Source organism: Periplaneta americana, chromosome 1, assembly GCF_040183065.1.
Source record: "Periplaneta americana isolate PAMFEO1 chromosome 1, P.americana_PAMFEO1_priV1, whole genome shotgun sequence".
In the NCBI taxonomy this organism is placed as follows: domain Eukaryota; kingdom Metazoa; phylum Arthropoda; class Insecta; order Blattodea; family Blattidae; genus Periplaneta; species Periplaneta americana.
The window spans coordinates 109,414,455-109,486,543 of NC_091117.1; the positions used below are offsets into that span (position 1 = coordinate 109,414,455).

A 72,089-nucleotide genomic window follows, 5' to 3' on the forward strand; every position below is an offset into this window, starting at 1 on the left:
TTCCTTGGTTACTTTCTTTTATTTTCTTTTTCCTTTCAGAGATGATGTTCTTTCATACGCCATTTTCTGTCGAACTTACTTTTTCATATTCAGAGCGAGTTTATTAGTTTAGTGATTCGGCTTGTGATTGTGCCCCTGGCTTTCTTTATTCCTATTGGTTGATTTCAATAAAATATTTTTCTGTTAAGTCGTTGTTGCCCGTTGACTGGGAGCGAGGTTGATTGCGGCAGTCAGCCACGGGCAGCTGAGTGAGGCAGTCAGCTGTCAGCTATGGGGTGTTCACCGAGGTAGTCGGCAGTCAGTCACGAGGACTTTTGCGAGAAAGTCAACAGTCAGCTATCGATACGGGAACGAGTTAGTCGCCGTCTGTGAGTGATGGGCGCTCAAATTACAAAGTTGGGAAGTCAGCCTGAGGGAGACCATTGCAGTGACGAGTTGTGCGCTGATATATATTACGACCTGGAGTAATAACTTCGGTAGGGAAGGCGGGGCCCGATCCAGGGAGTTGGAACTGTTTCGACTACTGCCTGACAGCGTGGATTTTTGCTGTGCCGTGTCTAACTGACGTGATGCGGAAGGAACTTGCTTCGTGACGCGGACAGCAAAGACGAGCTGAAGCTGACCCGGAAACTGCCCTGTCGGTGACTACACGCTGGATTTTGCAATTTGTGAGATTTTTCATTTCTGTTAATCTATTTTTCTAAATTTAGTTATTTTTTCTTTTTAATATTTCTTTCCTTAGAGATTTCCGCTGACACTCGCTACTTTCTGGTTAAAGTTATCTGGTACTTATTCATTTTGTTTCACTTTCTATTGAGTTTCATTCTGGTTAAGTTGATAGTAGAATTGATGGTTAATTCACTGGTCGACAAGGTTTTCTTCAAAAGAAATCTGATCAGTGATTCTAGTGCAGTTTTTCATACTGAATTCAGATATGTAGTCAGAATTTTTCCATCAGGCACAGTTTTTTTGTGACAGCTACTTTTTAAAATCGGATTTTAGCGTTTTCTTTGACCTGTCATAGGAACCGTTACCTCATATGTAGCGATTTTATCCAGGTGTAATTAAGGAAATGATTTGTAATATTATGCTGAAGCACCATAAAACAATCCTGTGCAGGTTCATTCATGTTTGGACATGCTCAGACCTCTTCATCTGGCATTGTGATGTGTCAGTATCGAGCTGGCCGTGAGTTTGTTCAGTAGTGAAATAGTTCCTTCCTTCCTTTTCGGAAGTGTATTGTGTATGTAGTGTTTTAGTGCTTAGTGTTCATGCCAAGAAAGTGTGTAAATCATGTAGACAGTTTCTGCTATATTTTTTTTTGGTGAGCTGACCTTCAAGTCTCAGAGGCGACATTTGACCCCACTTGTAAAGAAGTGTTATCAACTTTACTTTGGCTGTCAGGCTGGTGATTTTGATAAGAGCTGGGCCCCAAATACATGCTGTGTTTCGCATGTTAGATTGCTGACTGGATGAAAAAAGGGTACACATCGTATGCTATTTGCAATTCCTATGATTTGGAGGGAACCGAAGGATCATTTAAGTGATTGTTATTTCTGTTTGACAAATATTACAGAAATCACATCTAAAACAAAACATACAGTTAAGTATCCTAATTTGAAATCTGCAATAAGACCTGTCTTACACAATGAACAGTTCCCTGTACCAGTATATGCCGATACGACCTTAGGTAATAACTCTGATTCTGACCTAACTGAAACTGAAAATGCTTCAGATGAAAATAAAAATGATCCTACATTTGAAGCCAATACCTGTTCATCAGAACCATACTTTCCCAATCAGAAAGACCTTAATGACCTGATTCGGGATTTAAATCTGTCTAAACAGCAAGCTGAAGGTTTAGCTTCCAGACTAAAAGGGTGGAATCTACTCCAAAAAGACGTAAGAATATGTAGTTATCGTGGCCGCCATAGTGATTTCAAGGACTGCTTCTCTGAAGAAAATGGTATTGTGTTCTGTAATGATATTTGTTCAGTTATGGAAAATATTGGGCTTCAACACCGGCCAGATGAGTGGCGACTATTCATAGATTCGTCTAAAGTTAGTTTGAAGGCTGTGCTGCTACATATTGGCAATGAACTTCCATCAATACTTGTAGCGCATGCTGCTGATATGAAAGAGACATATCAAAATATGAAAGTAATTCTAGAGAAAATACAATATGGAAAATATGAATGGTATATCTGTGGTGATTTAAAGGTCATTGCTTTATTGCTTGGTTTGCAACTTGGGTTCACCAAATTTTGCTGTTTTTTGTGCCTCTGGGACAGCAGAGATAGGAAGTCTCACTATGTTACAAAATCATGGCCTAAACGTGAATCTCATATCCCTGGCCAGAAAAATGTGTCATATGTCCCTTTAGTGAATCCATTGCATATTAAGTTAGGAGTAATGAAAAATTTTGTCAAAGCTATGGATAAACAGTCTGATAGAATCTTATACTTGAAATCGAAATTCCCCAAAGTCAGTGATGCTAAGCTGAAAGAAGGAATTTTTATAGGACCACAAATCCGGTCATTAATGGGTGATGATCATTTCGAAGGACTGTTAAATCCACTGGAGAAAGCAGCTTGGAAGTCTTTCAAAAGTTTATGTTTCAATTTTCTTGGAAACCATAAAGCAGAAAAATATCGTGACATAGTGACTGATCTTCTGCATTCTTATAAAGCTATGGGATGCAACATGTCTTTAAAAATTCACTTCTTGGACTCTCACTTGGACTTCTTCCCCGAAAATCTTGGAGCTGTCAGCAATGAGCACGGTGAGCGTTTTCATCAGCAAATTTCTACTAAGGAAAAGAGGTACCAAGGCAAGTGGAGTTACAATATGCCGGCTGACTGCTTTTGGACCAAGAAGAGAGACGTTCCAGATGCAAAATATGCCCGAAAATTACTATCTACCACTTGCTAGGCAAGACAGAATGAGTAGTTATAATGTTGAGTTAGATAGCTAATTACAGATTTGTTTTAGAATATTATAAAAATTCAAATGAATATCACAAAAAACTCCTGCCCGATGGGGAAAAACTGAAATTATATTTGAATTTAGCACGAAATATTCGTCTAGAAAATGTTACTTTACTTCGTGTGAAAGAAAAAAAGTTCATTTTTGTCGACTAGTGTTATGTTTTATATGAAATTTTGTGCAAAGCTTGTTACCCTAATTCGTTACTTGTAATGGCGGATGTCAGCGAGATTGGTATTAGTCGGCAAGTCAGTTTCCGGCGTGATAGGAGTTTGGTAGTAGTAGATTGATATCTCCCGTTTCGGTCTGGCTTTAGTCAGTTACTTATTGTTTTTTCTTTGGCGCTCCATTTCTCTAATATATTTTTTATTTCATTTATATTATATTTACGTTTGTAACATTTACATATTATATACATACTTATATCTTTAATTGTTGTTTTTTGACATAATTTATATTTATTACCTGATTTAATAAATAAATTTTATCAGGTAAATCTTAATTTTTAAGTGTTTATTTCACTATCCTCATCCAGCGAGATGATCAACCTTACCGAGACGATTTACGGCGGGGAGAGCCGAGAGGCTGCCCGTTGCAGTGGTACCAGTTCGCGTGGTTTCGATAACCGTTTGACATCTCGTGGTTGAGGAGTTTTTTTTCTATGTCTAATTCATTTTTTCTAATCTTGTTGCATGTGGAGCCTGATTTGGTTGCGGAATTTACGCCTTTAATGCGTGAGTTATATACATGAGCTGAGAGCAAGTTGGAACCATCGCGGCGAAGTGTCTTGGGTCATAACCCGGAAGTCCGTGGATCGGGTGCCTGTTTGGTTATATTGGGTTAGTCTAGATCGTCCAGCCGAGTTTCGGTCCGCATTACATCATGTTCTTTCCGCAAGTAGATATGCATATTAATGATTCATTTTTGTGCAGTTATTGGATTGTGTACCAGCCATTTTGTATTTACAGGCTAGTTGGTTGGTTTACTTGTTTTTACTTTTTCCACCTATTTTGTGCGAACATCTACTCGGGTTTTGCGCGATGTTGTCGTGCTGGGACGTTGGTTTTTGCTCTTGTGTGTTTGGGTTTTACTGACTTTCGCGGTTTTGCTCAGCCCTTGGTAGGAAGTTTGGGATGTGGTTATATGAGTTGTCTTGTCTTAGTCACCTTGTTATTTTCCTTTTCGCTTTTGTCGTGGGGAAAGAGATATGTGGTCTTGGTAAATTGATTTTTCCGCATTTTCTTCCCCCTGGTTAGGCGACGTTTCGACTTACATTTTTTTCCTGGTGAGTGCGTACAGCGTTGACTGTTAATGGCAGCTCACATGTGGAGGGTACGGAAACGATTCTTTTGAATGATTTTTGGATGATAGGTCTCAGTTGGTTAGATTATGTTTCCAGGTACACTTTTCCTGCTGAGTGCGTACAGCGTTGACTGTTAAATGGCAGCTTACATGAGGAGAGTACGGGAACGATACTTTATTTGGAGGTTGTTTTTTTTTGGGAAGTGTTTCCCTAGGTGTAGGTCATGTTTCGATGTACATTTTTTTTCCTGTTGAGTGCGTTCATGGGTGTCATGGCGGATAGTGAGTAGACGCTGAAACAACGCTATGTACGTGAAGCTTCATAGGAGGTTTATAAACAGTGGAAGTGGCGACATATAGTTAATCTGTTAAGTTGTTCGGCATTGATTAATTTACAATGGGCCCTAAAACGTGTAACAAAAGTGAGGAAATTGAGGAAACTGTTAAGCGTGTTGTAAAGGAAGCTCTACAAGACACCGGTATGCTGCAAGTTCTTGCCAACTTGATAAAAGAAACTGTAACGAACTCAGTTGTGACTGAACTACAGAAGACAACTAAATTCAATAACGAAGTAATAAGTGAATTGAAAAGTGTTTTGGTCAAAAGGGACGAAAAAATCGAAGCCCTGGAAACTAAAGTGGACGAACTAGAACAATATCAACGTAGACAGTGTCTAAGGATCTTCGGGGTGGAAGAACAGGAAGCAGAAGACACTGACAAGATGGTTATGGAGGTAGTAAAACGGATCGGAGTAGACGTGAATGTGATGGATATAGATAGGAGCCATAGGATTGGTAGACGCGACGTTGGTAATGATAGGCCTAGACCTATCAGTGTCAAGTTCGTGAGTTATCGAAAGAGGAGTGAAGTGTTAAAAAATAAGCGCCTACTTAAAAACAACTGGTGTAACGATTCGAGAAGACCTGGCCAGAATCCGGCATAACATCCTGAAAAAAGCCATCGGTAAGTTTGGACTAAATAGCGTGTGGACTCAGGACGGTGTTATGATAGTGAACAGAGGTGACTCGAAGCGACGTGTGACATGCTGGAGCGATCTTCGCAACATATAGAATTCGAGAGTTTTGTGTCACGACACAATGTTTAAGTCTGTTAATTCTAGTTATAGTTACATAGTACTTAAGCCTATCTACTTTTTTTGCTTTCTTATTTAATATTATTAGCTTACTAGCTGTTAGTTTATATTGACAGGAAAAGTGTTGTGAAAGTAGTGATAGTCTGGATTGAAACTTTTAACAAAAAGGTAGAAGTAGTGTAGTTTAGACTAGTAGTGTAATACCCTTAGAGTTGGTAGAAGTGGACCCTTGTCAAACGGAAATTCTGACAGTCTCTGACAATGACACTGACCTTCATAATTCCCCTTCCCTTACCAGTAATAATCTGCCCCAGCAGACGGCAGATATCTTACAGGCCGCTTTCTCTCTCCATCCCAGTGCCCTTCGTGTCTCACACATAAACGCTCAAAGTATTTTAGCGCACATTGACGACTTTTACGCTATATTTTCCCCACTAAACTTGCACACATCTTAATTTCTGAGACCTGGCTTCAGCCATCTTTATTCTCTTCCCTAATTCACCTTGACGGATACAATCTACTTCGCAACGATCGCTTAAATAAGCGGGGAGGTGGTGTTGCAGCCTTCGTTAGATCGGATATCGAGCCCAAAGTTATTCACCAATCCCCCGGCGAATATTCCTCTTGCCCTGAATTTCTCTTCGTAGAAATACGAGTTAGTTTTCAGAAACGTTTGCTTTGTATTGTTTATAAGCCTCCAAAGGTTAATTTTTTAGCTGACCTGGAGACATCCCTACAGAACCTATTGCCATATTATGAACACGTAATCGTAATGGGTGACTTTAATACAAATCTACTTGCCGCTGACTCAATACAGACGACACAACTAAAGACAATGTTCCTTGCTTGTGATATGACTATCCTTCCACTTGAATCCACTCATCATACCGCCTACTCAGAAACGCTCCTTGACTTAATTATCACCAATAATCCTGCCAAAGTTCTCTCACATGGACAGCTACCTGCGTCTGGAATATCTTCCCACGATATAATATATGTAATATACGCATTGCAGTGTCCCAAATTGACAACCAAAATAGCTACTTATGTAGACCTAAAACGTATTGACACTATAGCCTTAATATATGACGCATTACATATACCCTGGGACGCAATATGGAAGTTACGAACTGTGGACGAGAAGATAAAACAGCTAAATAACTTTCTTATAGACTTGTATGACCGACATGCTCCTCTAAAAACTAGACGTGTGAGAAGACTGCCTGCGCCGGGGATGACTGCTGACATACGCAACATGATGGCTGAATGACATTCGGCATATCGAAAATATAGACGAGACAAAAACGAAACTAATTTTAACAGGTACGAGCAACTGAGAAACAGAACCAGCCAGACTGTTAGGAATGCTAAAATCCGACATGTATACAGCCTTATTGAACCAGGAACTGGCCCCTCCACGCTATGGAGACATGTGCAGACAATGGGATTAAGACAAAGACCCAGGTAGACGGCAATTCAATCTCACTGGAACGGCTCAATGACCACTTTACGAAAACTCACACTACAACCCTTAGCCCCATTGACAAACAAAAGACAATCGCTGAACTCTTAAACCTACGGACCATCCCCTCAAGGGAAAAATTTCACTTTTTGTATATTACGCAATCTGACGTAAAGAAAGCCCTGAAACGAATCACAACTAAAGCAGAAGGACCAGACCACGTCAATATTTTGTTATTAAACAAAATCATACACGTAATACTACCGACTGTGACTCACATTTTCAATGCCTCAATTATGACTTCGACTTACCCACAGCAATGGAAACTCGCTTTTGTCCACCCAATTCCCAAGACCAAAACACCGACGTCTTATAACGACTATAGACCTATCAGCATCCTACCTGCCCTATCCAAAGCATTGGAACGCACTGTACACAAGCAACTGACAGAATATTTAAAAAATACAAACTTCTCGACTCTTATCAATCAGGTTTCAGGGCCGGACACAACACAACTACAGCATTACTTAAAATCACGGTAGACCTACGCGAGGCCCGGGACGAACGTAAATTGACAATAATAACTTTACTTGACTTCAGCAAAGCCTTCGATTCTGTAGACATTGACTTGTTAATATGTAAACTCAGAAGACTACACCTAGAAGAGCACGTTGTCCTGTGGTTTGCCTCTTACCTAAATGGCCGCCAACAAAGTGTGATCGCTGGAAATCGTTTTTCCTCTTGGCAGGCCGTAAGGTCAGGGATCCCACAGGGATCAGTTCTTGGTCCTTTACTATTTACAATTTATATCAACGACATATCAGAATCTTTAAAGTACAGCCGACACCATCTCTATGCTGACGACCTTCAAATATAAATAAAATTCCACACTGACGAAAGAAATGATGCAATAACTAAAATTAATGACGAACTCGACTCAATCTGGACATGGACACGGAAATTCCGACTTAAACTAAATCCAGAAAAATCACAGTCAATCACTGTGAGCCATTCACGTTTGTTAAGCACTATTACCATACCAAATTTGTCCCTGATTAAAATATACGGCACCGAAATTCCGTTCAGTGAATCAGTAAATAATCTAGGTATTTATATGGATAAAAGTTAGATTGGAACATTCAAGTTGCAGAAACCTGCAAAAAAGTATTCTCATTAATCCACTCGTTCAGGCGATTGAAGAATTTTCTACTCTTTACCATGAAAAAAAAAAAATGCTAGTGCAAACACTCGTGACACCCCACTTCGATTACTGTGATATTCTGCTTACTGACCTAAGCGTTACTTCGGCGCAGAGACTACAACCTGTTCATAATATGTGCGTCCGTATCGTCTGCAATATTCGCCGGGCTGAACACGTAACACCATCCCTCGAAATGTTGTCCTGGCTCCGTCTAGAAGATCGTAGGAAAATCCACTGTCTTTCCCTTCTCTTTCACATATTGCATTTCTCCACTCCTGTCTATCTTGCGTCTCGTTTTCAAAATTTATTCACCCATCATAACCTAGACACACGATCACAACACTCCTCAACATTATCCATTCCTTCCCACCGAACATCCTCAAATTCATCTTCTTTCACTCTGACTGTTCCTCGGCTCTGGAATTCCCTACCGAGTAATGTCAGGGACTGTGAGACATCAAACCAATTTAAGAATAGGCTAACGAAATATTTTTCTAACAATTCTTGTTAACAATAATAGCTGTTTCAGGTTTCTCAATGTTTAATGGTTATACAGAGTGTTTAAAAAATACAGGGCATAATTTCAGGTATGTATTTCCCACATGTAGACAATCAAAATAGTTCATTACAACATTGGTCCGGAAATGCTTTATTTCCGAGTTATGGCCTTCACAACATTGAAATTCACCGGAACGTTTTTCTTTCCGCAAGTCGTTGCCGTCAAAGGAGACATTAAGATGGCACTCTGACAGTTCATTCCGATGCGAAGGTTACATTCAGTGTTGTGTAGGCGTTAGACTGTACGACATGTATTCAAATCGAGCTGGCAGAGATACACTTCATGTACGGTAAGGCGGACGGCAATGCTGCGCTGGGTCGTCGTCTGTACCAGAAGAGGTATCCACAGCGACAATGTCCAGATCGGAAAACATTTGTACGTCTCCATTACCGTCTGTGCGAGTATGGAAAATTTAACTCTCCTGGATTGGGAAGGGGACGACGAAGATCTACAACTCCAGAAGTACAGGAGGAGATTCTGCAGGTTGTGAACATGACTCCTTCTATCAGCACACGAAGGGTAGCGTTGCAAGTCAATGTTCCTCATACGATTGTCTGGAGACTGTTGAAAGATTATCAATTGTAACCTTATCATTTGCAACGTGTACAGGCCTTGTCACCAGCAGATTACCCTGCACGAGTTAGGTTCTGTCAGTGGTTCTTGCAGCAGTGTGGTGTAAATCCGAACTTTCCTGCCTTGGTATTATTTACAGATGAAGCACAGTTCACACGAGATGGCATAACAAATTTCCACAATCAGCATGAATGGGCGTATGAAAACCCACGTGCAACTGTTCCATCTCATCACCAGGTGCGGTTCTCCCTCAACATGTGGGCCGGTATCATTGGTGATCGATTAGTTGGACCCCATGTACTTGTAAACAGACTTACGGGGCAGGCGTACACAAACTTCCTGGAAAACACCATACCTCATGTTTTAGAAGACACTCTACTGATCAATCGTCAACACATTCACTCCTTGCATGATGGCGCTCCTGCACACTTCAATCGTACGGCTCGCCGGTACTTGGATCGAAGGTTTCCTGATCGATGGATAGGTAGAGGTGGCCCAGTTATTGGCCTCCACGCTCACCTGATCTGAACCCTCTCGATTTCTACTTGTGGCGCCATTTAAAATCATTGGTTTATTCGTCTCCGGTGCCTGATGTGGAATCCCTTCGGAATCGAATTGTGGCATGTTCTGAGGACATACGTAATACTCCTGGAGTTTGGGATCATGTTCGCAGGTCAATGAGACATCGATGTGAGGTCTGTATTCAAGCAGGAGGTGGACATTTTGAACATCTTCTGTAATGACAACGACCTGCGGAAAGAAAGCGTTCCGGTGAATTTCAAGGTTGTGAAGGCCATAACTCGGAAATGAAGCATTTCCGGACACATGTTGTAATGAACTATTTTGATTGTTTACGTGTGGGAAATACATACCTGAAATTATGTCCCGTATTTTTGAAACACTCTGTATATATCACAGATAAATATCTAAATTATCTCATTATTATTATTATTATTATTATTATTATTATTATTATTTCTTACCAATATTTATTATTGTCACACTAACATTACTTATCCTACTTTCATTATTTACTTTCATGTTGTTTTATGGTCTATATATTAATGTAATAACTATGTAAGCAATTGTATTCAATTAGAATTAGAGTCTGGTTGGGTGGAAGAGAAGGCCTACTGGCCTTAGCTCTGCCAGATTAAATAAAATATTATTATTATTATTATTATTATTATTATTATTATTATTATTATTATTATTAACATTGTTATTATTATTATTATTATTGTTATTATTATTACAGCTTTGCAGACTGTTAATTGCAGCTCACATGAGGAGAGTACAGAAATGATACGTTATTTAGTAAATGGATTTTTGAGGGATTAGTCTTCCGGTGGTTAGGTTATCTTTTGAAGTATACCTTTCCTGCTGAGTGCGTACAGCGTTGACTGTTAATTGCAGCTCACATGTGGAGGCTATGGAAACGTTTCCTTAATTGGATGATTTTTTGGATGATAGGTCGCCTCTCTTTGGTCACACTATGTTTCGAGGTACACTTTTTCCTGGTGGGTGCGTACAGCGTTGACTGTTAATTGCAGCTCACGTTAGGAGAGTATGGAAACTATACATTCTTTGGATCATTTTTGGAAAGGTTTGGTGTCTTTTGGTAACGTCATATTTCTACGTATACTTATATTTGATGAGTGCGTTCAGCGTTGTAGACTATTAATTGCTACTTAGACGAGGAGTATACGGTTACGATATTCTATTTGCGTCGTTTGGTCGTGTCTAGGCGTATACGATTTCGATTGTGACTACCTTACCCGTTTGACGGATTTATATTTGTGCGACCATTGTTTTCACCTATGAGGTATATTGGATTTTACGTTGCCTCTTTTTCTCGGGATGTGTTTTGCAACCTTACCAGAGTATGAGTTTAGCAAAGAACCCAGTCACGCGATCTGTGGTAGGCAGAAAAAATCGCGTCTCCTCGGCTCGCTAACCTGGTTGTGGAAGATGTTGATTAGTCCCTTTTCGGGTGTTCTGCCAAGTTATTGTGATTCATGTAGCATTACCATTTATGCTCTCTCTTTACATTTCGCTCTTGCTCTCAGCTCAGTCATTAGATTTTCCCGCACCACTTATTACTTAATTGTGTCATATTTGTTTTTCTATATGCTTATATTGTTAGTTAGTTTTAGGCAAGAGGAGTAGAATAGAAAAAAAAAAGGTTTCTGGCTAAAGATCTTAAAACAAAAAAAAAAAAAAAAAAAAAAACAAAAACAAAAAAGGAATTGTAATAGGGATGGTTACATTTCAAACATTCATGTTAATATGAATGTAACGGGGATGTGCAAAGAAGTATTTTGAAATTCCCGCTGGTGCAGGAAGTCGTTTGAAAATAGCGCCATTTTTGTGCATGTGGCGCTCCACTGCTGGTAAAAAGAAGCTTCTTGACAGATTACACTTAATCCGCCTCTTGAGCCCCTCTCTTCTATTCTACTCCTCTTAGTTTTAGGTTAGTACATTAAGATTCTATTTGTAACTTAAATTTAAGTAATTATGTATATTCATTGTTTTTTCACTATGGCTTGATTTACAATGTATGTAGCGCTCTTTAAGATTGATATTTAAGTACTCCTCCAGGTCACGTTAATTATCAATTGGTGAATTAAATTTGATTTTTTGTTCTCGCTCTTTATATACTCTTTCTTTTTTCTTCTCCTTTTTTTGGTTTTTTCTTTTTCTTTTGCTCTATTTCTTGGGTTTTCCTTTTCCTTCCTTTACCTCCTATGTGTGGGAGTGTGTGAGTTGGTTCGACGCTGGTCGGCGCCTTTTTGGTGGAAGCGTGCTGAGCCCATAACTCAGAGGTCCGAGGATATGTGGCGACCAAAGAGTTTGTAATATATAACTAGAGACACCAACGGCGCTAATTTCGCGTACAAAATTGAACCGCTGTTCGGCCGCCATTAAAGGGAATTGATGCTTCGCCAGGAGTCCAAGCAGTTCATGTTTATTAAGGAGTACGAATAAATATAAGTACACTTGAAGGGAAATAATAAGAAAATGATGAAATACTGCGCCGAAAATAATTGGTCGAACATAGCTACTATTGTAGGATGCCCAGGAAAGCATGCATATCTTAATATTTGGAAGAATGTTCAAAATGCAGTTCCTCCTTTGTATGTGTTTACAGAATATCGGAATATTTCTTGGATAAAGTTTTTCCAGAAACACATTAATCAGGTTTATAAGGTTGATTTCAACAATGTATGTAAGGGTTAGGTGCCATCACATTACAGTGGATTATAATAGCAGAGTGCATAAGAAAATTCTCAGACTATATCTGTCTAAAACTATTTTGTTTCACAATAAATGAATTAATCATGTAATTTTCGTTTTGTACAGTAGGCCTATGTACTTCTAGTTTCTATTTGTATTAAATGCAAAGAAATTAGTGAAAATATAGCTGATGGCCTAGCTAGGCCTATTATTACCACTACTACTAGGTCTATTATTACCACTACTACTAACTAGGTCTCACTACTACTAGGCCTACTAATACCACCAAAACTAGGCCTACTATTACCACTACTATTAGGCCTATAATTACCACTAGTACTAGGCCTAGTACTACCACAAAAACTAGGCCTACTACTACCACTAATACTAGGCCTACTATTACGACTACTACTAGGCCTACTATTACCACTACTACTAGGCCTACTATTACCACAAAACTAGGCCTACTACTACCACTAATACTAGGCCTACTATTACCATTACTACTACGCCTATTATTAACACTACTACCAGGTCTACTATTACCACTACTACTAGACCTACTATTGCCATTACTAATAGGCCTACTATTGCCATTACTAATAGGCCTACTATTGCCACTACTAGTAGGCCTACTATTGCCACAAAAACTAGACCCACTACTACTACACCTACTATTACCACTACTACTACGCCTATTACTACTACTAGACCTATTATTACCACTACTACTAGGCCTATTATTACCACTACTACTAGGCCTACTATTACCACTACTACTAGGCCTACTATTACCACTACTAGGCCTACTATTACTACCAAAACTAGGCCTCCTATTACCATTACTACTAGGCCTATTACTACTACTACGCCTATTATTACCACTACTACTAGGTCTATTATTACCACTACTACTAGGCCTACTATTACTGCTGCTCCTAGGCCTACTATTACCGCTACTAATTGTATTAAAATGTCTGTGGTGGTCACCAACTACACAATGAATAGATTGTTTTGTGATAAAATTTATTCTCATTATATTTTAAATCAGTTTCCAGAATTTTTATGATCTCATATTTCACCACTAAATATTTTCTAAGCCCCATATACCTTCCTCTTCCTTGGCATGAAAGGACTGAAATATAGATTATTTTAAATATTACAATAAATATCCATTGTTATGTCCTTGAAACAATACTAGTAATACTGAAAATTAATGTTGACATTGCCATTATTCAATATTTCACATACTTATCCCGAGTGTATATGGGTGATTTAATTTATTTTTTAGAATATCGCCAAAGATGAATCATTATAATACTTTAATAAATATAGCGCTCCTCTGCCATTCATGTTTATTTCATCACTACTCATCCTTTGTAAAAGATGTTTAAAACAGTGTCTATCACCAGGCTACATCAATGTATTGTGGTACTGTTTTCGAATTTCGCGCCGCAAACACTCCCTTTAATGGCGGATGCTAGCCGATCAACGAGCCGAACAACTCGTTGTAGCCGATTCAATTTGTCACATTTTTCTTGCCTGCCACTCACGGGTATGTGTCTCTAGTAAGTATTACAAACTCTTTGGTGGCGACTTGTTGTTTCGGCGGCTACGATGGAGTGATGTCACGGCGTAATGTCTAGTTGATCGTGGGGGAGTACTGTCTGTTCCCGTCTCCACCCGCTGACACAGTCGACCGAGGCATTTTTACGTCTTCCCGTTCGGATTGTGCCACTCTTTTGCATGTGTTGGATGCTTGGCTTGAATTTGGACCTGGCTGAGGGTTGTTTTCCTTGGGGCTCAGAATGTGCACGCTTTGTTTTTTGCTGAGGCGTCGGCGCTGTTTGTGTACAGCGCAACTTTAAAGGGGAGGGGGAGGAGTCTGTGCAGTTTGTCTTCCGGCACCAGGTATTTCCTGTATTCATTTTCCCTTTTTCCTTATTTCCTTGGGTACTTTCTTTCATTTTCTATTTCCTTTCATAGATGGCGTTCTTTCATACGCCATTTTCTGTCGAACTTACTTTTTTATATTCAGAGCGATCCAGGGAGTTGGAATTGTTTCGACTACTGCCTGACAGCGGGGTTTTTGCTGTGCCGTGTCTAACTGACGTGATGCGGAGGGAACTTGCTTCTTGACGCGGACAGCAAAGACGAGCTGAAGCTGACCCGGAAACTGCCCTGTCGGTGACAACACGCTGGATTTTGCAATTTGTGAGATTTTTCATTTCTATTAATTTATTTTTCTAAATTTAGTTATTTTTTTTTCTTTTTAATATTTCTTTGCTTAGAGATTTCCGCTGACACTCGCTACTTTCTGGTTAAAGTTATCTGGTACTTATTCATTTTGTTTCACTTTCTATTGAGTTTCATTCTGGTTAAGTTGATAGTAGAATTGATGGTTAATTATGTTTTATATGAAATTTTGTGCAAAGCTTGTTACCCCAATTGGCGGATGTCAGCGAGATTGGTATTAGTCGGCAAGTCAGTTTCCGGCGTGATAGGAGTTTGATAGTAGATTGATATCTCCCGTTTTGGTCTGGCTTTAGTCAGTTACTTATTGTTTTTCCTTTGGAGCTCCATTTCTCTAATATAATTTTTATTTCATTTACGTTCAAGCCACCTATTTACGTTTGTAACATATATATATATATATATATATATATATATATATATATATATACACACACTTATATCTTTAATTGTTGTTTTTTTGACATAGTTTATATTTTCATTACCTGATTTTTATAAATTTTATCAGGTAAATCTTAATTTTTAAGTGTTTATTTCATTATCCTCATCGAGCGAGATGATCAACCTTACCGAGACGATTTATGGCGGGGAGAGCCGAGAGGCCGCCCATTGCAATATTTCACAACATATCTATTATTATTACTATTATTATGTATTTGTATTAATTTGTAGACTTGGGTCAGTGGAAGAGCAGGTCTTAACTCTGCCAGGTAAAATAAAATAAATTATTATCCTATTTTTCGGATAGATCAATATTTCATTTAAACATTTCGCTTTTTGTTTTTATAAAAAGCTGATTTATAAATTAAAAAGTAATAATTAAGACTTTAAAATTTCCAAAAAAAAAAATTTAATTCCCTCGGATTTAAATGAAATGTACCGTAAATCGTAATATTCGTTTCTGGATAATTAAGGTAAGCGTTCACTACATTGTATCGTACTCCTCATACGAATCGCACGCAACGGATATTTTAAGTCCAGTGTGTTCACTGCAACGGCTCTACCTGAACGCCTCATCGGATTCCGCTATCAGCTGTTTAAAACATGACGTCGTACGATATTGAAATTGCTGAAAACAGAGGAGTTGAGGTGAGGTCTATTAATTACGTCTGTTAGCGAATAAGAATTTGTAATTGCTTCATGCTTAAAACTATTTGGGATATTATTAAAAATGAAACTAATCGATATTCAAAGAGTAAAAATATTACTTGCATTAAAATCAATGATAGTAAAATAGATAACCCAAAATCAATTGCAAATCATTTTAACGACTTCTATATAAATATTATTCAGAACTTAAACATTCAAGATTGTGCAGAAGATGCTGCACTTGGTTACCTAACTGATGCATTTAACACTGAGTTTTTAGGTCTCAAATTTATTCCCACTACCGCAGCAGAAATCATGCATGTGATAAAACAACTAAAAACAAAATATTCCTCTGGATATGATGAAATTCCAAGTAAAGTTCTGAAAGCTTGTTCTGAAATATTATCCCATCCGTTAAGCTATCTATGCAATTTGTCAATGCAATGTGGTATTTTTCCAGAAAGACTCAAATATTCAATAGTAAAACCAATATACAAAAAGGGAGATAAATGTACTATTGCTAATTACAGACCCATATCATTATTAACAACATTTTCAAAAGTGTTTGAGAAAGTTATGTATAATAGATTATATCATTACCTGGAGTCCAACAATATATTAGTTTTAGAACAGTTTGGATTTAGAAAATAAAAATCGACAGAGAATGCTGCTTTTAGTTTGGTGGATGAAATACTAAATTCATTAAATTCGAAACTACGTGTAGGTGGGATTTTTTGTGACTTGGCTAAAGCATTTGATTGTGTAGACCATAGTATATTAGTAAAAAAATTGAAGTTTTATGGTATTAAAGATGAGATGTTGGGTTGGTTTACATTGTACTTATCAAATAGAAAACAAAAAGTAGAAATAAATGTACCAAATAGTCATAAAGTTACTTATTCAGAATTTAGAAATATTAAACATGGTGTTCCGCAGGGGTCAATTTTAGGTCCATTGTTGTTTCTAGTTTATATTAATGATTTAGCCTTGACCATAAACAATTCATCCCATGTAATTTTATTTGCAGATGATACAAGTGTAATTATTTCAAGCAAACAATACGATCATTTTATAAACACTTTTAATACAGTGCTGAATCTAATGAATGAATGGTTCCATGCAAATAAACTAGCACTTAATGTTGATAAAACCAGTGCAGTCAAATTTAGTACACACAATAGTGCTCAGGTTTCCTACAGTATTCGATTAAATGGAACTCATCTCAAAGAATCTATAAGCACAAAGTTTCTTGGTTTAGAATTGGATAATCACTTGAACTGGAAAACGCATATAGAATGTATTACTCGTAAATTGAGCTCTGCCTGTTATGCATTAAGATCCTTATCTACTATTGGTGATATAAACTTACTTAAAATGTCATACTTTGCATATTTTCACTCTGTAATGAAATATGGATTAATATTCTGGGGTAACTCGTCTGAAGCTAAACACGTTTTTGTTTTACAAAAGAAAGCTATAAGAATAATGACCGGTGTGCATAAAAGGACCTCATGTAAAAATATTTTCCGAAACTTAGAAATCTTGACTTTACCTTGTGAATACATTCTTTCCCTAATGATGCTGTATATTAAGAACCAAGATAAATTCAGTACTAATCAAGACATTCATCATTTTAATACAAGACATAAATCAGATCTTCATCATTTGTTAGTCTAAGCTGTTTTAAAAAAGGAGTTCGCTATTCATGTATAACAGTCTTCAATGCACTGCCTAATTATCTTAAAGATTTGAACAACGAGAAAAGGTTCAGAAAAGAATTAACCAAATTTCTACATACTCATACCTTCTACACAATTGATGAATTGTTTATGCTTGTGAATTGAATTATTCTACTTAAATGACATGTACAATTTTATATAGCTCAACTAAAATATGTTTTTATATTGACTTAATCTGTTTACTATGTATTGTATTTTTTGTTTAGCATAACTGATGAATTGTATGTACTGTAAATTGAATAGTATACTGTATAGGTCGACTGATGAATTGTTTAAGCTTATAAATTGAATTAATCTACTTCATATGAATTGTATAGCTTAACGAAAATAAGTTTGTAAATTGAACTAATTTGATTGTATATGTTTGTATAGTTTGGCTGATGAATTGTATATGTTCTTAAAATGATTACTAGTCTGTGTAGCTCTACTGATGAATTGTATATAGACCTACTGTAAATTGAATGGTAATATGTATAGCTCAACTGATGAATTGTTTATGATTATAAATTGAATTAATCTACTTGATATTAATTGCACAAATTTGTATAGCTTAATGAAAGTATGCTACTTTGTATTGTATATATTTGTATAGTTTTGGCCGATGAATTGTATATGCTTTAAATTGAATAGTAATCTATATAGCTCTACTTATAAATTGTTTGTGTTTGTAATTTGAAGTAGTTTGCACGATATGTATTATCAATATCACAACTGGTTGAATTGTTTACGCCTTAAATTTAATTAAATTGTTTTGTATTATAATATAGCTCAACTTATGAATGATCGTTTGCGTTTGTAAATTTAATAATCTGATTGGCTATGTATTGTATACTTTTAGTAGAGCCATCGATGTAGCTCAGTCGGCAGACTCGCTGGGCTGCTGATCCGGAGCTGCGTTCGGGCTTGGGTTGGATCCCCCTTTGGACTTTGGTTTCTTCCTAGGTTTTCCACAGCCGTGGGACTGAAGCCGGATGGTCTATGGCGAGTCCTTGGCATCAACACCTTTGATTTGATTACCCCCTTTGATTTGATTACCTGGTTGGGTTTTTCCGAGGTTTCCCCCACCGAAAAGGCAAATGCCGGGTAATATTTTGGCGAATCCTCGGACCTCATTTCATCTCACTACATCTCGCCAAAATGTAAAAAAATTGTACAACATTGTAAAAATTGTAGAAAATTACTAAATTGTAAAACTATAAAAATTTGTAAAAATTGTAATTGTAATATTGTAAAATGTTGACATGTTCCACATCTTAAAGCTTCATTGCTCATGTAAGATCTATGGAATAAAATAAATGAATGAATGAATGAATTCATGCGTCTTAATTGAAGAGGAAGAAACGAAAGAAATATTGGTTACATAATATATTTGCAAGAAACGACTTGATTACTGTAATGTGAACGCCTCAAATTATATAATTCTTCGCAATTTTCTACAAGCGAAATAAGTTTTCCGTCTGCCATTTTGGCGCGACACTGAACATGGCACAACATAATAGTAACAGTTGACCAATTAAAATTGATTTATTGAAGGTCATGATCGCACGCATGGGAAAAGTTGCCCATCCGAGAAACGTGGACGGATTTGCCGAAAGGCAATGCGTCCGATACGATGTAGTGAACGCGGTTACATAACAATTACAGCGAAGATAGTCTTTTTCCGATCCGTGCGATTCGTCCGATGAGTGCGATACGATGTAGTGAACGCTTACCTTTGAACCCTTTCAATACAAGTACCATTGCTCCAGAGAATTATAAGATAAGACGGACTGAACATAAGCGAAATATTTGTATTAATAAGTTTGTACCATCAGGAGTTTAGTATTTATTGTGTTTATAGGGCCTACTCGAATTTTCTTTTTATTAATGCTTAGGGCTCTTTTTGTTACCAAAGAGGAAAGTCAGCACTTGTATCACACACAATTTGTCATTATTGTGTCAAATGTAAGAACAGTTTTATTCAGCAAAAGCCTTTGCCTGGTTGCGAGTCACGTGTGAGATATCCGTTTCAAATTATATTAGACTACACGATGTGTCCATCACGCGAAAAGAAGTGTAGCTAGCTGTGGCTCCTGTTTTTCTGATAACAATGTTAATCGTAAGTATCTTATCGTTTCAATAAAATGTGGTGAGTTATGATCATGAGTAACTTTCTATTAGTATCATTCTTTAATTATTATGTTCCATGCTAAGAGGTTATTTGTAGTTTTAATAATTGCAGTTTTCAAAAGTTCTGTGTTAATTCCAATTTCAAATGAATTTTTCTAAATAATTATTGATTTTGTTTTAATTTTCGCCACTATCTTTCCTATATTTTACTCCTAAAGGTAAGCGTTCACTACATCGTATCGTACTCCTAGTACGAATCGCACGCAACGGATATTTTAAGTGCAGTGCGTTCACTGTAACGGCTCCACCTCATCCCCTCATCGGATTCCCCTATCAGCTGTTTAATACATGACGTCGTACGATATTGACATTACTAAAAACAGAGGAGTTGAGGTTAGGTCTATTAATTACGTCTGTTAGCGAATAAGAATTTGTAATTGCTTCATGCGTCTTAATTGAAGAGGAAGAAACGATACATAATATATTTGCAAGAAACGACTTGATTACTGTAATGGGAACGCCTCAAATTATATAGTTCTTCGCAATTTTCTACGAGCGAAATAAGTTTTCCGTCTGCCATTTTGGCGCGACACTGAACATGGCACAACACAATAGTAACAGTTGACAAATTAAAATTGATTTATTAAAGAAGGCCATGATCGCACGCATGGGAAAAGTTGCCCATCCGAGAAACGTGGACGGATTTGCCGAGAGGCGATGCGTCCGATACGATGTAGTGAACTATATCGGCTACATAACAATTACAGCAAAGATTGTCTTTTTCCGATCCGTGCGATACGATGTAGTGAACGCTTATCTTAATAGTTACATACGTCGTCCTCTTGAAATCACCTGGTAAGCACTGAATTACATGATTTCATATTAGGTTAGAATAGCTGTAAGGTAATTAAATTTGTGACGAAGCCAAAAAAAAAATATTTATTTTTCTTCTGCCGAATACATTCATCAGTCTTTAGGTGCTTTGATTTGGTTGCATTGAGTGTAGCTTGTCGTTCAATATCTGGACTATATTTAATGAAACTAATAAAACATAAGACTACAGCTGTTATAAAACATGAAGTTTTGTGTGTATTTTGTTTTTTACTTATTAACATAGGCTTAATATGTAACTCAATTCACAATAATACTAACTTCATCACAGTCATTTCCTACAACATCCGAGCCACGCCCCTTTGTTTTGACTAAACAAAACATGGCGGACTAATGTTCAATTGTCTTCAACTAGAAGGCGTTGTGGCCTCTCTATAGTATCTAACTCGTTGGGGACATCATATCCAACATCCAAAAGGGAAAGTGATGTCGTAACCTCAAAGCGAGAACTGTATTGTTTTGCATTGTTTGCATACCAGCTGTCAGTTCCGTGCGTTAGCAGATAAGTGCGGAATTTCTAAGATATCAATGTGCAAAAGTACCCACAAGGTAGTTGATGTTGTTAAAAGAGTTACAGTAAATTCGGGGCAGGGTTTTGATCACCAAAATGTTATTTACTATAGCACAGAATCTTTATGCTGCTGCTGGGATCGCTAATGTTTTGTGAAGTTATGGATGCAAAATTAATAAATACCGATGGATCAACACAAAAAATGAACCTGATTTTGTGTTAGACATCATAATTATTTTATCAATTGCATATTTGTACGTGGACCAAATCTGTTATTTACTTATTTGACCGAAATTGGTGCTAACTTTGGTCATTTAAGCAATATACGTATTGGTATACTCGACCAATCACATCACATGAAACTCCATTGTCGCCAATATATAAAAATCTAAATACTTTTAATTTTCTTTTCTGTTGGTGAAATATGAATCAGCAAGCTTAGAATAATCTATTTTAGTACAAAATATAAACATATTTATTTATTTATGTCTATAACCGGGCAAAGCCCCAATTACAATAGACAGTACAGAATTGTTTATAAGCAGTCACAGACAGCCGATGAGGGGTGGTCCTCCAGCTTGGGGGTTGGGCGAACTAACAACCCTTCACCGTAAAAAAAACAGCTTGTAACGAATCCTTCAAATAAAAAACTATTTTGGACAATTACTAAATATACTTAGGCCAAATAGAAATGATCGGGACGAAATTGAAATACAAACTGCTGAGCCATTTATACCCGAACCCACACTTTCTGAAGTCGAAATTGCGATAGAAAATCTGAAAAATTATAAGTCTCCAGGTATCGATCAAATTCCAGCAGAATTAATACAAGAGGGTGGAAGTGCATTATTTAACGAAATTTATAAGCTTGTACTTGCTATTTGGGAAAAGGAAACTGTACCAGAACAATGGAAGGAGTCCATTATCGTACCTATCTTTAAGAAGGGGGACAAGACTAACTGTAGTAACTTTCGAGGAATGTCACTTGTTGATTGCGTACAAAATTTTGTCCAATATTCTTTTGAGAAGATTAACTCCATATGTAGATGAAATTATTGGGGATCATCAATGTGGTTTTAGGCGTAATAGATCAACTATTGATCAGATATTTTGTATTCGACAGATAATGGAGAAAAAATGGGAGTATAAGGGTACAGTGCATCAGTTATTCATAGATTTCAAAAAGGCATATGACTCGGTTAAGAGAGAAGTTTTATATGATATTCTTATTGAATTTGGTATTCCCAAGAAACTAGTTCGATTAATTAAAATGTGTCTCAATGAAACGTACAGCAGAGTTCGTATAGGTCAGTTTCTGTCAGATGTGTTTCCAATTCACTGTGGGCTAAAGCAAGGAGATGCACTATCACTGTTACTTTTTAACTTTGCTCTAGAGTATGCCATTAGGAAAGTCCAGGATAACAGAAAGGGTTTGGAATTGAACGGGTTACATCAGCTGCTTGTCTATGTGGATGACGTGAATATGTTAGGAGAAAATCCACAAACGATTAGGGAAAATACGGGAATTTTACTGGAAGCAAGTAAAGAGATAGGTTTGGAAGTAAATCCCGAAAAGTCAAAGTATATGATTATGTCTCGTAACTAGAATATTGTACGAAATGGAAATATAAAAATTGGAAATTTATCTTTTGAAGAGGTGGAGAAGTTCAAATATCTGGGAGCAACAGTAACAAATATAAATGATACTCGGGAGGAAATTAAACATAGAATAAATATGGGAAATGCGTGTTATTATTCGGTTGAGAAACTTTTATCATCCAGTCTGCTGTCGAAAAATCTGAAAGTTAGAATTTATAAAACAGTTATATTACCGGTTGTTCTGTATGGTTGTGAAACTTGGACTCTCACTTTGAGAGAGGAACAGAGATTAAGGGTGTTTGAGAGTAAGGTGCTTAGGAAAATATTTGGGCTAAGAGGGATGAAGTTATAGGAGAATGGAGAAAGTTACACAACACAGAACTGCACGCATTGTATTCTTCACCTGACATAATTAGGAACATTAAATCCAGATGTTTGAGATGGGCAGGGCATGTAGCATGTATAGGCGAATCCAGAAATGCATACTTAGTGTTAGCTGGGAGGCCGGAGGGAAAAAGACCTTTAGGGAGGCCGAGACGTAGATGGGAAGATAATATTAAAATGGATTTGAGGGAGGTGGGATATGACGATAGAGAATGGATTAATTTTGCTCAGGATAGGGACCAATGGCGGGCTTATGTGAGGGCGGCAATGAACCTCTGGGTTCCTTAAAAGTAAGTAAGTAATTAAGTGTAGATATCATAGCCAAAAATGTAAAATGTAGCTATAATTGGCTAATTACAGAGTAAATATAACACACTGTTAATAAATTCAGTATACAGTATTATATAGTAGGACTAATAGGCTTAATTTATTTATTTAAGAAATTCACTACTACAGAACACGTGTTCCAACCAGCATGATACCTGACTACAACTACAACCAACATGCAACTAGAAGCCAACATATCATGAAATCATTGCTGTATATAACGATATACATATATTGTACGATAATGACAAATCTAAATCCTGTTTATTTAATAGATGATTGTAAGTTCGAAGCATTTTATGAGATTGTGTTTTTGATGTCTGTAAATAAAAAAGAGATCGCTTTCTCAAATTTGATTTACCAATATTGAAACTAATTAGCTGTAGAAGATCAGGATTGTCTATTAAACAATTTATGGTTTTGACCAAATACATTTGTTGTGCTCTTATCCTGCGACTACTGAGAGATGGTACATTAAATTCAACCAGCATGGATTCATAAGATTGGAATATGTTGTAACAAGAATGTTTTTTCATATATAGCAGTTTTAGGATTTTATTTTGTACTCTCTCTAGAATGACCGAGTATGACTGATAGTGAGGGTTCCAAACTATAAATGCATATTTTAAGACAGTTTCAACATTCCTGAAATCTTTTGAGTTTCTGTAGATGAAACCTACCAGTTTGAGGGCTCTATTCGCAATTGTTTTTATATGTGTTAAAAAGGATAGGTCATGAGAGATTACCACTCCTAAATCATTTACTGAAGTGACTTTCTAATTTTGTGTTATTTATGCTATACGTGTAATCCAGAGAGTTAGTATTACGAGTAAAGGTAATGTGTGAGCATTTTTTAATATTAAAGTTGAGTTTGTTAACAATGTTCCACGTAAAAATACTATGAATATCTTGTTGTAGCTCAAATGAGTCAGATTCATTTGTAATTTCTTTAAATAATTTAACATCAACTGCGTATAATAAGCAATTGGAATATTGTATATGTTTTGGTAGATCATTGATGAATAGTAATAAGAACAGAGGACCTAAATTAGACCCCTGTGAGACACCCGAGTTTACATTAAATTGTTTTGAATTGACCTGTCAGAACGAAACATATTGTTCTCTGTTTGATACGTATGTATGAACAGGTAAGTTTTAGCAGATGGTTAGAGAAGCCAAATTCTGATAGTTTATGCAGTAAATAGGTCATGATCTAGTTTGTCGAAAGCTTTTGAAAAGTCTGTCTAGATTGCATCATCTTGAGTTCTGCTATCCAGGCTGTTTGAAATCAACTGCACAAAATTAAGTAGATTTGTTGTAGTCGACCTATTCGGTATAAATCCATGTTGCAGATTAGATAAATAACTTTTAACATGATTGAAGATTTTAACGTAGACTATTTGCTCGAACATTTTAGCGGGAGCTGACAATATTGCTATAGGCCTGCAGTTTTCGATTTTTTTAATATAACTAGGTTTAAAAATAGGGCATATTGTGGTTACTTTCCAGAATTTAGGGAATTCACCAGTTCTAATGATAAGATTATATAATATTTTTAGTGGATATTTTAGTGCTTCATAACAGTCTTTCATTATATATGCAGGTATCCCATCCGAACCACTGCTCTTTTTTGGTTTCAGATGTCTAATGGCTTCAGTTATTTCCTCCTCTGAAATTTCATCAAAGTATAGTGGGGAGGAGGTCATACAATTTACAGTTTCAGGAATCAATAAGATGATGGTATATCAGAATAAACACTCTTAAAATAATTAGCAAAACCTTCAGCAATTGTACTTTCATTATTAATAATAATGTCATTTAAAATTAACGTATAATTTTTTGATTTTAGACTATTCTTCTTACATCTAATAAAATTCCAAACATTTTTTGGATTTTTGCTTTTGCATTTTCTGAATTGACAACATATGCATTATAGGCTTAGGTGATTAATTCCTTTGTACGTTTTCGTAATTGTCTGAATGTAATCCCATATTCATTCAAAAAAGATTTTCTTTTATATGTATCGATACTAGTAAAAATACACCGACTTTAGCTCTGCTCCTTAGCGATTTTTGTAAACTGTTCGTCAAACTTTAAAATTAATAAGATAGCATTGTGAAACACAATTTACAAGCATTTGTAATCTTTTATTTGTTATTTGTAAATTGTTAATTGTAATTTGTAAGGATTCTGAAACGGGCCTGGTCTAGATCCAGAAGACATTGCTTGGTATCCATATGAATTTCATGTTATTTGAAAGGCTTCTTAGTTGATGTATAGAGTGTTTACATTGGACAATTATATCGGATATTTTTGTTTGTATCTTTGCTGACACTAGCGCTTGCAGTACACTAAGTGAGTCAGTAAAGACATATATATTGTGGAATTATTGAATTTATTTAAAGATTTCAGAGCTTCTAGTATAGTGATTGATTCAGCAGAAAATATGGAAGAATCCGTGGATAGAGTAAATTGGCAGTAATCACCAGTGGTAACATTTTTGTAAGCTGCTCCGGTACCCTTTTCAGTTTTGGATCCATCTGTGAAGAGTATATACAAATTCCTATATTCATCAATTGCATTTTGTATAAATTCTTGGTATCTTAAGTTTGATTGAGTCTCAGCGGTGAAAGAAATTGAATCAAACTGGGGAGGATTTATCAAAGTCTGATAGTCATACAATAAATCGGATATCTCGGATATTGTTGGAGCAAAGGATTTTGAAAGTATTGCGAAAAGATAGAAAGGAATACAGGAATGTGGAATTGAGATCTAGAAACATTTCGGGTGGAAAGGTCAAGGAACAGTTTTAATTTAGAAAAGAGATATTGAGTAGTATAGAGGAAAAGATTTTTCATAAATTTGTGTCCTGCAATAGACTGCTTCGTGTTAAAGTTTAATAGTTTCATTTCCTTAAAGACACGGAGTTTCTATGGATTGGCGCTGACTCTCAGTATCTTCTTACAGATCTGATATAGCTGTGATGACAGTTTTTGTTGGTAACTCTTGAAGGTTTTGGTAGAGTAATAATCCCATATTCCAAAATACTTTGGATCATATTGTTATAGAAAGCTTTGGGATGATTTCCCCATGAAGTACCAGCGATATATTTGAATATAGCTGCTTTAGCTTGAATTTTTTGACTCACATAATAATTGAAATCAGCTGTGCCTGATAATTTATGGTCTAAAACGATGCCAAGAAATTTAGTTTGTAGTTGTGTTTGTATTACGTGGTTCTTCACATGGATACAATTTAGTTCATGACACTTAGGTTTGCTCTGATTAAAGATAATATGATCGCTTTTTGTAAAATTAATTTCCAAACCCATGTTCTTAAGATCTTCATAAATTAACTGTAGGTCTTGAAGATGTTTATTTAATAATATTTCCATATTTCCTCATGGGGTACTTTGCTGGTACTTCAGTGTACAGTGCGATATCGTCAGCAAAGGTTAAAACTTTTGTTGTTTGAAGGGGCAGCTGCGACAATGAGTTGATATATAAGTTAAACAGAATAGGGCTGAGTGATGACCCTTGCGGGAGGCCCCATGAAGTACATCTAGCGGTTGAATTGTTGTAACGAGGACGTAATTGTATATGTCTGTCAATCATCAAGTTGTAGATAACCATTAGTATCCGACGAGGTATGTTGAAGGACTGCAGCTTCTGGATAAGAATAGAAATGTTAACATTATCATAGGCTCGAGTTAGGTCCAATAATAAAGTAAAAAGTTTAGCATTCTGTAAATGGGCAATATGAGCTTCTGTTATCAAAGTAAGAATGTTTGAAACAGTGCTAAATCCTTCCCTAAATCCATTTTGTTGTTTTGGCCACATCCCATATCTTTCTAAATAGAAGGCAAAACTTTTTTTTTTTTTTTTTTCCCAAAAATTTTCCCCGTAACGTTACTGAGGGCTATAGGTCGGTAGTGCTGAGGTTGAAGACCAGTGGTGTTACTTTTTTGAATTGGCAGGATATAGAAGTCTTTCCAATCAGAAGGTATCGTTGCAGTCTGAAAAATCGTGGAAAAGCCTTTTGCTAAAGCATTTTTGGATGATCTTGGTAATTTAATTATCATAGGATATGAAATTTCATCAGGTCCTGGCGCCGATTTTGATTTGCAACTATGTAGTACATTTTCAATTTCTGCTATTTGAATGGGCGATAGAAGTTCATGATTTTCGTCTGAGTCTTCAAAGTGCAGGGGGCTATTTAGTGCATCGTCAGGTGCAATCTGTTTCAAATATTCATACTGTAGCTGAATGTTGTTATGGAGAGGAGTAAACTGTGTTCGTTGATGTCCAGAGAACCATTTTATTCATTGCCATAATCGTGAGGAGGATATTGAAAAGGTTATGGTGGCCATGAATTCTCTCCAGGAGTGTCTTTTCTTCTCTCTAATGAGGCATTGTACTATAGCATATTGTTGTATTTTCTAATGTATGGTGTTGTAGGAACCTTTTTAGTGCCAATTTACGTTTAGCTATAGCTTTGTTGATTTCCGCATCCCACCAGAGTGGTTTGTAGTTGGTTTTAATTTTGTTGATGGCAAATTTCGGGTGATATTCATTTAAATATGATTGAATACGGTTCTCGATATCCTTGGCGGTTTTGATATTGTCAGTATGGTTATGCATATAAGTTTGATATTTTTCCCAATCCATATCGACTTTAGGAATGAATTCTTGCGGGATCATTGATTTGGTTCTATGGATATAATGATAGGAAAATGATCACTGCCATATGTGTCATTTATTGTAGACCAATGTAGCATAGGTATGAGCGTATTAGATGCAAATGAAAGATCAGGAGCTGAATTAAAATGACCCGAATATCCCAAATGCGTGGGATTTGAAGTGTTTATGAGTGCTATATTTGAGTATATATAGATTGTATGAATGGAAAACGATGTAAATTATTTTTTATTAATTCCGGCGCAGATTGAAATCGCCAACAATTATGTATTTCGTTTGAGGATTGAAAGTAAAGTGATGCTTCCAAAATTCTTGATAAATGTAATTCCTACTAGTATTATAAACAAGAATAATATGAAGACCCTCTAAGGTGAATTTCAATAGCTTGGAAGGTTGTATTAAAATTAGTTATCATTCTATAGGTTACAATTTTTTGTAAGGGGGAGATCATAATCATCACTCCTCGCCCAACATCTTGCCTATGTAGACGGATAATTTGGTATGGATGAAATTTGAACTTATGTGATGGTTTTAATCATGTTTCGCATAGTAGTATTATATCAAACTTATGAAGTGTGATGAGTTGTTTAAGGTGATTTTGTTTGGTATTTAGACTTCTTATGTTCCATTGTAGAATCTTAAATGGTTTCATTATAAGATGAGCTTGGTAATATAACAATAATGTAATGCATCCTCTAATAATGGTGGTCAGCAGTTTTTGTTCTAATGCTACTGAAGTTCAGGTGGAAACTCGTTGGTTTATTACCGTGACTATTTTTTTTTATTGTAATCCATCTCAAGCACTAGAAATGGCTTGTTGTAGTCGAGTAATGTATTGAGATAGCTGATCTTTTGTATTTCCCTGAGTGTATTGCACTAGGGCATTCAAATTAGTAAGTGCTTCTTTGTATATGTTTCTATCAATCATCAAATATTGAGGTATCAAGTTTCTTCCAGTGGACTCCGACTCTTCATTCTTTCGTTCTTCCTCAACTGCTGTTCTTCTTGCGTTTGAAATGATAGGTTTTTGTCTTTGTCCTAGGAGTTCTAGAACCCTGGAACCATACGGGTTTGTCCGCGGAAATCTTTTTCACGTTCCCTTGTTGTGTACTTGGTAATGTACCAGTAAGTGTAGGTTTCCTTTTTGGAGAACTCAGTTTCGGTGTGGTTAACGGACGTACTTCTACATGTCTATAACTAGATACTGCACCACTAGATGGTTGTAGTTCATTATTATATTCATTTTCTGACTTTTGTGATACCACATTGAGTTGAGTTGTCGGTCGTGTCTGTGTTACAGCTTGGGCATATGATGAATGATCCTTTATTATTTGTATCTAGAGGTACGCAGTTCAGATATCTTTTTTAGGATATTCGTTTCAAGTATAAACATACTATATTGTTGATAGGTTGCTTTATGTTCAAGTCCGCAATTGTCACATTTAACATATTTGGCTGTACACTCCATGGTTGAATGCTTTTCTCCACAGTTACCACATCTGATACTGTTCTTACAAATTGCTTGGGAATGACCATATTTAAAACAGATCCTACATTGTAAGACTCTTTCTTCAAATTGGAAGACGGGCACTTGGCTATAGTATAACCTAAAATACTTAGGCAATATTTGTGATAGAAAAGTGATGACACATGTTGTCATTGGTAGATATTCTCTTTCACCCTTTTCTGTAATAACAGCTTTCTTAAATCGGTAAACATTTTGTATCAGAAATTTCTCCAAAGTTTGTCCCTGTTCTTGAATTTCTTTCTCTGAAAGATCCGTGTCTACATTTTTAACTACTCCTTTAACGTGAATATGTTGGAATGGGATAAAGGCTGTGAATTGATACTTTGTGAGAAAGTCAGATTTGAGGAATGCATTAGCCCCATGAAAATCTTCAAAAGTAATTTGTAATCACTTCCGACCGTCTTGTAACGTCTCTTATATGCAAATTAGAACATTGTTCGTATAATAACTTCCCTATTTTTAATGCGTGTATGTTTTGTATGTCATTATCGTTGGCTGTTAGTATAACTATATATGGGCCAGAGTCAAATATTGAATATTCATGAGAAATAGACATCTTAGTAATTTTACTATTTTCGTGGTTATCTTGGATCAATTTAGGGGTATCTACAATCACTTGCTCAGATTTATTTGCATTTTTTGTTGTAATAGTATGTGATAGTCGGCCATACACCGACTATCACCGTAATGGACATAGACAACACCCCAAAGAGGAAAGCCTCTGAGGGGTATGTGACAAAACTATACACGCTGTTACAAACTAACACTGTCTACTATATACAGTCACAAAGCTAGGGATGATTTTTTGGCAACGAGTTGCATTTCTCGCGATAGTTGCTAGCCGCTTGGAGCACTGTCAGTACTAGGAACAATAGACTGTGTCACTGCCATTGTGATCTAATACAGGCCATAAGGCAGACCATGTGACTCGCTTAACCCGATCACGAAGGGCGGCGTTTCAACCATATAAATTAATTGGAATGCATAAAGAGTAACATATATTTCTCTAAAATGTAGTGTAATTGCATTAATAAAATTTAAAACAATGATTAGGGGACATTTCAGACATAATTCCTTGCGAGTTAAGATGTAATATTATTTTTGGTGTGAGAATTACGTTGTTCGTATGTGTAATACCTGCCTTTATTTCGATTAAATATTAATAATATTAAAAAGTGTTCATATAACTGTATTAAATTACTTCTATTGTATATAACTATCTCACTCATGAACACTGTTATATCTGACCTAACTTATGTAATATCAGCAATATGTTTGTCGAAATAGTTTTAATGTAAGTTGACAGAATAATTCAATCTACATGAAAGTGCTATTTATTGCCTGCATTGATTGAACGTTAAACTATTAGATGCATTTAAATATCGTTATTTAAGCATTAAAAGTGATGCTGTAACCTTTCTGAAGCGATTTGTGCAGTTACAAGCCTTACAAGAATGCATCATTATGACAGATTCTTCAAATGCATACTGGATACATTCGCAATCACTATCACAACCGCCTGCTAAATGCCGCACTAGAGGAGTTATCACCGAGCAGTGGTGGAATACAGTTGTTTCGTATTCAGTGATAGTGCAGACCAAAGCTTTGTGATTTAGGACTTTGTCTTTTTTTTTTTTTTTTCAAGTGTTCTTTTCGTTGACAGCAGTGACTCGACTTACATTAGTATCACAGTCTAATATATACAGTCACGAAGCTCAATAGTTACTAAATATGATAGTTGCACACACCAGGATCGCTACTATCGCCTCATCACAGACCCTTTCCCCAGCAGACGATAAAATGTATTGTACTTTCGATATCGTATTCTTTTGAAAAAATTAACACCTTCCTTCCACTATCGAAATGTGAAATACATAAGGTTTATATATTATTTTCATAAAGTATATATTATATTTTTATACACTCACCTTCCTGGATCTTTCAGAAGAAGGATAACTCTGACCTCTTTTTCTTACAATACTTATAGTAACTTACCACAAACGTCTCCTCGTCCCATATTATTATTCAAATTATTGTATTTTAGCCATTTACAGTTATTACAACCGATAACGAACATTTCACAGTTTACACAACTTTTCACAACAAAGCGAAATACGGCACAAATCTAGACCATGCCGTAATGTATGTTCGGGTTTTCTATTTCAGTGTATGTAGCTCAGTGAAATATTATAACTTTATTGCGTATCATTGCTAAGCTTTATTTAGTGTAATGTGTCCATAAGTTCCGTTTACTTCTTGTTGCATAAGATGTTCCAGAAATAATTGCAAAACTGTGTTATTTTAATGTGAAGAGAATTTTACGTGTTAACATAATCTGTTCGCATCAACATTTTAAGTTTAGAATGGAAGCTATTTTGAGGTTCAATAAAAACGAATTTATATTGTGATTTTAATTTAGCACATCTACCTTCCTTAATTGTAGACAAAATTTACCATACCACTCCTATGAAATTAGCGTACGTATGATTGTGTTACTTCGTCTCTTAGGTAATAGATAATACCAGTATGATAGATTTATTGATATAGTTCACAAAAGTACAAAACTTAATAATTTAACAAAAGATCTATACAGAAATGTAGTTCTACATAATAAATATACAATTTCCTAAACTAATTAATCTATCGCAAATCTCAATAATTTATTGGTTCAAACTTGCACTTACGTCTTGTTTTAGTGCATGTTTAAACCAATCGTGATACCTATTAAGACTTTAAACCTTAATTATCTGCTCCTTTTCAAAATTTAATTGTAATTTTTAGGTCTAATTTACATAATAATTTATTATTCCAAGTAGGTGATCAGATGTCGACATACTGTAAGTCATGAACCTGAAACAGCTGAATCGGTACATTCCATATGTAGGTTAATCTTTCTTTCTTGCAATATTTTCTTGTCAGCAGAAACGTTTGCGTAACTTCTATGAAGACTACCGCATACCTGCTTAAAAACAAACTTGACAAGTTGCTTACATAATCAACCTCAATTTAGTTTCATCATTGTGTCGCATGTGCTTATTATCGATTCATTGCTATTATGATGACTAATAAATTTATTATAAATGCATTCTTATTGAAATTAAAATATATTAGTTAACCAATTTATAAAGTAAAATTTTCTTCTGAACTTTTACTAATTAATATAGCTATTGCAATACATTAATAACTACTGTACCTTAATTCTCTATTTTCAATTTTTTTTATCATTATTTTAAAAACCTTGACGTAATTCTATCTTATTTTCAAAACCTGTCTTCTTATCTTATTTAATTAATAATAAGTTTTTCTGATTTTAGGAAAATTTAATCTTTGTTGATGCCTATCTCTTAGTAGGTAGTTTCGTTCGGTATCTATAGTATTGATTGAATCTACTTTATTTCTGTTAGAGTTTCTATTTGTCATTTTACCTCTTATTAACTGTTCGTCACCTGCTTCTACTTCATCGGTCGGTATCGCACAGCTCCTCCATATTGTAGCACTTCCTCTCGCACACCCCGGACTACCAACGGCATGTGGCCTTCTTATTAATTGATCTTCACTTGCGCTGACTTTGCCGGTTGATCCACAATCACTTCTCCTTGTTGTATTTTCACTTGCGTGCCTCAGACTACCCTCACTGGTCGTTCTCTCAGTCTGTGCCCCAGCTCCCCAAACAGCATCTTCACTGGTTCCAGCATCTTCTTCCATACTAGGTTTTCCTTCTTCACTCTTCTTTCTTCTAAAGGGATCTGTGAAAACAGTGCTGTCTAGTTTACTTAGGTATGCTCTAATATCATTCACTCCCGTAAGCTCATCAATTCTTCTATTTGTTATTTCTGATTCCTTCTGCCCACTTGATGAGTTACTTTTCTTATCAGTCCTCTCTACGCTTCTAGACTTCCTGTTTCGTGATGCACTTCTGTTTACGTGTGGTGTCGATGATGCTCTATTTCCACAAGTCTCTATTTCCTTATTTCTGTTCTTGTTGCAGCAACTGAATAAATCCTCAGTGAATTGATTATTTAAGGCCTCTACGTTTCCGTTTATCTTCATTTTATCTTTTACTAAAGTTGCCCTCAATCCTTTACCTCGAGCTTCTTTTAATATAGGAATTAATTTCTTTCTTTTCTCTCTAATTTCTTTTGCAAAGTCATTTTCTATGAATATATTTGTGCCTTTGAGTTGACGCGTATTGGCAATGATGTGCTCTTTGTGAAAGTAACTGTTCAATTTCACAATAATTGGTCTTTTTTTCCATTACCTACTCTATACGCGTTATTAATCGCACTTATGTCCAAGTTTAGACTGAAATACTTAGTTAATAATTCTAACACTACGAAACCAGTATCAATTCCTTTTTCATGATTGCACTCTTCAACACCATAAATTACAATGTTATTAATTCTACTATCATTTTCCCATTTTTTAACTATCGATTTTAACACCACCTGCTCTTGGATAACCTCCTTTAACTTCTTTTCCACTTCAGTGTATCTGTTTACTAATGTATCTATATCACTTGCTACTTTGTTTAGTAGAACACTTGCCTTTAGTCTGTCTTCTCTCGTTTCTTTCATATAGTTTATCCATTCTCTTTGAAACACTTCATCACTGAAGACTCTTCCTTCTGTATCACCAGGACCAGGGTTTAACTTCACATTTCCAATAATCAGTAGAATTGATAAAACAGCCCCGGCCACAAATATGTTGGTTCTATCTGACACTATAGCATATTCACCTTTTGAACATCTGCAACACTGCCCTGCATTGAAGCACCCGATTTGTGCTCTGTAAGAATTTAGGTTGTCACCCATACTTTCTTCACACGCTAACCTACTTGTATATGCTGCTTACTACACAACCGTTCTCTACGACTGCACTTTGTGAACTGTGAAATAGATAATACAATAATTCAGTATTCAATTATTGTAGTATTAAAATACAGACAATAGAATGTGACGGGTGTCATACATGACATTATGTTTAATTATAATGTATAATTGCGAATATAGGAATATAAGTTAAATATAGTAAACATAACCTATAATATCCATATGACATAACATACATATGTAGTGGCAGGGCATTGGAGACCACTAAAATTAGACAGAAAGGGGCAACTGGTACAGTAAACATAACCTATAATTTTAACATATACATACTAGGTTCAAAAAGTTCCCGGAATTTGCTAGCATCATAGAAACAACGTACCTTAAACACTATTCTACAGCATTCCCTTCAAAATAGTTGCCTTCCGCAACAACACACTTTTGCCAACGCGTGTAGAGTTCCTGGAAGCAGGCCTGGAAGCCATTTTGTGAAACCCGTCTTAGTGCTCTCGTCGTGTTTGCGATAACCTCTTCAGCATTGAATCTCCGTCCTTTCAGATGACTTTTCAGACGGGGAAACAGAAAGTAATCAGGTGGTGAGAGATCAGGAGAGTATGGTGGGTGATCCAAAGCAGTTATGTTGTGCCTGGCAAGAAAATTCTTTACAATAATTGCGCGATGAGCAGGTGCATTGTCATGCATAAGGAACCAGTTGTTTTCTACCCACTTTCCTGGACGTTTCCTTCTCACTGCGTCCCAGAGGCGACGGAGGGTTTCTACGTACAATTCTTTCGTTACAGTACGACCTTCTGGAATGAACTCATGGTGCATGAGACCCTGAGAGTCGAAGAAAACTTCCAAAATAACTTTGCTTTAAGTGTGCTTAAATGCGACAGGCTCATGTCAGTAGATTTACTGGCATATGAAAGAACTCCTGCGTGACAAAATTCCGGCACATCCGGCGATGCTGATATAACCTCTGCAGTTGCGAGCGTCGTTAAATAAAACATAACATTTAAAATAACTTTGCCTTTGGAAGTGTCCCTAGGAAATTTTTGCTTCCGAGGAGATGTTTTCGATTTCCACTCAGATGACTGTCGTTTAGGGACTGGGTCGTACAAGTAGCACCAGTTTCATTTTGTTTAAGAAATCACCATCTTCATCAGCCATACTGATCATGTCCCCAGCAAAACACAGAACTTGATGTTTGTACTTTGCTCTGTGGACATAATTACAAAATGCGACGAACAAACAAAACACTATGATAAACAAATGCCTACAACTCAAAACCAATAATTGCCATTATCAACAAACTTTAAGGAAATGACATCATGAATGTTACCAAGAAAACAAATGTATAATATCCTTTGTTATATATTAATACGAAAAATGGTAGTAAAATTCCGGGAACTTTTTGAACCTAGTAGTATAAATATTCGTGCGGTGCAACTGAAAATTATTGAATCGTGCATAAAGGAATGTCCAAGAATTTCGCAATATTTCATCGAAATAAAGGCAGATATTACACATACGAACAACGTAATTCTCACACCAAAAATAATATTACATCTTAACTCGCAAGGAATTATGTCTGAAATGTCCCCTAATCATTGTTTTAAATTTTATTAATGCAATTACACTACATTTTAGAGAAATATATGTTACTCTTTATGCATTCCAATTAATTTATATGGTTGAAACGCCGCCCTTCGTGATCGGGTTAAGCGAGTCACATGGTCTGCCTTATGGCCTGTATTAGATCACGATGGCAGTGACACAATCTATTGTTCCTAGTACTGACAGCGCTCCAAGCGGCTAGCAACTATCACGAGAAATGCAACTCGTTGCCAAAAAATCATCCCTAGCTTCGTGACTATATGTAGTAGACTGTGTTAGTTTGTAACAGCGTGTATAGTTTTGTCACATACCCCTCAGAGGGTTTCCTCTTTGGGGTATTGTCTACGTCCATTACGGTGATAGTCGGTGTATGGCCGACTATCAAATACTATTACAACAAAAAATGCAAATAAATCTGAGCAAGTGATTGTAGATACCCCTAAATTGATCCAAGATAACCATGAAAATAGTAAATTTACTAAGATGTCTATTTCTCATGAATATTCAATATTTGACTCTGGCCCATATACAGGCTGTTTTGAAAAATACGGGACATAATTTCAGGTATGTATTTCCCACATGTAGACAATCAAAATAGTTCATTACAACATATGTCCGGAAATGCTTCATTTCCGAGTTATGGCCTTCACAACATTAAAATTCACCGGAACATTTTTCTTTCCACAGGTCGTTGTCATTACAGAAGATGTTCAAAATGTCCACCTCCTGCTTGAATACAGACCTCACATCGTTGTCTCATTGACCTGCGAACACGATCCCAAACTCCAGGAGTATTTTTTATGTCCTCAGAACATGCCACAATTCGATTCCGAAGGGATTCCAAATCAGGCACCGGAGATGAATAAACCAATGATTTTAAATGGCCCCACAAGTAGAAATCGAGAGGGTTCAGATCAGGTGACCGTGGAGGCCAAGCAATTGGGCCACCTCTACCTATCCATCGATCAGGAAACCTTTGATCCAAGTACCGGCGAGCCGTACGACTGAAGTGTGCAGGAGCGCCATCATGCAAGAAGTGAATGTGTTGACGATTGATCAGTGGAGTGTCTTCTAAAACATGAGGTATGGTGTTTTCCAGGAAGTTTGTGTATGCCTGCCCCATAAGTCTGTTTACAAGTACATGGGGTCCAACTATTCGATCACCAATGATACCGGCCCACATGTTGAGGGAGAACCGCACCTGGTGATGAGATGGAACAGTTGCAAGTGAGTTTTCATACGCCCATACATGCTGATTGTGGAAATTTGTTATGTCATCTCATGTGAACTGTGCTTCATCTGTAAATAATACCACGGCAGGAAAGTTCGGATTTACACCACACTGCTGCAAGAACCACTGACAGAACCTAACTCGTGCAGGATAATCTGCTGGTGACAAGGCCTGTACACTTTGCAAATGATAAGGATACAATTGATACTCTTTCAACAGTCTCCAGACAATTGTATGAGGAACATTGACTTGCAACGCTACCCTTCGTGTGCTGATAGAAGGAGTCATGTTCACAGCCTCCAGAATCTCCTCCTGTACTTCTGGAGTTGTAGATCTTGGTCGTCCCCTTCCCAAACCAGGAGAGTTAAATTTTCCATACTCGCACAGACGGTAATGGAGACGTACAAATGTCTTCCGATCTGGATATTGTCGCTGTGGGTACCTCTCCTGGTACAAACGACGAGCCAGCGCAGCATTGCCGTCCGCCTTACTGTACATGAAGTGTATCTCTGCCAGCTCTTGATTTGAATACATGTCGCATAGTCTAACGCCTACACAACACTGAATGTAACCTTCGCCTCGGAATGAACTGTCAGAGTGCCCTCTTAATGTCTCCTTTGATGGCAACGACCTGCGGAAAGAAAAACGTTCCGGTGAATTTCAATGTTGTGAAGGCCATAACTCGGAAATAAAGCATTTCCGGACACATGTTGTAATGAATTATTTTGATTGTCTACATGTGGGAAATACATACCTGAAATTATGCCCCGTATTTTTGAAACACTCTGTATAGTTATACCAACAGCCAACGATAATGACATACAAAACATACACCCCTTAAAAATAGGGAAGTTATTATACGAACAATGTTCTAATTTGCATATAAGAGACATTACAAGACGGTCGGAAGAGATTACAAATTACTTTTGAAGATTTTCATGGGGCTAATGCATTCCTCAAATCTGACTTTCTCACAAAGTATCAATTCACAGCCTTTATCCCATTCCAACATATTCACGTTAAAGGAGTAGTTAAAAATGTAGACACGGATCTTTCAGAGAAAGAAATTCAAGAACAGGGACAAACTTTGGAGAAATTTCTGATACAAAATGTTTACCGATTTAAGAAAGCTGTTATTACAGAAAAGGGTGAAAGAGAATATCTACCAATGACAACATGTGTCATCACTTTTCTATCACAAATATTGCCTAAGTATTTTAGGTTATACTATAGTCAAATGCCCGTCTTCCAATTTGAAGAAAGAGTCTTACAATGTACGATCTGTTTTAAATATGGTCATTCCCAAGCAATTTGTAAGAACAGTATCAGATGTGGTAACTGTGGAGAAAAGCATTCAACCATGGAGTGTACAGCCAAATATGTTAAATGTGACAATTGCGGACTTGAACATAAAGCAACCTATCAACAATATAGTATGTTTATACTTGAAACGAATATCCTAAAAAAGATATCTGAACTGCGTACCTCTAGATACAAATAATAAAAGATCATTCATCATATGCCCAAGCTGTAACACAGACACGACCGACAACTCAACTCAATGTGGTATCACAAAAGTCAGAAAATGAATATAATAATGAACTACAACCATCTAGTGGTGCAGTATCTAGTTATAGACATGTAGAAGTACGTCCGTTAACCACACCGAAACTGAGTTCTCCAAAAAGGAAACCTACACTTACTGGTACATTACCAAGTACACAACAAGGGAACGTGAAAAAGATTTCCGCGGACAAACCCGTATGGTTCCAGGGTTCTAGAACTCCTAGGACAAAGACAAAACCTATCATTTCAAACGCAAGAAGAACAGCAGTTGAGGAAGAACGAAAGAAAGAAGAGTCGGAGTCCAGTGAAAGAAACTTGTTACCTCAATATTCGATGATTGATAGAAACATATACAAAGAAGCACTTACTAATTTGAATGCCCTAGTGCAATACACTCAGGAAAATACAAAAGATCAGCTATCTCAATACATTACTCGACTACAACAAGCCATTGAGATGGATTACAATAAAAAAAAATAGTCACAGTAATAAACCAACGAGTTTCCACCTGAACTTCAGTAGCATTAGAACAAAAACTGCTGACCACCATTATTAGAGGATGCATTACATTATTGTTATATTACCAAGCTCATCTTATAATGAAACCATTTAAGATTCTACAATGGAACATAAGAAGTCTAAATACCAAACAAAATCACCTTAAACAACTCATCACACTTCATAAGTTTGATATAATACTACTATGCGAAACATGATTAAAACCATTACATAAGTTCAAATTTCATCCATACCAAATTATCCGTCTACATAGGCAAGATGTTGGGCGAGGAGTGATGATTATGATCTCCCCCTTACAAAAAATTGTAACCTATAGAATGATAACTAATTTTAATACAACCTTCCAAGCTATTGAAATTCACCTTAGAGGGTCTTCATATTATTCTTGTTTATAATACTAGTAGGAATTACATTTATCAAGAATTTTAGAACATCACTTTACTTTCAATCCTCAAACGAAATACATAATTGTTGGTGATTTCAATCTGCGCCGGAATTAATAAAAAAATAATTTACATCGTTTTCCATTCATACAATCTATATATACTCAAATATATCACTCATAAACAATTCAAATCCCACGCGTTTGGGATATTTGGGACAATTTAATTCAGCTCCTGATCTTTCATTTGCATCTAATACGCTCATACCTATGCTACATTGGTCTACAATAAATGACACATATGGCAGTGATCATTTTCCTATCATTATATCCATAGAACCAAATCAATGATCCCGCAAGAATTCATTCCTAAAGTCGATATGGATTGGGAAAAATATCAAACTTATATGCATAACCATACTGACAATATCAAAACCGCCAAGGATATCGAGAACCGTATTCAATCATATTTAAATGAATATCACCCGAAATTTGCCATCAACAAAATTAAAACCAACTACACACCACTCTGGTGGGATGCGGAAATCAACAAAGCTATAGCTAAACGTAAATTGGCACTAAAAAGGTTCCTACAACACCATACATTAGAAAATACAACAATATGCTATAGTACAACGCCTCATTAGAGAGAAGAAAAGACACTCCTGGAGAGAATTCATGGCCACCATAACCTTTTCAATATCCTCCTCACGATTATGGCAATGAATAAAATGGTTCTCTGGACATCAACGAACACAGTTTACTCCTCTCCATAACAACATTCAGCTACAGTATGAATATTTGAAACAGATTGCACCTGACGATGCACTAAATAGCCCCCTGCACTTTGAAGACTCAGACGAAAATCATGAACTTCTATCGCCCATTCAAATAGCAGAAATTGAAAATGTACTACATAGTTGCAAATCAAAATCGGCGCCAGGACCTGATGAAATTTCATATCCTATGATAATTAAATTACCAAGATCATCCAAAAATGCTTTAGCAAAAGGCTTTTCCACGATTTTTCAGACTGCAACGATACCTTCTGATTGGAAAGACTTCTATATCCTGCCAATTCAAAAAAGTAACACCACTGGTCTTCAACCTCAGCACTACCGACCTATAGCCCTCAGTAACGTTACGGGGAAAATTTTTGGAAAAAAAAAAAAAAAAAGTTTTGCCTTCTATTTAGAAAGATATGGGATGTGGCCAAAACAACAAAATGGATTTAGGGAAGGATTTAGCACTGTTTCAAACATTCTTACTTTGATAACAGAAGCTCATATTGCCCATTTACAGAATGCTAAACTTTTTACTTTATTATTGGACCTAACTCGAGCCTATGATAATGTTAACATTTCTATTCTTATCCAGAAGCTACAGTCCTTCAACATACCTCGTCGGATACTAATGGTTATCTACAACTTGATGATTGACAGAAATATACAATTACATCCTCGTTACAACAATTCAACTGCCAGATGTACTTCGTGGGGCCTCCCGCAAGGGTCATCACTCAGCCCTATTCTGTTTAACTTATATATCAACTCATTGTCGCAGCTGCCCCTTCAAACAACAAAAGTTTTAACCTTTGCTGACGATATCGCACTGTACACTGAAGTACCAGCAAAGTACCCCATGAGGAAATATGGAAATATTATTAAATAAACATCTTCAAGACCTACAGTTAATTTATGAAGATCTTAAGAACATGGGTTTGGAAATTAATTTTACAAAAAGCGATCACATTATCTTTAATCAGAGCAAACCTAAGTGTCATGAACTAAATTGTATCCATGTGAAGAACCACGTAATACAAACACAACTACAAACTAAATTTCTTGGCATCGTTTTAGACCATAAATTATCAGGCACAGCTGATTTCAATTATTATGTGAGTCAAAAAATTCAAGCTAAAGCAGCTATATTCAAATATATCGCTGGTACTTCATGGGGAAATCATCCCAAAGCTTTCTATAACAATATGATCCAAAGTATTTTGGAATATGGGATTATTACTCTACCAAAACCTTCAAGAGTTACCAACAAAAACTGTCATCACAGCTATATCAGATCTGTAAGAAAATACTGAGAGTCAGCGCCAATCCGTAGAAACTCCGTGTCTTTAAGGAAATGAAACTATTAAACTTTAACACGAAGCAGTCTATTGCAGGACACAAATTTATGAAAAATCCTTTCCTGTATACTACTCAATATCTCTTTTCTAAATTAAAACTGTTCCTTGACCTTTCCACCCGAAATGTTTCTAGATCTCATTTCCACATTCCGGTATTCCTTTCTATCTTTTCGCAATACTTTCAAAATCCTTTGCTCCAACAATACCCGAGATATCCGATTTATTGTATGACTATCAGACTTTGATAAATCCTCCCCAGTTTGATTCAATTTCTTTCACCGCTGAGACTCAATCAAACTTAAGATACCAAGAATTTATACAAAATGCAATTGATGAATATAGGAATTTGTATATACTCTTCACAGATGGATCCAAAACTGAAAAGGGTACCGGAGCAGCTTACAAAAATGTTACCACTGGTGATTACTGCCAATTTACTCTACCCACGGATTCTTCCATATTTTCTGCTGAATCAATCACTATACTAGAAGCTCTGAAATCTTTAAATAAATTCAATAATTCCACAATATATATGTCTTTACAGACTCACTTAGTGTACTGCAAGCGCTAGTGTCAACAAAGATACAAACAAAAATATCCGATATAATTGTCCAATGTAAACACACTATACATCAACTAAGAAGCCGTTCAAATAACATGAAATTCATATGGATACCAAGCAATGTCTCCTCGATCTAGACCAGGCCCGTTTCAGAATCCTTACAAATTACAATTAACAATTTACAAACAACAAATAAACGATTACAAATGCTTGTAAATTGTGTTTCACAATGCTATCTTTACTGGGCATGTAGCACGTATATGTGAAACCACAAATGCATATAGAATGTTATTTGGGAGGCCGGAGGGAAAAAGACCTTTGGGGCGGCCGAGACGTAGATGGGAAGATAATATTAAAATGGATTTCAGGGAGGTGGAATATGATGATAGAGACTGGATTAATCTTGCTCAGGATAGGGACCAATGGCAGGCTTACGTGAGGGTGGCAATGAACCTCCTGTTTCTTAAAAGCCAGTAAGTAAGTAAGTAGGTTTTAAAAACGAGGATATAGAAAAATGCTTTTATCTCCTACAAATTTAATTATTTTTGTCATGGAATAAAATGTAATGTGTTACAGGACATTTCCCACTTTAAATTAATTAAATATTGCTCTTCTATGTGATAGAGTAACGAATAAATATCGCAAAATAGTTTTCAGTTCTTTTCTAAAAGACCCTCTAATGCATATAAAGTCATTTTCTTATGAGTGTGATCAACTTTTCATGTCTCCTTGACTGTAGTATAGCCAAAAGATAATGTTTACAGTGAGAGAGTCAGAGGGACACAGCAGAGTGTGCTGTAAGAGAGCAGTGTGAAACAAAGATTTCTTTCACTGACTTGACACAGTCTTGGTATTAATGAGTTCTAGCTACTTTTCCCCAGATATCTGCTTACATTCTATTGTGTCATAAAGCTCAGGATCATGGCTGCTTGTGCAAGTGTTCCTAAGCTCCAAAGTGGTAAATGTGTGCTCGCAGAAAATTTGACAGCAAAAGATGTGGAAGAAGTTTTAGACGCCGACAGTGATTTCAACTGTAACTTCAGTGATGAAGACATTGAAGAACAATCAGTAAACATATTTCTTCACTTTTTCAATGATGAGTTGGTCAAATTGATAACAGCAGAGATAAATTCCTATCATAACAGGATGGAAGAGGAACTTGTCTCGAAAAAATTATTACCAAAAAGTAGAATTCATTTGTGGAAAGACACTACAAGCGATGACATACTGCATCTCTTTGCCTTAATAATACTTATGGGGGTAATTCGCAAGCCTAACATTGAAATGTATTGGTCTACTGATGAAATGCTTGCCACGCCTTTTTTCGGAAAATGTATGTCTGAAAATAAATTCAGGTCAATTTTGAAATTTCTCCACTTCACATGCCAGGATGCAGAGGGAAACAGAATGCGCAAAATACTACTGGATTTTGACCACCTAATAAATAAATTCAAAGACGCATACTGTCCTGGTCACAAAATTATTGTTGATGAAAGTCTTATATTATGGAAGGGAAACAATTTATTCAGGCCAAACGGGCTAGGTTTGGTATAAAAACATTTGACTTGTGTGAAAGTGGGACTGGATACCTGTACAATAATATTGTATACAGAGTGTAAGCAGTATAAGTGCCATTATTTTAACTGATGATTATTCATGTCATAAGGAAGAAAAAATGTCCTCATAATTTTTTTATAATTGCAATATTTAATTAATTATTAAAGTTTACAATATTAGACGTTTGGCAATGTTGCTGGATGGAGAGGAGAGGATTTACAAGTAGGCCTACACAATAAAGCTCAAGCGGGTACAAACATATTGGTATAAAACTGATGATCTGTTCTAATGCAGGGACAGAGCATAAAATGAGCAGCAAATACAAATTTCAATCCCATTAATAGAACATTATGGTAAATTTCTCTTTTATTTAACAATATTGCTCCATTTTTAATTGTAGTCTAAAAAATAAACAATAATGGTTTACTGCACAAAATCACACGAACTTTTTTTCTAATGCAACATTTTAATCCCTCTCACTTCCATAAAGCAATATCATTTTTAAAGAGGTTTCTGGTTGTGTGATTTTCGAAATGGGGTAAGAGACTCCTAGTTTATAATAATCGTTGAGAAACTGCTACAGAATTTCGCTGATTAGGTAACCTTCTTTGTGGAAAATGATGACAGTACATCCTTCTTGTCTCACTTGAATTGCGACTTTCTCCATAAATTAATAACATAGGATATTCCTACACTGTGAATGACATTGTAAGTTGTTTATCGAATACCTGTAGCCTACTGAACTGACATCTGCTTGGCAATGTTCAATGGTATATTTCCCGAGAGATTAAAATATTCAGTGGTTATTCCTATCTTCAAAAAGGGAGAAACAACGTCTCCAGAAAATTACAGACCCATATCACTTTTACCAGTCTTCTCCAAAATCTTTGAAAAAGTAATGTAGAAAAGATTATATCATCATCTAGAAAGATACAACATTTTAGTTCCAGAACAATTTGGATTTAGGAAAAATAAAGGCACAGAAAATGCAACATTTAGTTTAACTGACAAAATTCTGGAGGCAGTTAATAAAAAATTACAAGTTGGAGGGATTTTCTGTGATTTATCCAAAGCATTTGATTGTATAAATCATAAAATGCTGCTAGATAAATTAGATTATTATGGAATTAAAGGTGTTGCACACCAATGGTTTCACTCATATCTCATAGATAGGAAACAGAAAGTTGAAATCAATACAACTATTAAACCTGCGTCGACATGGGGAACTATTAATAATTGGAATTCCTCAAGGATCAATATTAGGTCCCCTACTTTTTCTAGTGTTTATAAATGATCTTGCCCCTAATAAAAGATGTAGGTCATCCCATATTATTTGCATATGACACAAGTATAGTAATTACAGCCAATAACTCCAACACATTCCAATCTTCAACAGAGGAAGTTCTCAGTCAATAAATTGGTATTAAATTGTAACAAAACTAACATAATTCAATTTAAATCCTATCCAAATTCAACCTCGCAAATTTCTAGCGCAATAATTAACAATATATCCCTATTAGAAACAACAACAACCAAATTTCTTGGCTTAAAAATCGATAATGTGTTAAATTGGAAAAATAATATTAAAGAAATTACCCCCAAACTAAATTTAACTTGTTTTTTTTTTGAAAGGCATGTTGGTCCGACAAGTTAACAAATTTAAAGAAATAAATATCAAAGGTCCTTCAATAACTGTCTATTCAAAATACAAAATATTACATTAGGTTACATGAACGTATCTTTGACTAGCGCTTTCGCTATTAGAATAGCATCATCAGGTCAGACTTTTCATGTAAAGACGTAGATGGGCAAGTAACATTGAAATATATTAAGGTACATGACGTGAGAATATAAAAAAATTACAATGATAAGAAAAACAAGTAAAATTTGACTTATAACAGTCGAATATATATATATATATATATATATATATATATATATATATATAAAACAGTTAAAACCTTCGTGAGGTCTCAAAATTAATATATAAAAGTATTTGGAGTTAAAGCCTGCAGAAACATGTATGCAACTTATAAATCAAAATTTGTCTAAAAATTGAAGTCTGCAAAACACATACAGCTTAAAATTGAGACACAGACAGTTAAAAAAAATAACAAATTAAAATATTGTTTTGCATCAGTCATCACGATGCGGCAGCACACTGTAAAATCTGCAAAAATCAATAATAAGTTTTAGTGAAGGGGCCTGTACGGAAACAGGAAGAGAATTGAAATAACGAAAAACCACTTACGAGATCTTTGGTGTTGGAGTAGTAAAAAGAAGTAATGTTGCCTGGTCGGTAGCGTGGTGATGACTGGTGCAATGACACAGTATAAGAAAACACGTCATGACGTAAGTGGAGGGAGGTACGTGCCGCAGTGAGAAGAATTTCCATTGGCTAATTTAAATAAGGGGTTACTGGAACTGGGTAATTGTTCATTAATTAATGAAACAGTATTATTAAGCGATTTAGCTATGTAAAATTCCTCTGCAACTAAATTAAAGGTTCCGTTACTGATGGGTTTTAAAATCTGTAAAGCGTCGGACATTTTTTGAACCTAATGTAATATTTTGTATTTTGAATAGACAGTTATTGAAGGACCTTTGATATTTATTTCTTCAACTTGTTTTGCTATTAGATCTATGCAAAAGATAGTAAATATCAATACCTTAAAAACAATATACTTTGCATACTTCCACTCGGTAATGAGTTTTGGAATAATATTCTGGGGAAGTTCCACAGATAGTAACAGTATATTTCTATTACAAAAAAGAGTAATTAGAATAATAGTAGGTGCCAAATCTAGGAAATCATGTAGGACCATTTTCAAAAAACTACAAATAATGCCCAAGGCTTGTCAGTATATCTTTTCATTAATAATCTTCCTCGTATGTAATCGTGAAAACTTTGTAACTAATTCAACAGTTCATAGCATAAATACATGTCAAAAAAATTACTTTCATACTCCATCGGCAAGTCTATCGTGCTATCAAAAAGGAGTGCGTTATATGGCAGTAAACATTTTTAATAGCCTCCCTAATGATATAAAAAAATGAAACTCAAAACATTAGATTATTTAGGGCCAAATTAAAGAAGTACCTAATTTCTCACGCCTTCTATTCTGTAGGTGAATTCATGACATTCAATAACACTTCATGAAATTGATACTAAAACTATGTGTTGTACTAGTAGACTATATTGTAAATCTCGTCTGTATATATTTCATCTAGACTGTGACTATAAATTAAGACTTTATAATAGTATTAAGTTTTTTAACTTGTTCCATATTCTAGCTGTAAAGCAATGTATGAATACCATGGAATATTAATAAATACAATACAATACAATACAAACGATCTATGGACAGGGAGCTTGAACTCAGCTGACATGTATGTACGTCTATGCAGAGTATTGCCTGCTCAACATGTTGTCATGTCTCTCATGCCAGAATATTAACAAATTTAAGCATGTATTATTATTTAATTTCACGAAAACGTAATAGAACACACAAATATTTATTTAAACTAATATTAACTGTTTGCTAAATATATCTACTGATTTAATTATTTTCCCTAATTTTAGTAATGATATAAGCAGTATAACGCAAATAAAATAAGAAAAGAAATATATTTTTCTGGGAAAACTATCAAGTTTTGACCCTGTTGTATGGACATTTTTTGATCCTGTAGACTGTCCCCGATGACTGTGAAAAGGATGGCATTTATACCCCTTACATCCTGTATACAGGAAAAGACACAGACAATATAGGTAATAAAGATTTGGGACTTTCTGACTCAATAATAATGCACCTTGCAGACTCACTGCTGGGCCAGGAAAGAACTTTATATTTAGACAACTGGTAAAGTTCATCTAAATTATTCATAGAACTGTACAATGCGTGTGGGACAGAATGCACAAATTGAGTTGGTTTACCAAAGGTCATTCGTACTCAAGTCCTCAAGAAAGGAGAAATGAAGGTAAAGCAACTCCCTCCCCTAACATACGTTGTGTGGTGTGATAAAAGGGAGGTGTCAATTCTATCAAACTGCCATGCCAGGGTAAATATAGTAGAAATAAGAAAGGAGAGTCCATAGTTGAAATCGTAGTGCACGAATACAATATGAGTATAAGGTGCGTGGACTTGGAGGACCAAATGACACAGACCTATCCATCTATGCGTGAAACAATAAAATGGTACATGAAATTGTTTTTCCATATGATGGATATTACTTTATACAACAGCCTTGTCATATAAAAAGTCCTGAATCCAGGGAAAAGCTGTCTTACTTAGACTTCCGACTGGCTGTTGATTCATGATTGTAGAGAACAACTAAGACTCAAAAGTTATTTGGAACACTGTGTGTTTAATTAAATTATACTAATACAGTAGAAAAATTGTACCGTCAAATGACTCGGATTGGTAATAACTTCATTCTGTCACTTATTCTTTGCCTGGGAAAAAAAAGAATGGTGATACAGCTGTATTTACAGCATTTATTATACAGCAAGTGTAACTAGCAGTGTTCCTCTTCTCCTCATGTAATTTTGGACACTTGTTTCTCTCCTATAACTGTGATTACTTTTTCAGGTTTCTGTATTGTTATAGCACTAGTGAAGTCTCATTGAGATCCTGGACTAAATGGATGCTTCTCATACACAAACCTGAGGTTTCTAAAAACTCAGCTACAGTCACTTGATTAAATGCTGTAGCTCTCTCAAAGCTAATGCTCTGTGGATTCCTCAGTGACAGCTGCTTGTGGAAGTGCATGGAACTTCTTTCTCAATCATAACTTCCCTATTTGTTTTTACCCCAATTGCCAACAATTCTTAAAACCCTAGGAAGAGCATGGTCATGTGCAAATCTTTTGGAGTTAGTCCACAATTATCAGTAAATTTGATGTAGTAATTAAATAATTTAACTCTGCCATAGCTGGTCCCAAGCCCGGTTGAGAAGAGAGGAGGGTGAGGAGTAATACCTCAATCAAAAATCTTGGTCCACCTGGCTCCGGGTAGTAATACCTCGTGAGGACTCCTAGCCAGAGTTACGGTGAAGTCCACAACGGCTCTCCAGGCAGAGATGGAGACCATCGGAATGGTTGCATTTGCGGAAGAGGCAAATCCTGCTGCCTTGTGGTGAGAATGTAAACTCAAAGGTTAAGTGAGGAACACCCCGACAGAAAACTATCCGACACTTGGCAGTGGTTACCTCTGTGGGCCAGCTCCCCGCAAAGTGTAGAAACCAATATTGCTAAAAAGTCTCAATTAATGAAAGCCAGATTGATCACTGGAACAAGACCAAAGCAACGGAAAAGGTACACGAAAATACATATTGGGTCATGGAACGTCAACACTTTGAATGGAAAATATTACGAAGGATATTTGGCCCAATAAAAGATGCAAACAATGAGTGGAGAATTAGAAATAATAAAGAGTTAAATATTTTAATACAAAACCAACACATAGTAAACTATATCAAAGTGCAAAGCATGGCATGGTTTGGCCATATCAATCGTATGGACGAAGGCAAAACAGTTAAGAAAATATATAAATGGAACCCCATCAGTAAAAGAGCAAAAGGAAGACCATAACCAACGATTTGAAAACACTGAATGTAAAGAATTGGCCAAATCTTGTTCATAACAGAAAAGAATGGCATAAATTAATTGAGAAGATCAAAACTTCGACGAAGTTGTAGCATCTACTGGAGAAGAAAAAGAATTAAATAATTTTCTAGGTCAAATTCCTGCTCATTGGAGAACTATTATTTTGCCTTGAATTATGTTCCCAGTTATTGCCTGGAATGATGTTTCCAGTTAATCTTTAACTCTTTTGACATAACATTTCATTATCTTCCTTCCTATGTTACACTCATGTGCTGCAGCTCTAATACTCTTTCCATTATTAAGGACCTGTTTTGCTGCAGCTTTAATTAATTCAGGTTCCTTGGATTAATCCCAGATTTGCGCATGAAAGGCATCCTAGTAACAATAATTATTCACTTTGAATCTCAAAATTATGTGGATTACATATCCCAACAATTTTGGTCATACCTTCCTAGTGGGACATTTTGAATTTGTTTCTTTAACAACTATTTTGTGAAGTAAACTAAATGGTAGTCTATATATTTATGGATATGAACCCTGAAACTTGCTTAATAATATTACTAGTATTATTTTTAGAAGTATTTAATCTGCCTATTTTGATTCTTACAACTCTGACCACAAAACAACATTTTGCATCCTGAAAACAAGCTTCAAATGGCTGCTTCTTCACTGATTTTAAATTATAAAGGTGAATCAACTTCACTGAAAAGTGGAGACTAGCATTTTGTGGATGTTACATAACGTTTTTCACAATTTAATAAAATGGTTTGAATTCTGATTAAATTAACTGTCACAACTGTATTTTTGCCTAATACTTTGCTAGCTAAGTATGGAGCCTTCAAATAAACGTTCAGGGTGGCTGGAAGCACGCTGTTTGCCAGCAGAGTCAGATATTCTTAGCCCCTAAATCAAGTACATAGATTGCTCATGCAAATTACAACTACAAGAAGCATCTACCATTGTTGTAGATGACGTTGGAAATGATGTCCTTGTGCCGCCACACATCTCTCACACCTTTTATGAAAATTTGCATTAAAACGTGTTAGTTCTTCTGAAATTGCTGCAATTTCTCTTCTTATATTGCCTTTCAGTTCTTTCAACATATGATATAATTTACTTTTTAAGTTCCCCATAAATAGGAATTGCATACGGTAAGATCAGGGATATTCCCTCACTGATGACCATATCTTTAAAAATTTCCGCAATTAATGCTAATAAGAGATCAGCTCTATGCGATATAGCGGAGTCTTGTTGAAAAATGCCTGTGTACATTCAATGCCAGATAATTCTTCTAGGAATGGTGTGATTATGTTATGCCTGTATCTCTGAAAATTCACGATATTTAAAAACAATATAGGCCCTATAATTCTCTAAGCATTCACTGTGCACCATACATAATTTTTTTGGTCATGCGATAGCATATCGTGTACAAGATCAGTTTTTTCTGCACTCCAGTATCTGTTGTTCTGTGTCAATACATGACCATGTAAATAAAACCATGCTTCATCAGTAAAAAAAAAATAAATGTGGATCAATAGAGCCATTATTAACATTATCCAATAACCAATTGCAGAAATTTACTCTACTCACATTATCGTGTGCTGCAATTCCTGAACAGATAAAGTGATACATACATATATAAGTGTTCTGCCCATGGGCAGGTCTTTCACTGCAAACTCAGCATTCTCCAATCTTATATATTATTTTAATGTACCAAAGTACATATGAAGTTTCCATGCAGATATTCTGCGTCATTGTACGATGAAAGAGAAGTAGAACGGAGAAAAATTCTCTCCAGCACCGGGATTTGAACCCGGATTTTCAGCTCTACGTGCTGATGCTTTATCCACTAAGCCACACATAATAATAATAATAATAATAATAATAATAATAATAATAATAATAATAATAATAATATATATGATATGCGTAAATCACTTTGTGATTTAAGACAGCGCTTATTCTGTCGGATCCCGGTCAATCAGTCACTCATATGAGTGCACTTCTGCACATATGTGGACATTGTCCTACGTTCATAGGTATCTATGATGTAGTGCAGAGGGCAGGCCACTAGAGGGAACCCAAGAGGTGAAACTTAAACTGGGATGGGAATCCGGTGTGGCTTAGTGGATAAAGCATCAGCACGTAGAGCTGAAAACCCGGGTTCAAATCCCAGTGCCAGAGAGAATTTTTCTCTGTTCCACTACTCTTTCATCGTATTCTCCAATCTTTCCTATTTTCTGCCTTCTCTTAGTCTCCGCATATGATCCAATAGTGGTACATGGCTATTTTTATTAGACACATTAATTTCGAGATCTTACAGTGGATATTCTTGTAATACAATATGCGGTTTCTTTTGATGGGGAATTTAAAAGATAAATAAAATAAAGTGTATCGGAATAACGCACATATGTTAGAAAAATTGAATGACAATGTAAGAAGGGAAACTGCAGCATTTTCAGAAGAACTAATGCGTGTTACAACAAATTTTCTTAAAAGATGTGTGATGGCACAAGGACATCATTTCCAACATCTTTTATGACAAAGATAGGTGGTTATTGTAATTTGCATGAGCAATCTCTGTGTTGACTTAAGGGGCTATGAATATCTGTCTCTGCTGGCAAACAACGTACTACCAGCCGACACGAGTGGCAGCACACTCACAGATGAAAGTGTATTTGAATGCTTTGTATGTTAGGTTGTCAAATAACGATTGCGTGCTGCATACTTTGCACCAGCTTGCTTGTGATTGGGAATGGAATTAATTTTCAAAGCAGAATAAAGTAACCACCCCTATATGCTACTTTGTACCACACTCCAAACATAAAAAAAACCACACATTCCAGGTAACAGAACATAAATTCAAATTAATGTAATTGTCAAGAACTTCAGCTTTAAGTTAATTATAACCAAACATGTGCACACATCAGTTTTCAATTTATCACTCTGCAGCTTTATTGTATATATCCCATAGAGAAATCTTCCTGTCTTTACCTCCCACTACTAAGTACTGTTTGCCATATGTGAAAAAAGATATGTCATTGATTTCTTCTAAATGTTCTTGCAGTACTGCCAGAGGACGTAATGATTTCCATGAGTAAACTCGTATGCTTCCATCCCAACATCCTGCTGCCATAATTTTGTTGTCATCACGTATCTTTATACTATTAGCACCTGGATTTGTAATTTTTAGAGTCTTTATTCCATTAAGATGACAGTTACCATCTATATTGAAAACTACCAAATAATCATTTACACCACCACATACTCCCTTCATATCACTTTCACTAAAATCCAATGAAATAACGCAATCTTCGTTCTTAAGATGGCTCACCACACCTTGTGTTCTGAAATCCCACAGGCGCAATTCACCATTCTCATAAGCTGCTAACACATACGGGTTTTGGCGAATGTAAATTACTTTCACTGCCATTACATCTCCTAGTGTAACAAATTCATTTTTTGCTTTAAATGACATAACTTTAATATGTGACTGCAAAGAATAGAGCTCAACAACTGCATTTTTCTTAGGACAAACAATAATATTTCCATTAGTTGTACTATCAATTTTGCAAAATCCACAATAATCAAGATCTGTGGATTTAAGCAGACTCCAAGAATCTGTACGAAATTTCCAAAACTTTAAATTTCCTTCCTTTTCTTGAGTCACAAGTGTATCATCTAGTAACTTCATACACATACACGCTGAGGTTCCTAAAGTCAATATTGTCCCACTTTTTCGAAAAGTCTTCAGGCTCCATTTAGAAATCTGGCCACCATTAATTCCAGCAAGTAATTTATCTTCCCAAAACAATAAGCTGTGAATGCTAGTCTCTTCTTTCAATACATATGTAGCATCTGGCAGTTCTGAAGACATCTAGTACACACCAAGTCCTATGCCCTGAAACGAAATAACTGTACTGTTCATAATCATAGGCACAAAGTTAACAGAACTGCTAGAACATTAACTATTCATGCTGGAGACCTAAGTCTAAACCCTGATAAATCCAAGTGAAGTTTATCATGGATGAAGAGTGTTAGGAAATCTGCCAGACTGTCTTCACTCCATAGTATTTCTCCACATTACACATAGCTGCAACAGAGAAACTACTGCACAATACTAACTCCCCTAGGACATCAACACAAAAGAATCCTTATGGCAAATATTCTATGATATAAGCAATCAGGGCAATTTGTTCTGATGCCCAAGTATTGAAGCATGATAAGCAAATAATTATTGGTACTGAAAGTTAATTTCGCACTTAAATGGCTTCTTATAGGCCTATACAATGGCTCATTTAAACCAAAACTATTAATCTACTAGTTTCGTTACTGCGAACAAAGAGAGATAATAAATAGAATCAAATGGCTAAAAACACTACCATGGCAGCATGCAATTAAAGGTTTCATCCTACAGTAATTTTTCTGTACAGTAAAACCTCCCTAAAACGAAACGCGATCGTTCCAGAATTTTTTTTTTCCCCCCCATTTTCACAGGTTTTCGTTTTACAAAGGGTTGAGTTTTGGCAAAAGAGAACGTCCATGAGAAAATGTCCAAAAATGAAAATAATAAAAATATTTTTTCGTCTACGTATTATATATCAAATGAAAGCTTGAAATTACTATTTTTAGGCTACATATCAATTTTCTTCATTTTAAGAATGTATTGGACACTACATTACAAGAAATATCACATGGTCTAACACCTAGCATTAAGACAATTCATGACATTATTTCACGTTATGTTCAGAAGTCTAATAAGTAAGGCACACATAATTTTTAGGCAACAAGATATCCACTCTATCTCCTATTTAAAAAATGTAATCCTTTTATGTAAGTACACTATAAGGAAAAATCAATATTTTTAATTTTTAAAATGGTTGTCTTCATGTCACACTACTGATAAAATATTTTAAAAGTTTCCATAACAAGATTATTACTGGTGCAATTTACTGGAAATTTTAAGAAATGCTAGTTTATTGAATGGTCCATAGGTGGTGCAAAAGTTGTTTCGCTAGCAACGTCGTTTTCTTTTTTAATAATTGTCCAAACATTTGTCACACTACTGACGCTGCTGCTGTTTGAAGTGTATTCAGTGCTATATCATCTGACAAATTGCTCTATTGAATCTACTAGCCTAATAATAAGTAGTAAATATTGTATTATATTATGTGTGCAATATTTAAGCTAAAGTACCTCAGTTTGAATCCATACTGAACATAACTTTACAAGCAACTTATGTTATTGTAGATTAATTTAAATATTTTTACTTCATCTTTTTATTATTTTTAAGGTTCTAGAATGACTAAAACTTGAGCTGAGAGACAAAGGGCATATGCAGAAAAAATAAGAATGATGAAGGCTACAAACGCCATAGAGCTGCCATTAATAAGCATTATAGAGAGAAGAGAAAATCGACAGAAACTACCCAGGAACGGAATATAAGGCTGCGATTTGGAAGCGAAAGACTCAAAGACAAATTGAATAAAGAATTACTCGCGGATAGTAGTGAGGCTTCACCATCTGCACTGGGAAAGGCATTCAAGAAAATTTATAGAAATGTGCCTCGGTCTCCAAGGAAGCAGAGGGCCACGGTTGTAAAATTAGCCACAAAATACGGTGTTTCATTAGAAAATAAAGTATTAGCTATTAAGAGGGAGAGACTTTCTGGTGATGTAACTAATCTCATTACAGAATTTTATGTAAATGATGAGATCAGTGGTGTTGATCCAAGTCTGAAAGGTGTCTCATCACAAACAGCATGACGACACCTTCTCTATCCAATTAGAGAAGTCCATAATCTTTTCATACAGAAATATCCAAACAAGAAAGTTGGTCGTAGCAAGTTTGCCTCTTTGCACCCTCCACATGTGAAACCATACAGTGATATGCCACATAATGTGTGTATGCCGCTATCATGAGAATTTCTCTAATCTGCATGAGAAGATTTCAGGTGTCCTGCCAGGATTTGGAGCATCCATTACAGACTTCATACAATTACCTGTCTGTGACCAGTCCAACTACATATGCATGAACTTAGTATGTGAGTGTTTTAATAAGCTTTCAACATTTTTGGATAAATAAATTAGAGATAATCCAACTATTGAATTTCGACAGTGGATGGTGAGTGACAATCGTTATGAAAACTGTATAATTAAGGAAAACCTGACTGAAGCCTTAGCCAGGCTAAAAATTATGATTCCGAAATTCCTCCTTCACGTTTTTCTGCAAAAACAAACACAGATGGTACTCAGTGAAGCTCATCAGAATACAAGTGCTACATCTGTGGTACTGCAGCTGGACTTTGCCGAAAATTACATCCGTCAGTACCAGGACAAAATACAGTCGACACACTGGAATAATCTACAAGTAGCAGTATTCACTGCAGTATTGTGGTATGGTGATTGCAAGATTGAAAGCTATGCCATTGTGTCTGACAATACATCGTATGACCGATACACTGTTGCTCAGTTTTTATGTGTCATAATTTTTGACCATCAAAAGAAAAATGAAGAGATGAAGAATGTTCATATATTTTCTGATGGGTGTGCTGGACAATTCAAGTGCAAATATAATTTTTCAAACATTACTCTTCTGAAAGAACAGTTCAATCTGTCCAATCTGACTTGGACATTCTTTGCCACATTACACGGCAAAGGTGCCGTTGATGGTATTGGTGCTGTAGCGAAACGAAATGTTTGGTACTTGGTTAGAGCCAGAAAGGTAACCGTGCGAGATGCTGAAACATTTGCTCGAGCCTGTAGCACACCCAAAGTAAATGTGCTTCATGTTAAGTGTGACGCAGAAACTGGGTAAAGCTTGGGAAAATGTCCTACCTATTACGAGGACGCAAAAAATTCATTATGTTATTGCTGTGTCAGCCTATAAGATCAAATATAAATATTTTCCGCAGGACTCCATTGAATTGGAAGAGTATCTTCGTCCTGAAGTCCGTAAGAGGCAGAGAAAGCGTCCGGTTCATCACAAGTAAAGAAGAATGTGTTCCTAGTTGTAAGAACACTTGTCTTGCATATGAAATAGAAAATGCAATTGGAAGTCACACTCGAGGAAACACTGCTAATATACTTATTATGATATCTTCAAATATTTGTACATTATGATTTTTAAATGTTTGTTTTCATTCACACTACACTTCAAATTTTCATTCGCCTACCTTCTTTCTTGAAAGAAAATTGTTGTACTAAATCTTCAGTTTTTGACAACGGAATGAAAGAATGTAATTTTAATGTACCAGTTATTGCTTTTAGATTGTGGTATCTGGCCTGCAAATTTTCAGTGTAGTTTTTGTGCTTATTCAATGGACAAAATATAAATGGCACTTTAGAAATGGTTTTTGTGACCAAACTTTTTTTTTTTTTGTTGGTGTTGTTACAGGCTCTTGTATAGGCTGCTCTCATGGCAAGCCTTTTAATAGTTCCTCCAATGCCACCTCCATGCGACGTTGCAAAGAAGTGTCATTCAGCACTAATTCCATAATCGTCTTCATGTAAGCAATTATTTTAAAAATTCTTTTTGTTTTTGTATTGTTAACTTGATCCATCAGAAAAGTAATTTTTTTTTTCATATCGTTGAATTCTTGCTTTAAGAAATTGATTGCTTCGGACTGAAAAAGGTGAAAGGAATCGGTGTCATGTTTCATGATTTCTGAGATGACAACACTACATTTGTGACGAATTTCTGTATCTCCTTTGAAATATACTACAAAAGGATGTATTGTGTCTTGGTATGTGTTCCAATGCACACCTTGTACTGAATATTGTATTACAAATGAATAATTTTCAGAAAAGTCTGCAATAACTACGTAATTTTCAGGTTGTACATTTTCTTTGCATTCCATCAAAAATTAAATATGGCTGACTTTTGAAGGGATGACTATGAATCTTCTACATGAAAAACTTTACTTGCTAGGGAGCCTTTTACTTTTTGAAACTTTTCACGGGGGTATCATTTTTGTTGTAGCTTTCCTTTCTTGATAAGGGATACTATTGACATCAAATTCTTGTTTAATTCCTCAATATTGTTGATTTCTAGCGCTGTATCCATAGAACTGCTAGAAGAAGAATTGGAATACTCACTTTCTCTGTCCGCAGTTTCATTTGATTCATGTTTACTAATATCACAAAAACTACGAGCTTCACATATAATTTCACCTGACCTATCCGGAAGTTGATAGATTTTTTACAGAACGAATCACATATTCGCACATTCAAAGAGTCCTTTAAATTGAGCTTTATCTATAAATCGCGACTTATGCGTCTTAGTGTTCTTTTCTTTTTAAAAGCGTGATTAGGAAGGTCAAATGGATTTAAACACTTGTTATATATTACGCGATCTTTACCTTCAGCCATGTTGTATAGAAGTCACGTCACTCCATGAAATTCAAACCCTGACTGATTATTTTTCTCTTCTACATTTTGTCTCCTGCCATCTGTTTACTGCCATAAAGTTTACTGCCTTACCCAGCCTTGCTATAGTTAAACACTTGGCTATATTACTATATAAATATACAGCATTGTGAAGAGCTCCCCCTCTTAGCTGTGCTGACAATAATAAAATAACTTTAGATATTTACTGTTCTTTAAGGTATTAATCATTTGATGTTCTTTTGTAGTGTGGCGAGATCATATATTCAACGGAGGATTTCGCAAAACTTTCCACGGGCAGCCTTCTAGCCTATTGCTGCAACTAGTTCATTAGCTGGGAATCGTGAGTATGTGCATGCCTCCGGAAAATAAAATGTTACAAATGTATATGTGCAGATCCCACATTTCTAAATGCAGTAGTTTACAGATAATACATTAGGGAACTAGTCTATAATTTTTTTTAGATTTTTAACTTGGCTATTTAATATAGTAATTTTGCTTTGAAAAAGAAATAATTAAAAAAATTGGCCAAATTTTAAATTTATTTGTGATAGGCCTAAAGTAATAAAAAGTGTTGTATTTAGTCTTTAAAATGCGCCAAACCGCAAATCTCAATTATTTGTAGACACAGAGTTCCAAGTGAGTTTATGTAACAGTGCATGCATAATTTGCGTAATTTCAGATAGTCATAACTAAACAAATAATTAATAATTGTGAAAATAAAACAATATGGGTCTCTTTATTTGATGTCTGGAATTCATGAAAAAAAAAAAATTCGACCATTTCCGAGAAGGTCGTGTTTTATTGCTGTGCGATTTGACGTGGAATGACTCATAGAGAGGATGGCAGCAGCGATCAGAAGTATGAATGACATTCAAAACCTCAGACAACTATCCTTGAGAATGGCAATGAAGCTGTTTGAAGCAAAGGTGTCACCGAGCATTACATATGATCTGCAACTTTTTTGGGAGTACCTTGGACAGAAACAGTTGAAACACATCAAGAGCCTAAAAGCAAGATTCCTGAAGAAGGCACTGTCAGTCTCGAAGTACACACCCAGCAGACTAGCATATGAACTAGTGAAGGAGACTTTCTTCCTGGAGGATCTAAGGTTAAATCTTCTCCTACCCAATACGGTGAATGGAGAAAGAGTGATACAGGAGCGAAAAATGAAGAGAAAAGAAATCGACCCAGCTTCTATGGAACAGTAGAGATGGTGGAGAGAAGCTGGGAGAAGGCTAATTTCGACCTGAGACACACGATGATGCGCCTGGCAGTCCATGGCTTCCACGGTAAACTGTGCGCTGAAAAGAGATGGCACTGCCCGAAAGAAGACTGTGTGTGTGAACTATGTGGACGAAAGTGTGAGGCCTACCACTTCGAAGTGTGTGTAAAGAGAGAGAGAGATCTCTGAAAGACTATGCCACTGAACAGAAATAAGCTATAGTTTTAAAAATGCCGGTTCGGGTGCGATTTTCAATATTATCATATTTGTCTATGTAATTTGAACAAATAGTGGAGTCATCTAGAGATATGGACTGGATATAACTATGCCATAGTATAAGTTCCTGTTTTTCGTATGTCAATGTATTCAATATCTTCAAACCACCACTGCATTCTTCCCCAAGAAAGCTTCCCAGAATGCAAGGGCAACTGCTATCATCTTATTTATCTAGAAGCAAACAAACAAACAGATATTGTAATCTGTTCAATTGAGTTGTGATTCTGTATTTACTGACAGAATAATCAGGTAGGTAATTGTGAAACACAGGCACGCCATTTCGGGTGAGAGACATAGGCCAGTTTTACACCAATCCTAAACATATTTAGTATAACTTGTTGCTTGAGTGCCATCCCAAACCCCAACCCCCACCCCTAAGAGCGCCAGTCCTTATATAGCCGTCATTCAAGGCCTTCTGACAAATAAAAGCAATTGACAATAGATATTTCAGTCGTGACAACCTCATAAAATATCCTATCAATTGAATAATCGATCTTGCTACGTACAACATAATTATATTAGGTCTATATTATTATATTATTACCCATTTCAGCGAGTACTGACGACCACTGAAAAATACGACAATTTGGTCCAGGGAGCATTCTCTTTTGGCACAAGTATGATTTATGTAACATGTTTCTAAATTATTAGTCTTTTAAATATCGGTACATTCTTTAATAAATCACTGAAAAACAAATGTGAATATAGGAAGTGGAGTAAGTACGAAATTATTATTTTTTCTTGTCGCATCATTTTTACGTAAATAACGACAAATAAAAAGGGATTATTAGCAAGTACGTACACTGCGTTTGTCAAATGCGCATCACCATGCTTTCCAAAAGGCACTTTTCAGTGCCCGACACCCCGCTTTTTTTCATCATGTGCTACACGTCGGATCAACATCGGGGCTTTGATGTTGCAGCCCCGATATCCCACTTTTTACACCATGTGCTACATGTCGGATCATCGTCGGGGCTTGCTGCCCTGATACCCCGCTTTTTACATCATGTGCTACACGTCGGATTATCATCGGGGCTTGCAGCCCTGATACCGCTTTTTACATCATGTGCTACATGTCGGATCATCATTGGGGCTTGCAGCCCTAATACCCCACTTGCTACGTACAACATAATTATATTATATTATTACCCATTTCAGCGAGTACTGACGACCACTGCAAAATACGATAATTTGGTCCAGGGAGCATTCTCTTTTGGCATAAGGATGATTTATGTAACATGTTTCTAAATGCTACGTACAACATATTTATATTATATTATTACCCATTTCAGCGAGTACTGACGACCACTGCAAAATACGACAATTTGGTCCAGGGAGCATTCTCTTTTAGCACAAGGATGATTTATGTAACATGTTTCTAAATTATTAGTCTTTTAAATACCAGTACATTCTTTAATAAATCACTCAAAAACAAATGTGAATATATAGGATGTGGAGTGAGTACGAAATTATTATTTTTTATTTTTTGGCGCATCATTTTTACGTAAATAACATGCCACATAACATTATTTTAAGAAATAACAGGAAACAAGCATGAATATTATTCACCATTCTTAATGATCTTGGGATAGAAAAAAAGTATGGACTAGAAATTACATACAAATGTGCGTGTAATAAACAATAAGCAAACCATCTTCGATTAATCATTTCAAAACAACGTGAATATAGCGTGGATTGTGTAGGAAAATAATTTCTTATATGTTGCTCCCAATGTGCATCATTGTTAACTTATGAAAACAAATGAAAATTAACATGGCATATAAACACTATTTGAAGAAAGATTAAATGTGAAGCACAGGAACGCCATTTCATAATTTCAATTAATTATCTTCGCACCAAAAAACGGATGCTCCTTGGACCAAATTATCGTATTTTATAATTGTTTGAATGCAACAGAAGTCAGAAGTCTTGATAAACATGTTATTGCTGAAGCACTACGAAATGCCACTGAACAAATATTTCACACTTTTATCACTGCCAATGTTGCGCTATACACAATTTTCGGCAATCTAATGTAAAAGACTGCCTACAAATATTTGGAAAGTTTCAGAGAAAAGAATTCAAATTCAATCTTCTAACACGATTTTTTTTGTTTTTAAAGTAAGTTATTTGCTAGGAGACATCGTTAGATATAGGCCACTCTTACACTAAACCTGGAGTAATTTAAGCTTACTTACAAATGGCTTTTAAGGAACCCGAAGGTTCATTGCCGCCCTCACATAAGCCCGCCATCGGTCCCTATCCTGTGCAAGATTAAGCCAGTCTCTATCATCATACCCCACCTCCCTCAAATCCATTTTAATATTATCCTCCCATCTACGTCTCGGCCTCCCTAAAGGTCTTTTCCCCTCCGGTTATTAATCAAATAATATGATTCTACTTACTGTTTTTCTTATATGCTCACCTGTATGTTATTTCTATTTTATACATATTTCATTGTTATTTTCCATCCCAAGATCATTAAGAACGCTGAATATTACTTAATATCTCCTATCTTTCTTCGGTAATAATATAATATAATTATGTTGTACGTAGCAAGCGGGGTATTGGGGCTGCAAGCCCCAATGATGATCCGACGTGTAGCACATGATGTGAAATGCGGGGTATCAGGGCTGCAAGCCCCGATGTGTAGCACATGATGTAAAAAGCGGGGTATCGGGCCTGCAAGCCCCGATGATAATCCGACGTGTAGCACATGATGTAAAAAGCAGGGTATTGGGGCAGCAAGCCCCGATGATGATTCGACATGTAGCACATGGTGTAAAAAGTGGGATATCGGGGCTGCAAGCCCCGATGTTGATCCGACATGCAGCACATGATGAAAAAAAACGGGGTGTCGGGCACTGAAAAGTGCCTTTTGGAAAGCATGGTGATGCGCATTTGACAAATACAGTGTTATTTGATTAATAAGCTTAAATTACTCCAGGTTTAGTGTAAGAGTGGCCTATATCTAACGATGTCTCCCAGCAAATAACTTAATTTAAAAACAAAAAAATCGTGTTAGAAGATTGAATTTGAATTCTTTTCTCTGAAACTTTCCAAATATTTGTAGGCAGTCTTTTACATTAGATTGCCGAAAATTGGTGTATAGCGCAACATTGGCAGTGATAAAAGTGTGAAATATTCGTTCAGTGGCATTTCGTAGTGCTTCAGCAATAACATGTTTATCTAGACTTCTGACTTCTGTTGCATTCAAACAATTATAAAATACGATAATTTGGTCCAAGGAGCATCCGTTTTTTGGTGCAAAGATAATTCGTTTGGCGTGTTTCTTAATTGAAATTATGAAATGGCGTTCCTGTGCTTCACATTTAATATCAGGTATTATTATGTGTTGTAAAATATAGGTTTTTAGAGATATATAATATATACTTACAATGTGTTATATTACATTTTCACTTCATATACTGTATTTACATCCATCATCTGACATCTTGGCTTCTAAACTATATGAGATAAAAATTGGCAATCTTGCAAACTGCTTGGCTTGTACACAACGAGTTAGAAACTCTTTCTAACTCGTTGCTTGTACACAAATATCTGAGCTAAAGTGGCTGCCCTGCCAACTGCTTCAAAGACCTTCAAATTTACCTGAAGAGAATGACAACAGACATGAAACTATGACAACAGCAACTAACATTTTCCCTTCTACTGAAAACATGCTATTCCAATAATACTTATTGTTTCTCCAAAACAATTTTTTTCCTGTTAAAACCTTATGAGTCCATAATTATTCCATACACGTTTCATGGTATTTGAAGATGTGGCAATGTGAAAAAAAAATTGCGAACTTTGGCAATTAAATTTTACGTACAGAGGCTGACTGCATAAACCACAAACTCAAATTACCAAATACATATATGTAATTCAGAAGATGGTCATTCTACAGTTCCATTTCAAAAGATTAAATGTCTAACTGAAAAACTGTAAAACGTACAGAACATTTTGTGTGTTAACATGTAACAATTTTCAATCTTAAATATGTAACTTCCAGTAGTCACTAGGCCTACTCTGCAACCAATCTGCAAAATCCTTTGAAATTATAAGACGATCCATAGATATGCTTGTAACACAATTCATCACGTTTTTATGAAAATTCCTGACACAGGGTGACATTTTCAGAGTTTTCTGAATGAATTGACATGGAATGACCCAGCAGTTAATAAAAGGAAAAATATTACCAGATATTTTTATCTCCAATCAATCAACAGTGCAAAATAACGTGCAAGTCAAAATTTACTGAAATTGAATACATTTCAGAAAAGTTAAGAAACATGTAATTCTTTATTATATAGTGTTACCATGTTAAGGTACAAATGACGAGTATAGAGGAAAAACAATCAAAGTCACAATTCTCTTAGGGTGATTTCATCTTCTAATTCATTGTATTACTGCAAAATTTATTGCTGTTCCTAATAAAAAAGTAGGAAAGGATGATTGTATCCGTGGTGGTAATTCTCCTTGACCAGTTTTGATAAGAAAAACACACAAATTGCTCAGTAATGTACTGAATTAAATGATTTCACACTTAAGAGAATTGTGACTTTGATTGTTTTTCCCCTGTACTTTTCAAATGTATTTACGTCCTTGAGTTGCAGTCGAGTTATACATACTGTATACACACACAAAAAAAAAAAATAGGGGATCACTCAAGTGAGGTGGAAGGGGTAGGCAGCAGGGAGGGGAAGCTCATGTATGTCATTTTCGTGCATTTCCTTACTGATTCACAGAGAAAATGAGGTTTTCGTAAAGTCAAATCAGTGACAGGTTAGGTTAGGTTATTTTAGGCTTTTGGTATATCTTGGAAGAAAGGGCACATTCTTAGACAATGATTATGAGTCATTCCATGTCAAATCGAACACCTACGAAACATGACAACTTAGTATTTGCTCCAATTTTTTTATATATTCTATTGATTAAATTAAATAACACGTGTAATTTTTTCGGGCTGACACAATTATTTAGTCATTTATTAAATGTTACTTTTTCCGTAAATTAGGGTGCAACGTATTATGAAAATGGTTATACTGAAGATTCTATAAATCGCAGAAATTCCGTATTTATATCATTTTAAAGTGTAATAATTGCAGTATTATATACTAATTTTTTGTGTTCAATCAAGACATAAAATGGACCACTTTTAGGAGGTAATATTTTTAAAATACGTTTTTATATATCAGGTGTCTACTTCTAAAAAGGGAAAAAAATATCATTATATTCTTTGAAATGTTTTAAGTAGAACTGCGTTGGTATTAGAATGCTATTCGAATAAGAAGTTGCTGTGCAAATAATTTAATGATGGCGTGTTCGGGTCGGAAGGCTCGGATTGAGTGAGACCGTGCGCTGGAGCATACAGCTGCGATAGCCGCAGCAAGAGGGAGTAATACATTATCAGTGGTGCGGTGTTACTATATGTAAATAAACAGATAACCTCTAGTTCTAAAAGCACGTAATGTCCATTCATCACTTAGCAGTTTCCTTTTAATTTATCTAACAATAATTCCTAAGTCTTTCAGAGTAGATATCGTTTTGTGTTGTGTGAATGTGAGTCATTCCACGTCAAATCAAACACCTGTATACGAAATGTGACTATTTAGTATTTGCTTAAATCTTCTAAAATATGTTCTGCAGATCAAAATAAGAGGTCTGTAATTTTTTCTGGAATCATACTTTAATATTTTACTATTTATACTCTTTTAATTGTATGACAAATTCATGCGCAACACAGTATGAAAATGCTCATTGTTAAGATTCTATGCATCATAGACGTTGAGTGTTGGTGTCATCTGAAATGAGAACAAATTGAATATTATATTAATTGATTTATTGATGGGGTTGTTTTAGAGGATCACTTTTTAAACAATTATTTTTTTATAACAGCTTACTTTAAAAATGCAAAAAAATAATTAGACCTATCTATTATATTTTTACATAGAACTATGCTGATTTCAGATAGCTTTCGAGTAAGAAATAACTTTAAAAATAATATATTGAAGATGTGTGAGAGCTTAGTGATGACTGAGAATCGCCAATAAAGAAGACAAAATTGTCTAAAAAAATATCGAAAACAAAAAATGCAGAAAGTTACAAATACACTTAAACATAAAATATTTCATATCACAAAAGACACAACTTCAGCTGAAAATTCAAATAATTCCGATATAATACAGAAACTGATAGACTTCTTCCATGAAACAAACGACAGAAATCTCAAAATACAAATATTAACAATTTCTGAAAGTTGGTCATACAGTAAAATTCAACAGCATTTTAATATCACCACTCACATGATACGAATTTCTAAACAAGTACGAGCAGAAAAGGAGATTTTGGCTACTCCTAATCCTAAATTGGGAAAAAGTTTGGGAACATTTATAGTAGAGAAGGTTGTTCAATTTTATAATTCTGATGAAGTGAGGAGGGTTATGGCTGACAAAAAGAAGATGGAAAGAGAGTTCACAAACAGAAAAGATTAATACTGGGTATGTAATCTTAAGAAAACTTACCAGTGTTTCAAAGAGCAATATCTGTATATCATAATAGGGTTTTCAAAAATTTTCAAACTCAGACCAAAGGGACGTGTGCTCCCTGGAACAAATGGTACGCACTCAGTTTGTGTCTATGTTCATTATGAAAATGTTAAATTAATGCTTAATGGCATTAATAATATTATTTATAATATTCCTTTTAAATATTTACCATTAGTGAATACAAATAACATAGCCATATTTTCTACTCAAGGTACCAACAAGCAAAAGTAGTACAAGGTATCATACAACTTCATTCTTTTGTTCCACTGACAAAATCTCAGGCATAATAAAGAACTACTCACTTCAAAGTTCAAAGTGAGAGTAAAGTGGTGGACATTAAATGTAATAGGTGATTAGTTTTAAAAGTGCAGTGTTGTTAAACTGTAGTTATCATTCTTACAAGTGTATATTTTACAAAAACAATATTTTAATACAGTACTATATTACATAAATTACGTGAAAGAGTGATATTCTGACAGTAGAACAGTGTAAAGTGGTCACACGACTCTCATCCAGAGCTGCACCTGTACATCATCTTGCAACAGTACTTATGCAGGCCGCAAACTCTAGACGCGCAGCTTGGTGAATCATTTAATTATTCTTCAACGGCTCAGAGTAGCATTCTGATTTTTTTAAGGGAGGTTAAAATAATTTCAAGGTATTTAAGGATTTTTTCCTGTAATTTTAAAGTAAGCTACTACCATTAAAACATATTTTTATGTGTTTAAATGTTTTTTTAAAACAAAGTTAACAAACTCATATTTTTATATTATTATGTGACATGTGATTCAGTGTCTAATGGAGAAATAGGGGATAAGAGTGATGACAGAAGTGAGGAGAGATAGAACTGATTGTAAATTAGAGATGAAAGTGAATGAGTATGATTAAATAGTGTTAGTAAAAGTTAGTTCAAAATCAGGGAAATTTTAGATGATAGGAAGTACTTCAATATAAGTAAACAATAAAAGTGGTGAGGTGTTCATTAGAAAGAAGAGAAAATTTTAAGGTGAGAGGTTAGAAAGCAAATGGAGAGTATGTATTATAGTAATAGAGGTAACAAATGTAAAATAAGATGACTGCACACGTCAATGAAAGTTTGTACCGGTATGTGTTATTGTAATTAGAAGGTAATGAGGAGCACGAATACAGAGATGTGGTGGCGACCCATTACCAAATAAGAGTTGTAGAAATAAATATATCAATATCAATATTATTATGTGAAGAACAAAGTATGTACTGTCACCTTCAAATTGAGACAAAGAGCAAATCTCTGTTATGATTATTAGTGGAGATAATTACGTTTAACAATAATGATGTGCGAACTATTTCAAAATCTTTGATAACACATATCTACTACAATAATCGATACAGATAACAATAATAAAACACGTATTTATTTTTTCAATCCATAGAATGTGTAAAATTTGTTTTATCTAAATCAGAGATATGAAAGTCAATTCGAGGTTAAATTTGTGCGATTTGACGTGGAATGACTCTTATATGCAAGACATAGCAAAACCCGAACCTAACCTGTCACTAATTCGACCAAAGCGAGTTTTCGCAAGATCAAATCAGGGTTAGGTTGAGTTAGGTTAGTTTGGGCTTCTGGTATTCCATTGGAAGAAAAGCACATTTCTTAGACAATTGTGAGTACATGCAAGGCATAGAAGAAGCATATCACTGATTGGACCTTACAAAAACTCGCTTTTTTCTTGGTGATCAGTAAGGAAACGCATGGAAATGAGATGTGCTGCCCTTCACTGTCGCCTACCCTTTATACCTCGACAAAGTGCTCTGCACTGGCCCCCACTTTCACAGCAATTTCCGACTCTTATTTTGGGTGTGAAATTTGCGTGGGCACTCAATTTTTTTTCTACAATATCTATGACTCGTTCAGGATCCAAGAATGTAAATGTATTCGTACCTTAACATGGTAACGCTATAGTAAATAAATACAAAAAATGCCAAAAATTAAAAGTGAAAACGATAATTAAGAATCTTGTATATTATATTCTCAACAGAATCTCGCATATCAGTGAACCATGCTGTGACTATTACAAATAAAATGGAAATACGATACATCAATAAACAAATCAAATACTGGTAGCGTTCCTTCATTATAAACTTTGTTGTTCAAAGTTCCAGTTCCCATAACCTTTGGGACATTCCCGTAACTAACGTACTATTTTAGTGTATATCTAAACTTCTAAAACAGTTTTGTATTTACATGATAAAAGTCCACCCAAGACCAGACTCCATTTACACAGACAATAACGCGACAACCAAAGAAAGTCACATACCAATAGCCATGACCAGATTCCAATGGAAACTATTGTACTATGGTGACATGATAGTTGAGTGACTTGAGTAGTTTCTAAGTAGAGCAACTCGAATATTTTTTAAGTAAGCCATAGTGTGCATGCTCTGAACCAAAAGCTTTGTTTGAGACAATGACGAGATATTCACTTCACTTTTCTGCAGTGCTGTCCGATAGCGGGAAAAATCCCGCAAAACGGGAATTTTAGGTATGGGGGCGAAACGAGTGGAGTTTTTTTTATTTTGCAACAAAGCGTCGAATTTGGAATTTTTTAGTATTGAATGTATTATGTATTATTTCTTACAATTTTGCCGGTTATATTAGTGTAATATAAATTTTCACTTCTAAACTTTCTGAAGTTATGTATATTTTTTATATTAATAACTTTTCTCCATTATTCGTTTATATAGATGGATTTTGCATTACAGTATTGGATCATCTATCAAGACGTTCTTTCTCTATGTGTACCAGAATGGATATAGTATTCACACCTAAGTGCCAGTGTCTTCTATAAAGGGTCACATTACACTTGAATTTTCATTACAATTCAGCCTAAGCAATTGTCTGTGTTATTTTATAATTGAAAATTAAAAAAAAATATATATATATATATATATAGGGTAAGAGAAAGAAAAATGTTTGTGAATTAACATTTAGTATGTTTACTATGAGAGACTGAAATCAACATAATATTGTTTGTACAAAGAACAACAAAGAACAAGAAAGAAGAAGAACAAGAACAACAAAGAAGAAGAAATGACTGAAGATCATCTACAAACCTGTGAAGTTCTACCTGATGGATCCACCACAGAGAAATATTGGAGAGCAAGAACGCTAATGGCTTCATTGCCAAAGCCCACCATTAGATAATAACAACAACAACATGTTTGTGCAAACTTTTCATTCGCCACGAAAAGCATGGAACTGGAAGCTTTATAGATGAATGCTGTTTTTTAATGTATATTTTCTTCCCACTTTAACAGAAGAGAAAAATCAAATATGAATGTATGTTTATTTTATTGTTGCATTGTTTCTCAAAGATATATTGATTTGATATTTCAAAACAACCTAAGATCTTTATTTCATGGATATTTAAGAAAGAGCAGGATTTTTTAAGCCACACAAATAGTCTGACAACACTACTTTTCTGTTTAAATATTACATAACGAGAAAGAATAGTGCAGGTAGTAAGGGTACAGCCAGACGAGCAGTAAATGTATCTGATTTACAGCGAAAAATGAGGCTGATGTTATTGTCGCAAAATGCATGGCCAGACTAGGCTACAAATACTGTTCAGTTTCTGCGTTAAAAGTAGATGTGTGTGGCCACAAGACGTGATACAGCAACATTTTAGTCTAGTTCTTTTGTGAATGGCAGCACTCAGCAGTGCAACTCTCAGACTAGATTGAAAGAATTACTGTATTGTGTTTCTTTTCTAATTGGTTGAGAATGGTGTACAACATATAGCAGCAAATTTTTGTAGTTTTGAGTTATGCAAATGTGAAAGAAAATATCTGACAAATCATTTTGAACATTTCACAGGAAGAGATTAGTAGAATAATCAGCGATTTTATTTCGAGATGAATTATGAACCCAAAGATTGTTGTTAGTTCGCCGTAGCCAAAGATGATGAAGTAAAAGTGAAAAGGAGTTTTAAACACAACCCTTATTCCCTAAAATACAATTCAAAGAGGAAATGTGTTTATAACATAAAAAAAATTTTTAACAATACTTACTGATTTGAGAAATCTGTCTTGTAAAAGAAGAATTGTGTTGTTTACCAAACGAATTCGCTGTGAAGGGTTTAATGGAATGCTTCTGTACAGGCCTAAATTTTATTATTGAAGGATACCTTAGGTTGAAATTGAAAGAAAGAAAAAAATTAAGTTTTGTCCTTCAAAGAAAGATATTTTGAAAAAAGTACAAGTAAACACATCTATTATAATTTTTTTTTTCAGAATGTTCATTGTGGCGGTTTACAACAGATTAGATATGCTCTTCCCTTGTCAATACATACATTTCTACAGCATCTCAACATAAAGTAAAAGTAGCTTTAAACTTGACTCTCATGTCCTAAAACACAACTCAAAGTGGATGTGTTTATAACACAACATTTATAAACAATAATGATTTGAAAATCTGTCATGTAAAGGAACTGTACGTTTTTTTTTTTTTACCAAATAAAATCATTGTGAAGGGTTTACTAAAACATTTTTGTATACATTTTATTATTGAACAATACTTTAGATCGAAATTGAAAGAAGAAAAAATATGTACTACTTTTAAAGAAAGATATTTTGAAAAGAGTTAAGACATGGGACAACTCAGCCCAGACTGTATACAGGAGTGGAGCAATGTTTATTGGCACCATATTGTTAGTAATAAATCTGTCATGAAAATTTTCCCACCTGAAAGTCAATGTCTTTCTCGCGCTCTCTCGCTCTCTCTCTACTTCACTCTCTCATAAACACAAGTTGATTCAGTTGTTCTGACTACATACTGAGAATTTCAGCCATTGGAAAAACGAGTTTTTCTTCAAATTTGAGTCTGCTTTTCTCTCATTGTACATTTCATCCAAGAGAAAACAGAGTTTATATTCTCTTAAACTTTATAAATCGTGTTTCTCAGATTATCAAATTTCGCAGGAAAAAAAAAGAAAAGTGAATCTTAGGGTATGTTACAGTCTCAGTACAGATGAAGTTTTTGGAAAACAAAAAAATATTCTAACACTTTAAGATAAGCGGTGTTACTCTTTGCAGTGGCTGAATGGTCAGACCTTCAGACTGTCACACAGGCAGTCCGGGTTCCATTCCCGGTCAGGTCTGGGATTTTTTCATTGAAAAAATTGATAGTGACACTTGGGACGGACAAGGTCGCAGTTGGGGTTTTTCCCGGGGTTCTCCCATTTTTCCCCAAATTAGGCATTTACACCATTTCGTCACCATTTCTCCATTTCGTTATCATTCCATAACATTTCCCGAACGCTGGCTGGTAACACATGAAGGGTGCTGGCCTAGGGACAAGTGGGGGTGGCTGCTCGAAGCCTGGGCACACAGAGAATCTTAGTGTAGTCAGCTGGTGTGGGTTTGGGAATGCATGACCAGAGGGCCAGCGCAATAGATCTTAACAGGTAGCAGTGCTGGGCCATAGTGCCCCCCTCAATTCAAGATAAGCGGTGTGGAATAAATTTCGATATCTGATAGCTAATTCGAGAGACAAATTTCACTGCACTCATCAGTGTCACTTGTTTTATTTCAAAATACATTAAATAAAATGCCAAGGACATGTTGTATACCTGGCTGCAAATTCAATTATCAAAAGGGAACTTAGTGCTGATATTTACTTTTCCTTCTGATGAAGTAACAAAAAAACAGTAGTAAGGTTAAGAAAATTGTATTTAAAATAAGCTTATGCATGTATCCATACACATTTGTAAACTGACATTACACTAAAATGAATATTTGGATTTGTTATTTCTCTGTATTTAAAATCTTCTTAATTTGTGTGTCCTTTACATCACAGGTATTCAATCTATGGTATGCGTACTCCCAGGGGTATGCGGGGTTGTCTCAAGGAGTATGCCTATCTATGACTAGATATGTAAATATGCTGACATTTATTTTATTACACTTTTATTACACCTGTTGATAATTATTGCAGGTTATATATTTTCTTTTAAAATATCAACTCTCGTTTTCGTTTGCTTCAAAAACATTTTACATTATTCACTACTATTATTATTGCATCAATAATTAATTACTATCATATATAATAATAATAATAATAATAATAA

The 72,089-nt window shown here is 35.5% G+C and overlaps 1 long non-coding RNA gene across 1 annotated transcript; it reads left to right on the forward strand.

The window, feature by feature from the left end:
* The first annotated feature begins 599 nt into the window (after positions 1–599).
* On the forward strand, positions 600–60,257 carry LOC138699702 (uncharacterized). Its single transcript, XR_011332061.1, has 3 exons — positions 600–668; positions 56,939–57,050; positions 58,176–60,257. It is a non-coding gene; the product is annotated as an uncharacterized lncRNA (long non-coding RNA).
* Positions 60,258–72,089: the final 11,832 nt, after the last annotated feature.